Source organism: Primulina tabacum, chromosome 16, assembly GCF_025594145.1.
Source record: "Primulina tabacum isolate GXHZ01 chromosome 16, ASM2559414v2, whole genome shotgun sequence".
NCBI classification, from domain to species: Eukaryota; Viridiplantae; Streptophyta; class Magnoliopsida; order Lamiales; family Gesneriaceae; genus Primulina; species Primulina tabacum.
In genome coordinates, this window is record NC_134565.1 from 1,426,807 (window position 1) to 1,498,603 (window position 71,797).

A 71,797-nucleotide genomic window follows, 5' to 3' on the forward strand; every position below is an offset into this window, starting at 1 on the left:
AAATTTTTTTGTGAACAAATAATGCATTATATATAGTTAGCTACTTGACATTATTCATATATATAATTTCAGCATGTTATGGAGACAACAGACAAAATATTTATTATATATATATATATTTATATATATATATATATATATTCTCAAAAGAGGGCAAAACATTTTACATCAAGTTTCCAAGCACTGTTCTATCTTCTTGGAACCATTTCCGAAGGCATGTTGGTGTCTCTTACTAAATGTTTGATCTTCACTCCAATTATCTGTTATACCTAGTAAATGATTACTGATATTTAAACACCACTCAAAATTTGTGGCATCAAACGCTACAACAAAAATGAATTTTCGCAACGCGCAAATTTCCATTCCGCGGCGTACATTGCACGATGCACAACTGCAAGCTGTTGAAAGTTCAAGATTATCCGCGGCGTGCGCATGCGTGCCGCGTATACTGGTATGCACGTTGTTAAAAGTAATATTCACAGCGTACTTTTTATGCACGCTGTTGATGACGTGCTGCGGAAAAGCATTTTTCTTGAATTTAAATTCTAAAATAATTATATATTTATTTTATGTGGAGAAAAATATAACAAAGACGAACTCGACTAGAAGCTAAAGACCCAACACAAATTTTCAATTTTTTTTTTTAAAATTTGATGGTATTTACGCGTCTTTCTATCGAGATCGATTTATCCGCCCCTCGATTTAAAGTGTAAAGAAAATATTAAAGGTGGTAGGGATGAATATATTAAGGTTGAAATGGCCCCCATGATGTTTTGGTGTTATTAAGACAAAGATTAAGGGAAGTGGCCTTGGATGGGGTACCCTTGTTTTGAGACAAGCAAGGCACATCCCCCCGTTATCACAGCAAAAAGGAGCAATATAATAGACAGCCTTGTTCCCATGTGCATCAATTTAAGAGCAACCTTCCAAAACACAACTTGTGCAATGCTTCCTCTCCCCTTCTCTTCTCTCCTTTTAGTATCATATATTCTATCATTTTCTTCACAAATATATAATGTGTATAGAATGTGATTATATTTAAATATTTGAGTAATGCTACGTGTACATGTACGATTAAATTTGTATAAAAATGCTTAAAACACAAAAAAATTCAATACAAAATTTCATTTATCAAAATCTCATGATAAATCCAACACAATATCTGACGATATAATTGTTGTATATATCTTTGTACGATGTATTGGTTGTACCTTTAATATTGCTATAAATATTTTCAGGGGCAAAAACTTGTATGAGACAGTATCAGAGGTCGTATTTTGTGAGACAGATCTCTTATTTGGGGGACATCCATGAAAAAATATAACTTTTTATGCTAAGAGTAATACTTTTTATTGTAAATATCGGTAGGATTGACTCGTCTTACAGATAAAAATTCGTGAGAACGTCTCACAAGAGACCTACTCATTTTCAAGAACTTTTAATCAGGGAAAGATCGGGATCCACATAAATATCGATATGAATACAAAATAAAATCGATTTTCGTAAAAATATATATGTGTTGAGAAACATGGTAGGAAATCAAATTGTGATATTTATATTAACATGTTTTTATTTTTTTATTTTTTATTTTGGATTCTCCATTGATAATTTACTCCAAATTAATCAACAATGAAAATGGATAATTAGTCTAAAAAAGTAATTGATCATCCATTGACTTTTATGCAATTATAATGTAGAAGTATCTTGTGTAAAAGTAAAAAATAAGTATCAAACAAATCCCCCATTTGCTCATTAACTTTTTCCAATCTGTACTCCTATAAATTATTGATAATGAGGGGACAAGATTCTAAATTTGGGGTTTCTTCTGTATCAATAATTGAATTCCTCGACTCACCAAATCTAAAAAGTTGCATGTCACTTGAAAAGATTCAGAAATTTCACCGGTGATGACATGCTAAGTTTTAAAAAGTTTTTTTTTTTTTTAAAAAAATATAATATATTTAAAATATTATAATTTGTTAATATATATATATGCTTTTTTAAATATAGAAATTGTATTTTTTATCTGTATATATATATTTTTTGATTTTGGTCTTCTATAGTCTTCAAATTTCAGTTTAATATGCTATCTTTGCTTTTTTTCTCAATTTTATTCTTTTTTTTTTACGTTGCACCAAGGTGGTGTTGATGTAGTGTCGACATGAAGTTGACGAGTGCGGCATCATATCAGCACTCTCGGTGAAAAGAGACTAAAACTACCATAAATTGAAATATATTAGACTAAAACTTCAATTTGACAATATAAAATAACGAACTTAGAAAAAAATAAATATATAATACTAAAAAATTAGTTTTCTTTTTACATATATAGCTGCACACCTATCGGAACAAAGACGACAATTGTACAGTACGAAATAACATAAAAAACATATTATAAAAATTCATGAAAGGTGGTGTTGATGTAATGTCGACATGACGTTGATGAGTACAGTATCACATCAGCACCACCTTTCATGAATTTTTATAATATGTTTTTTATGTTATTTCGTACTGTACAATTGTCGTCTTTGTTCCGATAGGTGTGCAGCTATATATGTAAAAAGAAAACTAATTTTTTAGTATTATATATTTATTTTTTTCTAAGTTCGTTATTTTATATTGTCAAATTGAAGTTTTAGTACAGTATCACATCAGCACTCCCGATGAAAAGAGACTAAAACTATTATAAAATGAAATACATAAGACTAAAATTTCAATTTGAAATAAAAAAATTGGAAGGAGACAAATATAAGATATGTAATTTATATATATATATATATATATATATATATGAAAATTCATGGAAGGTCTTGCCGTCTTTGTTGCGGTAGGTGGGCGACTTCTACCTAGTCATTGAATTTTAAACAGCAGGTCAAATTAATTTAGGTATAAAATCATAATTTGTGAAGGGCATTAGTGAAAATGATGGGCAGATATATCAATCAATCGAAAGTAAATACCACGAAAATTTCTCGAGCCCCTTTTGTTTACAATTAGAGAATATATAATTTTTATTTCTATTATTTATTTCCACTTAAAATCCCTAATAAAGTTGCTAGCTAGGGTCAATTATGCATGTGCCTACGCCATTATTTCTCACAATCATACCTCCGTTATAACAAGATATATCTAAAAAGATTATACACAATATCTTTATGCTTGTTTTTTTAATAAGATTATCATTATATAATCAATAATTATATCATATAAAATAAACAAATGAGTCATCATGTTGCTTATTTTAAGAACTAAAAAATTTGCACACACATATATAGATTTTTTCACCTATATATATATTTTTAGAACCATATAATTTAATTATCTATTTTAAAATAAGAAAATGACCCTTTTTTTAATATATTTTTCCCTTTTGAAGAATAATATAGAATTCAACTTTCCTGATAAATATTTTTATATAAAGAATTCAACTTTCCTGATAAATATATATTTATATAAAGAATTCAACTTTCCTGATAAATATTTTTATATAATATATATATATATTATTATTATTCTTCAAAAGGGAAAAATATATTAAAAAAGGGTCATTTTCTTATTTTAAAACAGATAATTAAATTATATGGTTCTAAAAAAATATATATAGGTGAAAAAAAAATTGTTCTTTTTTAGATGTTCGATTGGTACTTACTCTACCCTTTGGTGCTGATCCCAAATAGATAGCAACAGCCGGCAGACACTTTCATTATCAGTCACATAATACTTAAAGGATGACACTTCTTTTTTCCTTAATTATAAATTATATTACAACTGATTATTATATGACTTTATAAATATATAGATAATTACATATTAAATGTCTCTGTTCTCTGATATTTTAAAAATTGTCAACAATATTATGGTAATTTAAAACAAAAAATCAGAATTGTCTCCGAAATAGATTTAAAATAAATGGACACTAGATATGGTTTTCATTTGAATATGTTTCTCTTAGTTCGAATCATAAAGAACTTGACTATCTACGCTCAAGTCAGGTATTGATTTCTAGTTTGTAAGCGAAAGAAAATCCATAAATTATAAGAGCATATGTATCTCGCAAATAATCGATCGACTGATTGCAAACACTCTCTTAATCTAGTATACACACGATCGGTATAAGTTGGACTCGATTAGAAATCCCAGCTCTACTATGCGTCAATTTTTAAAATCTAATTTTTCAGGTTGGCCAAAGTACTGTTTGTAGACAACATAACATGATCATAGCACTGGCCACAACCCACATCAATGCATGTAGGATTTCATTTATTATGTGCCTAGCTGAAGAAATTAAATCGAAAAAATAATTAAGAAAAATCAACGGGGGCACTTCTGTCCACAAACACAAAATGACACCTCATTTGCTCAAATAGTTGACCTTGTGTAAATTTCAAATTCTTTCAAAATATATTATATATATATATATATATATATATTGATATTGCTTCTTCCATCAGCCTTAGTTTAAGCCCATTTTCTTCCCATTGTCCCATACAAAGACAAGAAACCTCCACTTTTCCCATCTTTGTATAAAACCAAACACAATCCAGCCAACCAGCCAAAACAATATTCTTCATTCTCCCTCTGCTCCCCAACCCTCAAGAAATCCCAAATCAAGAATTTTTTTTTTTCAAAAAAAAGAAAAGAAAAACTTGAGCCATGGAAGATTATTACAACCTTAATTTCTTCGGGTCACTTCTGATCTCATGTATTTTGCTGCTTTTTGTGCTGAAGATTGTGGTTCATATATGGTGGACACCAAGGAAAATTGGGAGCCATTTCACGAAGCAAGGCATTAAGGGTCCAAAATACCATCTTTTGCTGGGGAATATGAAGGAGATTTCTAGCTTGAATTTCATTGCTTCATCTCAATCCATGCCTTTCTCCCACAATATACTCCCAAGAGTCCTGTCTTTCTATCATCATTGGAAGAAAATTTACGGTACTTGATCTTCATTTCATGCCTAAAAAAATCTTGTTTCTTCACTTTGTGGGAGTTTTTTTTTTTTTTTTAACATTTTCTTTTGTTCTTGCAAACACACACACATTAATTACTTATTCAAGAGAGTTGGTGTGAGGATCATTTTGTGTTTCTGTAGGGTCTACACTATCCATTTTCTTTAGACAAAATGATGAACCCGTTACTTCTTTTTTTTTCTGCTACTACTTTTGGCAAACACCGATATATTTGATCTTTGATATGTGATATTTAGCACTTGAGATAAAACCCTACTTAATAATGAAGTGTTTTCACATGGCTGCAGGCTCTATGTTTCTTGTGTGGTTCGGACCAACAGCTCGTGTCACGGTTTCTGATCCGGCCCTTATCAGAGAAATCTTCGTCTTGAAATCAGAGTTGTTCGAGAAAAACGAGTCTCCGGAATTAGTGCGGAAAATCGAAGGCGACGGCCTGTTGAGTCTCAAAGGAGAGAAATGGGCTCACCACAGAAGGATCATTCAACCAACTTTCCACACAGAAAATCTCAAGGTATATGATAAATTTAATCGTCAAGAATAAATCATGATTCATCCATGGTTTAGTAGTCGTCACCGAACAAGGAATAACAAAAAGAAAATTATTTAGAAATGATATACTTATCTTGACTTTATTATATCATCAAGAGCACAAGTCCATACTGATCTAGATACGATTCCATGTCGAGTTAGTCAACCAATAAAATTATACAAACACCTTATCAATGCAACCATTCAATATTTTATGAACTAAACATGACGTCGGATATTATTAACAGTTGATGGTGCCCGTGATGGGCAAAAGCATAGAAGAGGCGTTGGCGACTTGGCCGGAGAAAATGTCGGATTCCGGCAAGGTTGAGGTGGAGGTTTCTGATTGGTTCCAGAAAATAGTGAGAGATGTAATAACAAGAGTGACGTTTGGAAGCAGCTATTCTGAAGGGAGAGCCATTTTTGAACTGCTAGCACAGCAAATGGTCCATGCCACCGAAGCCTATCAGAAATTCTTCATCCCTGGATATAGGTAAGTTCATTAATAGTAATTATGTCTTTTCCTAAATATTTCAAATCGCAATAATGATCGTAATTATTGTAATGATTTCATAATATTACATTTTGTGTGGTGCAACTTTCACTATTAAGGTCGATGTCTTATTGTTTCAAATTTCAAACGAAATGTTTGATTTCATTCGAACTTAAATCAAGATCTTAGATTTAAGACCAGCTTCTATTTCAAAAACCAATTACTTGGTGGTCACATTAAGATCATAAATGTGAGACATGTAGTAATTAATACATGACAAATAAATAATATAAAGTAGGTCTTTTATGAAACGGTCTCACGAATCTTTATATGTGAGACGGATCAACTCTACCGATATTCACAAAAAAGTAATACTCTTAGCATAAAAAGTAATATTTTTTCATGAATGACCCAAATAAAAGATCGTCTCACAAAATACGATCCGTGATATCGTGTCACACAAGTTTTTGACAATAATATAATATTATAATAATAAATAGTAAAAATGCATTAAAAATAATGAGGCCCCAATAATCAAATCACGCGTGAAAAATCATCTTTATTCCTTCCCCTCGAAACCGGTGCACGTTCAATCAAGCGAAGCGACACATGATAGTTGATACCCCATTTTTGTGTAGTTATATCTCTGATGAAAAGGTGTCTGTTTGTTGATTTTCAGGTTCCTCCCCACCAAAAAGAACCGAATATCTTGGGGATTGGAAAAGGAGATCCGTAGATCGCTGCTGAAGCTTATCGACGGCAGGCGGCGCTCCTCGGGGGATTCGAGTGGGCAGGCGGAGGCGGCGTCGGGTGAGTGTCCCAACGACTTGTTGGAGGTGATGATGCGGGCGGGGGATGAGGCTGCGCCGCTGGCGGTGACGCCGAACGACATCGTAGAGGAGTGCAAGACGCTGTTCTTCGCCGGCAATCACACGACGTCGAATCTGCTGACGTGGACGGCGGTGCTGCTGGCGATGCATCCCCAGTGGCAGGAACAGGCACGTGAGGAGGTCTTGCGGGTGTGTGGAACACGTGAAGTCCCTATTAAAGATGATCTCGCCAAGCTCAAAACGGTAATTATTTTTTGTACTTTTTCTTTTCTTTTAAAAAGTGCGTTAATCATTTCTAATTCTATTTTCAATAGCGATAGCTTGTTTTCACTAGTTTGTTACAAATAAATCGATTTTTAGGTCAAATGCATTTTAAGCTAGAACACATCGTGAAAATCGTAATTTCGATGATATTTTTGACATAAAAATAATATTTTTAAATTAATCTGGACTATTGTGTATAAGCTATATACTTTATAGAATAAAATATAAGCCCAAGTCGTGAGCATGTCATGATTATATAATTTATATATTTACATAAATTTATATGTACAATATAATGTTTCTTTTCGAAAAAGGACAATTCATCCTTGGAAATTGTGGGAAATAAAAAGCGAAACTTAAGCATGTGTTTGATGCGTGAAAAGGGATCTTATCTTGAGGGTTATTAATGATGTTGTTGATATAATAATGTGATGATAATTTTAAAAATGCTGTACTTCAATTCTTGTTGTTTGAATTAATTTAATTGATTCTTGCTCTGATTAGTTACAGATTATGAAACTTAGTACATATTTTGCTTGCCACATGGTTTTAAATACTTGTTTCTAAGTTAAAAGAATTATTAGTTTAATGTTTGAATTAATTTGCAGCTGGCAATGATCTTAAACGAATCACTACGGCTATACCCGCCAGCAGTAGCGGTAATCCGACGAGCCAAGAACGATACACAGCTAGGCACGCTCCAAATACCGCGAGGGACGGAGCTTCTCATCCCCATACTAGCTGTACACCACGACCCAACTCTTTGGTGTCACGATGTGCACGAGTTCAACCCAGCGAGGTTCGCCAAAGGGGTCGCCCACGCGGCCAAGCACCCGATGGCGTTCATGCCTTTTGGCTTGGGCGCCCGCCGTTGCATAGGCCAAAACCTAGCCATATTACAAGCCAAGCTAGCCATCGCCATAATTCTCCAACGCTTCTCTTTCGAGCTCTCGCCCAGCTACCAACATTCACCTTCGGTTCTAATGTTTCTACACCCTCAACATGGTGCACCCATTGTGTTTCGAAAGTTGTAGGGAACGTGCTGCTGCTTAAAATGAGTGATGCGTCTCATTTAGGATTCTAACTAAATTAACTTAGATGGATGAAAGTTCTTTTTAGGATGAATGTTGATTAGTCTAACCCGTAACGTGTTTGTCTTTCTTTTCTCAAAAGTGTTTCCTCTAAGCTATAGAGTTGAAAATCGGTCTCCTTTTCCAGTATTGTTCGTTTCTCATTTCTACCTTACCGGCCTTTTGTGTTTCGAACATGTAAATACTTTTATTAGTTTTTTGCTTGTACACAATGTTTTATATAATTGGAATTTCGATTACAATTTCTTCTCTTATTTAATATATGTGATATCTTTTATTCCGAATAAAATTAGTTTTTAATGAGCTTACAATGGACTTCTATAACAACTTGGGTTAATCATTTTCGTAAGCGATTGACGAATACGAAATAATTACTATAGGGGTCTTTTGTGCAGTCGCGCAGACGCAGGCCCAGGTTCGGAGCGTGACAAAATGGTATCAGAGTCGATCACAAGCAAGGAACACCGGGAAATAAGTGTTGTGCATGACAAAGTGTTACGTGCATGTGAGCCACCTCTTGAACTTGCGGGGCAAAGTGTTACATGACAGGAGTCACCTCTTGAACCTGTAAGAGCCGCATCTAGATTCTCTTGCATTCTGAAGGAGGGGTGATTATGATATCCTTTGTCTCATATCTTAAAAACTAAAGATTTAAAATAAGTTTATAATGGGCTTACAATGAATTTCTATAGCAACTTGGATTAATCATTTTCGTAAAACGAGTACGAATACGAAGTAGTTACTATAGAGGTCCATTATACAGTCACGCAAACGTAGACTCGAGCTCAGGATATGACAATATATACTAGTTTTCTCTTGACATTTTCCTTAAATAAATCATTCTGATATTTTAAATTATTAAGTAGTGATTAGCATAATAATATTAATTTGGTCATATGTACTATATCTAAAATTGTCTTATATTATATCGATATATGTAAAAACTTTATTTTACAGTTATACTATTTATTTATTTATTTATTAAGTTGAGGTACATAGAATAATTAACTTTTATAACATGATCAATTTTTTTAAAAAATCAACAATATCTCTCTAAAATTATAAAAGAACTCTCTCCATTTGATAAAAAATAATAATCATAAAACCTATTTTAATAAATGTATATGTTCTCTTATCACTATCATATGCAATTTTTAAAACTATTAATGTATTTTATTTAATATTTATATAAAAAAATAACATAAAACATCACATATATGCACGCAACACGTGGAAAGGGGTCGCTAGTTAAATATAATAGTTGAGCCTATTAGAGAGACACTATTTTTTTTTTCCGAATATATGAATATGTAAACTCTATTTTATGTATATATATTAGTAATTCACTAATTCTACGAATTTCTCATCAAAATTTTGAAAATGTTTTCTCAACTAAATATTATAGACATAATAAATAAATTTTCACTTTATTTATGTATTATTTAACTGTAAAAAATCATAATTATATTTAATATTTGGAAAAAATATTTTTATTTAGAAAACTCATAACTAAATTATATATATACATAAATATATTATTTACTTGAGTTAGCCTCTTCTGGCCCTTGTCATAAGTTTACTTGAACATAGAAAATGGGCCAATATATATATATATAAATTTTTTATTTACTTGAGTTACCCTTGTGGCCCTTGTCTAGTAAATGGGCCAAAACTTTAAACTTTCAAGGGGATGGGTCAACATGTATGTTTTAACGTGAGCCCAAATAAGTGAAAAATTGACAGTCTAACGTGGGGAAGTTTATTGCGTTTCAAATTAATGTTGGAGGCTACAAAAAAGTACATATCATGAAGCCCCCGGGGAATTGTTAAAATATAGTTCCTAATATGTAAGGAAATATGTAACTTTGATCGTGTATATTTGTTTTGTTTTTTTTTAAATTATGATTTTCTATGTTATCAAATTTCATTTTAATTTTCATGTATATTTTGATTTTTAACAATTTTAGTTATTTTTTATTTTGAAATACTGATGTGTCATTACAAACGTCAATGTCACATCACTATTGCGTATATGTCACTTCAGCTGTGCATCGAAAAAAAGACTAAATTTTAAAAAAATATGAAAATAAAAGGGGCGAGTAAATAAATAAAACATTTTGGACCAAAATCGGATTTTCCCCAATTTTAAAAAATAACCAATGTTGTTATTTTTTTTTATTTTAAAAAAAGAATTGACACGTGCGAGAGTAAAGGATGCAATCCACCTTACCTGAAGATTTCCTCTACAGCTCCTTAATTCTCATTTGCGCTATCAAAGTGGCGAGCTGAGATCACATTTGAAAACCCTAATCGATCATCGCTGAAGAAATATGTGGAGAAGACTCTCGCTGCAGCTCCGAACTCTCGCCCCAATCCTATCCGCTCCCAAATCCGCCCGATTCGTCGTTGGATCTTGCGCGGTCCCGGAGAATCCCCGCCGTTTGTTCCCCGTCTTCTCACGCCATTTCAGTGTCGATTCTGGTGTGTCTCTATAAAATTTTACTTTTTTTTCTGGTTTGACTCAGAAGATCCTAAAATCCATTCTCTGAGATTATCGTGATGTATTGATATGTCAGTTAAATTTGGCATTTTTGGGGAATTTTTATTCGTTTCTTCTCTGTTGATTTTTTAGATTAATTTTTTTTTTTGTAAATGAATGTGTTTAAAAGGGGATGTAAGTGCAACGAAAAGTGTGGAGGATGTAATGCCAATTGCTACTGGTCATGAGCGTGAGGAGCTCCAAGCGTCTCTTGAAGTGAGTGTTTTTCCAGCATTTTCTTGTTGTCTTGGTGTTTCATGAATATTAAAATCAAACGTTTTGATGGTTTGGATAACGGTTACCTATTTGTGTTGAATTGATTGTATTAGGGAAAGGATGTTCTTGAAATAAATTACCCGTCTGGTCCATTCGGAACAAAGGTCAGTTTGAGTTCTCTTATCTTGAAATATGTGTTTGTTAGACAGGTAATGAGACTGTCTCAATTGCCGGTTTCAAATGGCAAGCCTGGGTTTTACCGTCTTTGATGTTAGTGAAATTGCTTTTGGCTTAGGAAACTCTCAAGATTCATGTATAGAAGCTGTGCAGAGCTTGATGTATTACCTCTTGCATTTTACAGTTTAAGAATTGAAGTTATGAGTCCTGTTCTTGCTTGATGACAAGGTAGTGTTGGAGATGTTGGATCTCGGTTTTCTCGTGCCCAAACGCAGCGGAAGTTTTTAAAAATTTTAGATCTTGACATTTGAGATGTATTTTGACACTCGTATGGTTTTAAAATTAAACATTCGTAGGGCGTTAAAATATATACCTTTGGTGAAAGAATCACTAGTCTCCAACTACTCCGGTATAAGCGGTAACTCTTGTTGTAAATCCCTACGAACGATCTTTAAAGAACTCCTTCCTTCAATCTTCAAATCAGGTCCACGACTAGAAGATTTATTCCTCTTCTAATTTGTATTGGAAAAATTAGAAGATATTTTTACGTTGGTGATCAAAGTTTGAGAGACGGCTCAAACTCTTTTTCAAAAGAGAGGGCCGAAAAGTGAGAGACTTTGGGAGAGGGGATTTTCGAAAATCTCAAGGAGATGGAGGCTAGGGTTATGGCTTGATTACTATCTTTTATAATTAAGTCATGACCTAATAATCATAATTAACATTAATGAGATTGTTTAATTAATTGGGTTAGTCCAACTAATTTAATTAATTAATCAAAGTTCATTAAGAACTTTAATTATTTAGTATGTTGGACTTGTACTCCTACAAGCCCATTAAACATACTCCCACTATATTTAATCCAATATTTAATAAACTCAACTTTTGAGTTTAATAAATTAAATCCTCAAATTTTATAAATTCAACTCCTTGAATTTATTCTCTCCAAATTTCATAGATTCAATTTCTTGAATTACTATTTCATAAATTCAACTACTTGAATTCATTTTCTCAAAATTTAATTATCATAAATTCAAATATTTGAATTTACTATATTATAACATAAATTCAACTTCTTGAATTTATTCTCTCAACGGGAACAAATGATCCAGTGCTTGTGTGACTCTCAATGGTTCAAGGATACAGCTAGCCGTGGGTTCACAACTCTTTGTGATTCAGGACATAATCATTTATTCGGAATTACCCTAATTCGTCCCATTCTATGTATCAACAATTGATCATGAGAATGTCAGAAATCATATTTCTGGTTAAACCCATCGAATCATGGTAAGAGCGTCTAGTAGCATCGCCCCATGATTCTCTAGGTATCACTGATAGTGCCTGCAAGAACCAGTCGATTATGATTAGCGTACAGTACGGTCTTTTGATCTCATATATCCCGATCGAATCTGCAACCATTGGTTCATCGAGGGTTGCATAATAATTCGATAACTATGTGATACATATAAATAGTGGCATCGCACGTACCATTGGAGAACTCCTTCTTCAATGTACATATCATACTCTGGCCAGAGATTCCACGCACTATTATTCCATTAGATCACATAGGATATCCACACCCGTAGGTGAGCGGTGAATTCCAGACTACGATGCACTGGCTCCTACATGTGTCGCAACTGTATCACCAACCTCGCCACCTGATGACTCTCCTGGAGCCGGTAAACGAGTCAAAGCAAAACCCTAGCATATAGAGCCTCGGTGTTGTCCCGGGTCGTAAGGACTAATGGTGTATAATCATAACCACGGACTTATCCTCTCGATGAATGATAACCACTTGGAAAGTCCGAGGGAGGGTTGTTCGGTATAATCATCATATGACTACCCATCTGTATGTTTGGACATCTCTATGCCCTTACCAAGAAACACAGTACACAACATCACATATGCTAGTCTCGAGCTCAAGCGACCTTTATCCATGTTTTAGGCGGCTGAATCGACTAGGAACGAATTTAGATCATACAGTGTTTACAAATGAGTTTCAACATTGAATTATGATTCATTTGTATTAAAGTATAATTAAGGTCTTTATCTATGTTTGATAACATGAGTATACAGATAAAGAATTAACAAACCATGAAATAATGAATTATATTAAAATAAAGATTGATTATTACAATTGAGTCAATAAAATCCTCAGCCAACAGTTGGCTTACAGGACATCTACTCTAACAGGCGAATGGCTAGCCTTTAGTAAAGGAGTTGACTCAGGTTCCTAGAACCATAAATATTCCATTTCTGTTGAATATACATGTCTAAGTTGTAACAGGGACTGATAAAATTGTGGGTATTAAGCACACACATGACATATCCACAATAGCAAAACTAAAAAAGAAAATCAAATAGATAGGTTTCAAAAGTTTAGATTGGGATGGGCTTTTGAAATTCCAACCAAGCCTATCCTACCTAATAGGTAGAGTATGAAGTTCAAATTTTTAATTAATAATTGTTGAGCCAGTTATCAAGTCCTAAAAACCCCAATTCTGTAAACCAAAAAATAAAAAATAAAAAAATTCCATGGAATAAAACACTTACTGCTATTATTTCCATATAACGCATTTAGTTGGAATCTGAATGACTAGTATTTCGTATTTGAACCTGTTAAAATTTTCCTCTGCTACACACCACCTGGAAGCTGCAATATAACTGTGTCGACTCAATCAGTCAAATGGTTTAAACTTCAATGATCTTGTCCCCCATGACTCATCATCAACCATCATTTATTAACTCTTGCAGGAAGAACCTGCTGTGGTTAAGTCTTATTATGACAAAAGAATTGTGGGATGCCCTGGAGTTGAAGGAGGTTAGTTTTAACTTTTAATCTAGTTTCTGGTTTTTGCAAAATGATCATTAGTTATAATCTTTGCTTAATCATATCTTCTCTGAACAAAACAACAGAGGATGAGCATGATGTTGTTTGGTTCTGGCTAGAGAAGGGCAAGCCACATGAATGCCCAGTATGTTCGCAGTACTTTGTGGTATGTACCAGGGTCCATTAATTATCTAGCATAGATTGAACCTGATATGAAGATGACATTTGTGTACATGTTGTGTTTCGTGATATTCACTTGATGGCTCGGCTTATTTCTAGCTCCCTTGACTAAATTAATCCAAATAATATGAGTAGTTCCCATTTTTTATTTCATTCAAAATGTTCACGGCCTCATTCTACTGGCAGTTAGAAGTGGTTGGCCCAGGTGGACCACCCGATGGACATGGAGACGGTGAAGATGATCATCACCACTGAACGTAGTTGGCAATTTTGCTGCCAGAATAAGATCTGGTGACCATATGAGCGATTATGTAATATTCTTCAGGTTTTAAAAGGTTATAATTTGTTTCTGAGTGTTTTTTTTATGAATCGCGCTGTTGCTTTAGGCGACAAGTTCTCTTGTTATTCTGTTTCTTGATGTTACGGGGATTTCAAACACGAGCGAGTTCTCCATAGGAAATATGGACTCTCACACCCTTCTCATTCATGATATAATAATAATGTTGAAGAACAAACAATTTGTTCATTTTATTGCTAATCTTTTGTTCTGTAAACTCTGGTGTTGCCCCCAAATTGGGATTGTAGTGGATCAGAGTCGAGTGAGCTAGGGTAGCGACATATTTTTTTTCTGAACTCAGCTCAGTCAACTTTTTAGTTGCGTGATGTGTAAATTTTGGAAGCTGGAAATCGTATGCTGTCATTCAAGTTTTTACCTAATTATTTCTCAAAAAAAAAAAAAACACTAAGTTTTAAGTAGGGAAAAAATAAACATTTCCAAGTTCGTCTTTTTTCTTTATTGTTAATTATAATTAGATTTCAAGCTTTGACTCGCTGCGTAGAAATTCTTGGCACGTTTGGTTGCTACCTTTGTTAACTACACGAATCATTGCAGGCCTTGGCCCAACAAGACGGCCTCAACCTCAATGAAAGGCCCAATGGGCCGAATCCTCAGGTCCCCACAGTCATAAATGAAAAATATGTAAAAACCGTGTCGGTGGGTGTGTATACACACGATTTTGAGACGTTTTTGGAACCAAATTAATGCATAATTTCTTTTTGTTTTTTAAATTTTATGGTGGAGTTCCGTTTTGTAGAAAGAATTACAAAACAAAAAAAAAAAAAACTTGTGTGAAATGGTCTCATGGGTTGGTCGTACTTTGTGAGACAAATCTCTTATTTGGATCATCCATGAAAAAATATTATTTTTTATGCTAAGAATATTATTTTTTATTGTAAATATCAGTAGTGTTGACCCGTTTTACAGATAAAGATTCGTGAGACCGTCTCACAAGAGACTTACTCAACAAAAAATTGATCCATAAATAAAATATAAAAATAAAATTGATTCCACGGGTTCCCTAATGTATTAATCCTACCAATAATGGGAAAAGAACAAGATGTTTTTACGTCCTTTGGAATATTGTAAGGAGAGAAATGTTAGGAGAAAAATACTTTCACATAATTTATATGTATGTACCAACTTAAATTCCATTATAAAAGGAATAACTTATCCCCACCGTTTATTTTATGAAGCAAAATTCGTTTTTAAATGTGTATTTTTTTTTTATCCAAGGTGATTGATTATATCTAATTTTGATAATTAGTAAAAATATTTGTAGAATCAAGCGTTTTGTAATTTTACAAAACATTATAACTAACAATAATGATGCAACCAATTTTTTAAATAATACTGACAACCCGAATGATATGTTTCAAACACTATCCTAAAAGAGTTCACCATTACATCCTAACAATATCAATTGACATTACAATTCTTCGTATTGTCAATTTGCTATAACTTAGCAATTGATCTAATAATTAGTCATAACATTTTTTTGAAAGTGTTGTTTTTTGAAAAGAGAAATAAAGGTAAATAAAGAAAAATAAAGGCGAGAATTTGTTCCACATTTGACAGCTTTGAAAGAGATAAATATAAAATAAGAACCGAGCAACTAATACTTCTTTGGACTTCTTCGAGCGCATACGTGGCTGCAAAAATTTGTATGAGATGGTCTCACGTGTCGTATTTTGTGATATTGATTTTTTATTTGGGTCATCCATGAAAAAATATTACTCTTTATGCTAAGAGTATTACTTTTTATTGTGAATATCGGTAGGGTTGACCTGTCTCACAGATAAAGATTGGTAAGATCGTCTCACAAGAGACCTACTCATATGTGGCATGCGACACAATCAATCATTTAAAAAAAAAAAAATTTAGCGGCCACACATAATTATATATATTCAAAATAATTGGATTTAAATAAATTATATAGATATCCAATTACATCTATGAATTTCCATAATTTATGTAAGTGCAAATTTTTATTTTTTTTTAAAAAAATTTCCAAGTGCAAATTTGGGAATGTGATTCATTTACAACCATAGGAACTAATTTTAAATACATAATTAAATCATACGAGAATTAGTGCCTACGGAATCTTCGTTATCTTTTATTTAAATATGCACAAGAATTTTTCAGGTCTTGAAATTTCACTAATTATGTGAAAAAGGGCAGTGTACTAGTGGGCAGTTGACATTAAAAAAGCTTGCATTTAACTTACTCTCGCCAAGTCTTGTGATAATCAAAAGTAAAGATGCTCTTGTGATCTGATTAATGTCTCTATCCACGAGGTGAATTTTCGTTCTCATTCTCATTCTCATTCTCGTGCCGAACCAGTACGGATATATGTATAAACCGCAAGTAAATTCGGTTTCATGCGTTCTAATGGATAAATTTAATTTTGATGAAGTTAAAAAAGAATAATGATTTGAATAAAATAAAATTTGCTCCCTAATGAATCAAATTCAACACAACACAACACAACACAAAACAAAACATCATTTTAGAATTGAATCCCAAATTGAATTATGAGCCTAATATGATTCAAATAGATTTGTTCTGATTATTTATAATCATTACCTCGTTTAATAATTATTTTTATAATTTATGCCCTTCCAAAAATTAGATCATAGCAATAATATTTAATTTGGAGAATTCGTGAAAGTCAAAGATATTATCATTATTACTTGAAATGGGCCCAGTTGCTGACGAGATAAAGGACTATATGATGGGCCATAGAATCCGTTCTGACTCGGCCCACATTAGTAAATCTCCTCGTGAGGGCATGGACAGATACTCTTCCACTTAATTTTTTTTTAATGATTTTTGTTAAATATTTATTATTTTACCCTAAAAATTAAATACTAACATATATAACCATTCCCAAAATATATCCAACAATTCTGGAAAACCTTACACTGCATTGGATGAAAAGCTCGTGTCGTCGGAATAACCTCCGATCCGATCATATTCTACGAAATAGGCGATTCAAAAGCATGGATATATATGCCCATGTGCATAATAATTCTGCATAGGATCAAAAAGTGTGACTGACTCGGTTTGCACAAACAAACCATGTACGTCTATGCATGCACAATACTCGGAAAAAATAATTCCTAAAAACTCGAGAGTAGGTCTTTTGTGAGACGATCTCACGAATCTTTATCTGTGAGACTGGTCAAACCTACCGATATTTACAATAAAAAGTAATACTCTTAGCATAAAAAGTAATATTTTTTCATGGATGACCCAAATAAGAGATCTGTCTCACAAAATACTATCTACGAGACCTAAGACTCGAACAAACTAGTGGACACTGGACACATTCTTTAAATTCCACAAATAATTAATGAATTGACATTGAAAACAGCTCAGCCAACAGGCAAAGAGACACACCAGCAGGTATTGCCCAGTTCCACTCACAAGATGTGTCATGTAATAAAAGCCTTCATTGAAATAAATTTTCTAAAAATTTATATTTTTGATCCCATTTATATGTTAAGTCAGTCATGACTTAAATGGAAACAGTTAAATTTTAATTGTAATGTTTTTAACATTAATTTATCCATATAAGTTATATTAAGTATCAGTGGACTTGATTTATGCAAACAAGAAAATTTTAGAAAACAAGAAAGTGTAAAAGATATAAAGTTAACATACTTTTCTTAATATATACTTCCAAGTTTTCAACCCAACCATGAATTCTATGCAGCCTTTGTATCATGTTCTTTATTGTGTTCATAGCCCGGCCAATATTTGGCTCTTTTTCTTGATGGATATTTCATGGGCGTCGCAAGATGTTATTCTTGTATTTATGCAACACTTTTCTCGACTCGCAAACATTTAATGCAGCATGTTTCTCGAGATCGATTGATGTGATATTCACAAAATATTTAATGCATTATGTTTCGGGAGACCAGCTTATGTTACATTAACAAGATGTTCACGGTGAACATCTCGCAAGCATTTAATGCAACACATTTCTTAAAATCGGCTATGTGAAATTCACATGATGTTCATGTGAATATCTTGTAGCGTCCTTAACAAGATGCGCCTATAATATCATACCTCTCGCTCTATATATATATATATATATATATATAAAAGCCATACCCTTATCAACTAATAATTTTAAAAATAAAATTATTTATTTAGAAAACTGTATATGAACGCAAAATGTGTTCACACTAAGTATGTATTATATGCATGGAATGGTGATGATAAATTAGACAGTTTGAAATTCACAATGGAGATAATGCCATAATGGGTATCCATCAATCACAAGGAATACATAAACAAATGATTGAAATAAAGATTTAAATGATTTTCTTCCAACACATTGAATTATTCCATATAGTTTTCGGAAATATTCTTGAAATTGTAAGTATGTGGGATGCTTATTTAATTGCCACTGCCCAAGAAAGCATAGATTCTCTTTTGTATGCCGTATATTTAGTTCAGCCCCTCCAACCTCAACGGCTCAGGAAGATTATGGCACGAAAATGCTTGTCAACTCATGGTCCACAAGTTCGGTGAATGTGACACTATTTCCAACTTTTCTTTATAAAATAAAAATCATTCTCTCCGTCATAATACAACGTTTACGGTCCGATTCGGAACATATCGAAATGTATTGGACAACGTAAAAAAATCAGATGTAATCGATTTTACGGGTGGATGTTACAATTTTGGACGAAGGTAGATTGAATAAAAGTAGTAATATCCTGTTGTACTGAACTGAGTCATCTTGCAGGGCCACGTAAGGGTGACAGTAGCCCTTCAACCTGGACGATTCAGGGAAATTAGGGGTTGAATGGATGAATTACAACTCTATTTAATAGGCTATATACTTTTTACTGGTTTTGATTCTCCCTTCGCAGATGAAAAGATTGGCTGCTTTGTTCCCTTTTCTTTACATTTCTTTTTCATGGATGCCCCCATCTCTCTCTCTCTCTCTTTATTTTTGAGTTCCTAGCTTAGGTAAGGTGCAGCTGTTTTATTCCATTTTCGTCTAACCCATTCGATTATAAATACAGCAAGTCTCCGTTGCTGTTTCTTGCATTACACATAAGTTTGTAGTTTCATTTAACTACACATTGTTAAGCCTCTTGGGAATTTCTTGGTTAATCTCTTCTTCGCCAGAATGAGCTATCCAAATTCGTCAGTGGGCTCCGGTAAGTATCAAGATTCCATCTTTCTTGAATTTTTTCTTGAATGTCAGTGTCATTTGACATTGAAGGGTTGTGGCAAAAGATTTACACTTAAGTGAGTGAAGTCACTCACTCATCACATTTTGAGAATGGGAAACTTCTGCTAGTACAAACCTATCCCACATCCCAAATTTGCCGAGTAAATTTCTTGAACTTGATCGTTAGAAAAGCTGAATTCTTATACAATACTTCTCAGGAAGCAGAACAGCAAGAAAAACATTTGAGTTCGGCAGGACATATGTGGTTAGGCCTAAAGGGAAACACCAAGCTACAATAATTTGGCTGCATGGTCTTGGTGACAATGGCTCCAGGTAAAATCTCTTTTCGTCGATGCTTTTCCTGATCGTCAAGGGCGGTATAGTCATTTCAACTGAATCAAATTGAGATACCAGAAGTACCCTTTTAATCATTTTCTTTTCTGCTATGAAGAACTAGTGAACTCAATGCAGTTCTAAAATATCTCAACTTTATCAAATAGACGAACTTTCTGTAATTTTTTTTTCTACCAAGGAAAATGCTTGCTAGTCTAATCAAATTATCTTGGAAACAGAAAGTTGAGGCCTATATTGTTCTATCACTATTCTAAGATGCAAAAGAATAGACAACCTTAAATTAGTATGGGGTAATGTGTCCATACTATGAGGTAAGATTCCACTGGTAATGCAAGGATAAAACAAGCAAAAAGGGTGGATCGCTCCACTCAACTGATTTTTTTTTTAATTTCCAATAAACAAATGACACCTCAGAACTTAAACTAGATTTCAATTTTTTCTGTTCTTTGAATTTGTGTAATATTATGGCACATAGGCTTCATTCGTTGTATGTTTCTATGGGACCACCACCACTTGGCTTTCAAAGTTTTACCTCACTTGACAAGCAGAAGAAACGATTTTTGTTGAGAATATTCACAAAATTTGGAATACGCAATTTTCTTGTTATTTTTTTAACATGCTTATCTTTTTCCAACCATGGCAAATTCAACTTCATCTCTACTACTTGTTATTCTTACCTCTTTCTCAGTTAAATTTAACTTGTGAAGTGAAAAGTGTCTTTTATCAACGGTTAGATATTACCTATTTCAAAAGATAATGCAAATGCTAAAAGTATATGCAGATTTAAGATAGACGTGTGCTCTTAAGCACCTTGCAATATTAAGAATAATATCAGTGATCTTTTTCTACATTTGTTTCCGCAGTTGGTCGCAACAATTGGAGAATCTTCCTCTCCCGAATGTAAGCCTCAGTTTCTCGAAACATCATAAATTCTGTTATGCATGAAGGTGTCTACTACATTTTGCTGCGACTAAATCGAAACCATTTTTCAAGAGTTCAATGCATTGTTTAAAATTTATGATGCAGATAAAATGGATATGCCCTACTGCCCCAACTCGCCCTGTGGCTATACTTGGAGGATTTCCTTGTACTGCATGTAAGCTAAATAAGTAATGAGATATTCGAGTTCGGCTTAATGGATACATTTATTTAAAAAGTGACTTCTCAGGGTTTGATGTGGGAGAGCTTTCTGAAGATGGTCCAGATGATTTTGAAGGTTTAGATGCTTCAACAGCACATATAGCTAACTTGTTGTCTACAGAGCCTGCTGACAGTAATTTTCTTTAATTTTCAAATCCTTATTCTACATTTTAGCACATAGGACTTGTTTTTTGATGGAGAAATAACTGACGTGAGCAGTACCAGCTCAAATTGTATCAGTGCCTGAATTGCATGTACTCATACAGACACCACATTTATCATTTCGTTTATGTGCTTAGATCATGCAATTCGATAGGCTTATCATAGTCTTCAAAACATGGCATTGGATGCGCTTATGGTAATCCTGGTTTACGGTGTATTGCAGTTAAACTTGGCATTGGAGGCTTTAGTATGGGTGCTGCAACTGCTCTCTATTCTGCTACTTGTTTCGCTCTGGGAAAATATGGAAATGGCAGCCCATACCCGGTTAACCTGAGGGCTATTGTTGGTCTGAGCGGTTGGCTTCCCTGTTTTAGGTTGGGGTTTCTACTATGCTTCTTCTCAGCCATATAAATTTTAAAATCTTGGATCAGATAAATAACCAAAGCACATTCACCATTATCACATATCACACTAAGTTCAAAAAGTAGGACAAATACCCGAATCTCTGTTTCTTCTTAGCTTCGTTCGTGATCAAAATCTTGGATCATTCGTTGTTGCAGGAGTGTGAGACATAAGATTGAGGGGTCCCATGAGGCTGGAAGACGTGCTTCATATCTGCCAATATTGCTCTCCCATGGACTTTGTATGTCTTGCTTTTCGTTAAAAGCATCTAACATTACTTAACATTTGTTAGATCCCATGCCAAACATGGCCAATCTTTCCCAATATCTTACACATTTTGCACATTATCTTGTGTATGATGTTGCGTCGGTGTATGTATGCCTTATACAGCAACCTGTATGGCATAACAATCGAATCACATAGTTTTGTTGTGTATCAACAGATAATCTTACAAATTAGCACATTAACCTCGTTGGATTCTTGGACAGGTGATGAAGTGGTTCCTTACAAATATGGGGAGAGGTCCTATCATACATTAAGCCAAGCTGGATTTCGAAATCTAGAATTTAAATCATATGACGGGTATGTAAGACTTTCTTCTTCTCACTCATATTCAGTTATCTTAGCAACAACTTACCATTTTAGTTTTATCGCTGTTTAGGATCGGTCATTATACCGTGCCTAAGGAGTTGGACGAGGTCAGCAATTGGTTACATACAAGGTTGGGACTTTAGGATTCAAACTGCGAACTTGGCACAAGAAAAGTTGATGAAAGGCGAAAAACAAGGAACAGACAAATTGGCCTGCAGAGTGATAGAAGTTCCATATCAATCCATTACAGTTTTGACTCTTTAAATAAAGTTTTTCAGTTGTTGATCTTTATTTCATCCTGTATACTACTAACATATGATTTGGATTGGCTATTTTGTTGGTGATAGTGTGTTGTTTCTGTAATAAATCTATATGGTTTTCGGCATATTTTAATGGATGTATGTGTATGTATATCTTCTTTCTTTCCTCACATGTAGACAACATTTTCTGCAGCATATAAAAGCAGCTGGCACTAAAAATGGGAGAGTAATAGTAAGACAACTGCTAAGTGTTAAGATTGGAACTTGGACCTAACTCAACCTCAAAAGCTAGCTCAAGGAGGGAGGATTGTCCAAGCCCATGTATAAAACTCTCAGATCATTTATTCAACCGATGTGGGACAATTAACACACCTCTCTCACGCCCATGGAATGAACATCTGGAGCGTGGAGTTTACAAATGACCCAATTATGACCAGAATGGGTGGCCTAATTATAGGCTGTCCAACACATAACGGTAGAACCCGGGCTTTGATACCATGTTAAGATTGGAACTTGGACCTAACTCAACCTCAAGAGCTAGCTTTTGAGGTTGAGTTAGGTCCAAATTCCAATCTTTAACACTAAGCAACCATAAATGATATGACTAAACTGGAAAAAGAGTTTCAAACCAATGTCCAACAATATCTAGCAGAGTTCAATATAAGTTCAAACATATCTTATGTTATAACGAATCTACATCGGTATATCAAACTTCGTTATCTGTGTTGTTCTGAAGATGAACACGTAAAATATTACGAATGAAACAATGAAGTCAAACATGGTGAAGCTATGGTATGCAAAAATTTATTTGTGCAAAACTTGGAAGGAATAATAATAGAAAACGTAAATGTTATAAAAAGTGAAACATATTATAACTGAACGAAAACCAAATTATACAGATGCAAAGGAAACTATGCCCACGAAATTGGAAAACAATGAAAAGGGAGGAAGCTTCCTCTCAAACAAAAAATATATATCCAAATGAAACGACTCAACAATGCAAGAAAGCGACAACAAATGTAACAACATTAATGTCCATATCAATAACCAAACTACTCGTTCTGTCCAGCATTGCGGTTCAAGCCTAACGTATTTTTCACCGCATTCGTCGTCCCCTTCGCCATCTCCTTCACCTGATCACCGGTGTTCTGGAGAAATCCACCGGTTTTCTCCTTGCCAGCTTCGGCTGTTTCCTTCCCGGATTCCGCCGCTCCAGAAGTATTATCCTTGGTGGCATGAGTTGCCCCGCAGGTCTTCTCCTTGGCAGCACCCGTAGTTTCATCAGTCTTCTCCTTGGTGGCCTGGCCTGCGCCGACAACCTTGTCCTTGGCCGCCTGAGAAGTTTCCCACGTCTTGTCCTTGGTGGCTTGACCTGCACCAAAAACCTTGTCCTTGGCTGCTTGAGCCGTTTCGGTAACCTTGTCTTTGGCGGCGGTGAAGAAGTTTCCAGTGTTCTCTTTGGCTCCATTAGTCTGGTCCTTCACAGTGTCGACTCCATGTCCAATCTTCTCCTGTAACATACATTCACATGTTGAAGCTTATTATAACCTGAAACTTGTAACTCTAAATCTCGCAAGCCAAATAAGTTTAAAACAAAAAAATAAACAACCATGAATAATATTACACCAAACTACATATCATTTTCCATGCATTGTCAATTCTTGACCGGATAAAACTCAGGTAATCAAGCTAAAAAAAAATACACAAAACGTTCGTAGATAAGATTTAGATTCCGAGTTTTAGATTATCAGAACCTGAGCTTGGCCCTTTGCTTCACCAGCGTTGTAGTTTATCTGATCGTGGGATGCCATGTTCGTCTTTCGGGTAAGATATTAAAGATTTTGAATGATATGAATAGAGTTTTCAACAAGTTGCAAACTTTTTGGATGGTCACGTAGGCGATTGGCGATGGGTTAATATAGAGTTTGGGGGGATGTCGGGGGCATGCCAAGTGTACGATTCTCTTAGGACGCGTGTAAGGGCTACGTGCCATGTAGCATTAGGCTAGTTAAATTTTTTTTATTTTATTTTCTGAGTTTCGATAGGTTGATTTTTGTTTGTATAGGGCCACGTATACATCTCGTAATTAATTAAAATTAACCCTTTATTGTATTCTATTATTTAATTTTTTTCGCGAGATTCTTGGGATTCGGATCCTTGCTGTGACTGAAAACACAGCACATGATGCTATGCATTTTTTACACGAAATGATCGGCTGATCATCTGATGAACATCACATAAATTCGAAAAATTGTCAGAGTATAAAAAAAGCAAAACACATATTCAGCCAAAAAAAAAAAATCCAAATCCGATATTCTTATGGATGATGCTCAGCTGTATATCATCTAATAGTTCGCCACGAACTATTGCGTGAGAGGAATCCGAAAGGATCTCTCCCGAAAGTAACATAATTATTTAATACATTTTATATCAATTATATCTTTTTTTTTAATGATCATTGATCAAGAGAGTTATGCATGAAAGCGTTTTATTAAATAATAATGTATTTTTAAATCTAAAAAAAATCCAAATGGTATGAACTAATGCCATGTGGTATAGTTGTGCGTCCCGTAGCATAGAAAAGTCGAATATTTCGCCTTTGATATTTTAGATAGGGATCATCGCCCGTAACTGGATAGATGCGATGTATCGTATGCAATAATTTACCATGGAAAAATTCAGTAAAATTGCAAGTTAATTTGACAGGACCGAAAAGGACAGGAAGTGATAGTCGATATTATGAATTAATGTAGAGAAAGAGCGATTGGTCTGTTAATTTTTTTTTGATCCGATAAGAAATCTATATTTATTCATAGAACAATAAATTATATTATTTTATTTTTAATATAATCTTTTTGGAACATATTTGTTTGGTCGAGTAATTTACCATCTTCAGAAATATCATTGTAAACATGATACTATAAATCGCTGAAGGAAACTATTTTGTGGACAAGAATAGATTCAAGATTGCTAAGGCTGATACCCAATATATATATAAAATAAAATGCATGTTACAAAATTAAGGTCCGTATAATAATTAATTTTATTTAAAACATATTGGTTAAATTCGTTAACCATATTTTAAAAGTAAAAACCGAAATTAAATTGATTTAATCGATATATTTGAAAATGAAAATTGATTTTCCAAATTAATCTCATCGAAATTCAGTTCGATCGATTAATTCAGTTCGATCGAATTTTTGTCTACTCCTGGTGCCATCATTGTTGCCTATGTGTAGATTAAAAAAAAAAAGTTTAAAAGAAAAAAGCATGAGATCTTGCGATGCCTAAAATCGAAACACGTCAATTTACGAGATTTTTTAAACAATTTCTATTATTGTCACATGTATTCAAATTATTAAACTTTAGTAGCATCTTAATTGGTCAGAATGGTTACAAATCTAATTTACACTAAGAGAAAAATCTAAATTTAGAGCAAATATATATTTAGGATTTTGCTTTCTATCATAATTTAGTATTTTCTCTAATGAATTGGTAACTTTTTCCGCATTTTAGCTCTTTAAAGAAATTTATTTTTTGCTTTTTTCTTTTTTTTTTATCAAATTGTTAACTTGACCAAGACAATACTGATATTTTCAGCCGAAATTAAGAAGTTCCTAAATGTGACTAAATAAGAAAATGTAACTAAATAGTGTATATTTATGAATTTTTTTTAAAGTAATTCATAATTATAATTTTTCTATTTTTTTTCTATTTACACAAATAATTATGATCGTATAATAAAATATTTACGTCAAAGTTAAATAAATTTTTTTTATGTAAAAGATGTAAAAAAAGAGACGCCATTAGTATTTATTTTCCCTCTTAATTTATCAATTTTCTTTATATTATATATACAAATTATTGGTTACTATATAACCATAATAACTGGAATTGTTAATTCTTGGTGGTGGGTTCCTCTTTCGCTTTCTGTCATTTCTGATTTAATTGCATCAGTCTCATGTAATAAAGTTATATAATCTTTAAAAATTAAAAATTCAAAAGTTCTCCACCCATTTAAGAAAAATAGAAATAACATTAAAGTGAACGAAAAGAAATTACTGAGCACAAAAGACACAACAAACTAAAGAAATCCTGCCCTCAAAAAGTTGGCACAACAAATTCAAGGAGGAAGGCTTCCTCTTACACAAGAACGAAATTTCAAAACAAATGCAACAACATTTAACGGACAAATCTGTTCAGTGCTGAGCATCACCGCCCGAAACCTTGTCCTTGGTGGCTTGAGTAGTCTCAGCAGCCTTGTCCTTGGTGGCTTGACCTGCGCCGGTAACCTTATCCTTGGTGGCTTGCGCAGCCTCGGTAACCTTGTCCTTGGCGGTGGTGAAGAAGTTGCCCGTGTTATCTTTGCCTCCCTCAACGTTCCCCTTCACGGCATCCACTCCATGTCCTATCTTCTCCTGCAATGTACACATATGTTGAGCAACTCTAAAATGACAAATAAGGATCGAACTTTCTCTTTCAAAAACAAAAACAAAACACGACTCGTTCGTGGGACTTGACAGATACTTACCAGCTAACCAAAACCTCCAGCAGAGTACAATGGCTTTTTCGCCACGACGTAAAAAAGAAAAATCAGTTTTATTAAGTTTCATGATACTCAAAATGAGTCTAAATATATTATTTGTCCATGACTTGTGAATATGCGCCTCCCGGATAGGTTAAAACTTGAGTGAGATCTTTCTTTCTACTGTATAGATAAGACGAACCAGTTCTATTAAGTTTGATGGCACTCAAAATGCTAATTTTTACATGACTAATGGATGCGCGCCTCCTAGAGAGGATCGAGCTTGAGTGAATTGGATCATATACGTTCTTCTTATTAGACTAAAGTGATTCAGGGAAAGAAATAAAAGAACCTGAGCTTGGCCCTTGGTTTCACCAGCTTTGTAGTTGACTTGATCGTTGGATGCCATTTTCTTTGCTGACTTTCTTTTTCTAACGATACGAGAACGGGTGTATAGTAAATATTTGTAGAGTACTCGAAGTTTGCTCTTCTGGATGATGACCTAATGTGGTGGCCAAGGGTTAATATAGAGGTTGGGGGAGTTAGGGAGATGCCGAGTGTCTAATATTTTCTCGACGCGTGTAATGTAAGGGATACGTGCCATTCAATATTAGGCTCGTTAAATTTTTTATTTCCTATTTGTTTATTTTATGAATAGTCACTGAGTTTATTTTGTTCGTATATGGCCACGTATAATGAAGACTGCGTGATTGTTTAAAGTTATAATTTTTTTAATTTTTGGTGAGATTCTTGTGTGTGGATATGTTGAAGATAATATTCATTGGGGTGCTTTTTTTCGGACTGTATTGAAAGTTTAATTTTTTTTTTTTCACGTTTAAAATTAGAATTTTAAATTTTATACATAGGACGTTTTTTGAATTTATCTTTATTGTTTAATTATTGACTTTAACTATTCTGTTGTTTGGACGATAATAACTCTTTGTTACAAATTTTTTCAAACGATCTACTAGATCAATCATATTTCATTAATCGTCTAACCAAGTTCACGATTAGAATCAATGCTTTTTTCCTAGATTGCACTACAAATCTAGACAAAATTGCATTGAGAATCAATCTGTCACACCCTTACTCTATACTTAGGGGGGTGTATTCATTCTATAATTTCAAAGATTTTTAATGACTTTTTTAAATGATGGACTTTTGTGGAGTTGATAGATTTTTATTGACTTTTACGGAGTCTCATAGAATTGTAAAACAAATTTCATAGACTCTTATAGACTTTTTTTCAAGATTTTTGTAAACTTTTTCATAGAATTATGTGAATTTTGTAGTTTATAATTGTGATTTATTTTTTATTAATTTTTTTAATGGACATAGATAACCTCTTCAATTTTAAATTATTTTTTTTATTTATGAATGTAAATGAATTTTACTTACTTAAAAGTTAAATCAATTTAATTTGTGAAAAACGACAAATGAACTATCCAATTTATTGAAATCAAAATTTCAATTGTTTATGTCAATTCAACATATTAATAAATAATATTTTTATAAGATCATAATAAAATTTTATTAAAAGAACACTCAAAATAATGAATAGTATTTTATAAAAAAAATCTAATCATTACTGACAATTTGATCAACATCGTTCTACATTCCATTGGCTATGATATCCCTCCATGCATTAGCATTTGCTCGTTGTTGTTTTTGAGTATTAAATAACTGATCAAAGTCGTCATCTTCATAAACTTGTGCTGATGAAGACAATTGAGCTTCATTATCTAGTTCAATTTGAAATTCATCAAATTGAACTTCTTTCAAAGAAAATTGTGTAATATTGCACATGCCAATACAAACCTTGTTAGGGGTGGGAAAAAATACCGAATTTTCGGTATACCGAGATTACCATAACAAAAAAATATTGAATTTACCGAATTCTAAGTATACCGAAGATTTCGATACGGTACGGTAACAATACCGAATTTTTCGGTACGGTAACGATATCCAATTTGAAATTTTTGGTATATACTGAAATACCGGAAAAATATACAAAAATTTTAAAATATATAATATTTTAAAACAATAAATTATAATTTTTTTTAAAATGTAAGGTTTTTTTGTTTCGGTATACCGAAAAATTTTGGTATAGTATCGGTATGAATTTGCTTATACAATAATTTAATATATAGATTAACTAAAATTAAAGAAAATAATTAAAAATAAAATGTTATATAATAATTATAAAAAAAATTAAATTTTAATTATGTTTTTAAAAAGTACAAATAAAAGGAAAAATAAATAGATGAGAAAAGAATGAAAGTTTGTATTGAATTTGGGAGATTTCTCAATTAAATGTACATCCAAATCTTTAGGTTGAATCAAACACTTTTGTTGACATTTTATTGTTGTACCTTAGACTATAATTCTTGTACTTAATAGAATTTCATAGAGTCATTAAAAGTCTATTGACATTTTGAATACCTATAGAATTTTGTAGAGTTTTTAAAAGTTAAGTTTGAATACCACATGACTTTTTAAAATTCTAAAAAAGTTTACATTGAATACCACTAAACTTTTATGGAGTACATAAAAGTCTAGTTTGAATACCTCTAGACTTTTAAACTCCATAAAAGTCATTAAAAGTCTATAACCAATACACCCCCTTAGCATGATTACCATAATCAAAATAAGATTTGAATGATATATCTATATTATTAAGCAATTCCAAACAAGGGGCATCAATTTAACGGTTTATAAAAATTTTGGCATGATGTCCCTATATTTTGTCTATACCAACAACTCAATCAGCAATAACAATACGTACATATAAACGTAGTCTTATAAACAAACATACTCTGTATCATTTTACACATAGACATAAACATTGCAAAACTTGTTTCAAACCCTGACATTTAATTCATTATAATACATATGCGGAAGTTATACAATAAGACGTCCCGGTTCTTGTCGAGGTGAGGCACATCACAAGCATCCATTGGCGAACCGGCATCCTATGCATCTTCATTACCTGATCCTGTAATACACGAGCTACGTGAGTTTATAAAACTCAATAATTTGGCACTTGTACGTATCAATATGCATCGAAGGAACATACATATCAAATCGTGACAATATGCATCGAAGGAACATACATATCAAATCGTGACAACAATTAATCTTTAAACCATGTCATATCATAGCATATATTCATGTTTATTTTTGTACTTGAGCCTCATTAATTGACCTGTACTACCGTGCTTGCTTTATTATATAACTACTACTGTATTGGACGTCAGGGAGCAACCTTTGGCAATCCCACGCCCCATGAACATATATTGGCCAATAGATTTGGTGGACTTAAAACCACACATGATGTCAACAAGCTCTATATCATGTAAAAATCAATCTTTTTCCTTTCATGTTAATGTTCATGTTCATAACATAGCACCCATCTTCAATATTCATGAGTTTCTTTCATATTTAATACATAACAATGGAATATGGTGCTATGTTTTCATCAATAAAATACTAACAATGTACATATAGCAATAATCAATGGGAATTATTTGAAATCATAATATTACTCATGTGTTACTTCAAGAACATGCCAACTTACAGTCCAAGCGTACGAACACTTGTTTGAGACGATATTTATCAGTCCTATGCTGTCAATAAACCAATAGTTCAGTTACTATTTCTATACAAGGTGAAAGTTACCCATTTACATGTAGAACAACTAAAGGAGAAAAAAACTTACACCCTTATAAGGTTCTTGTGATGGAGAACTAACTTTTAACTTCAAACTAATGAAAGGAAATGAAGAAGGGAGCTTTTGGAAGAAGTTTCCTTGGTTTCTCTCGAGTCTTGCTGAAAAAGAAATGAAGGAATGGTGAAAATGGCTCAATAAAGTCGAAACTTATCCTTTTCTATGCAAGGCGGCACTCGGGCGGTCATTTTCTACCGCTCGAGTGCAGAACATTCTGTCCAAAACCAAAAATCCAGAACCAGTGGCGCTCGGGTGGTCATTTCTTACCGCTCGGGCACCGCTCTGCGCACAGCCACATCAAAGATCGCTCCAGAAACGTCTTTTTCCTTCATAATTTGAAAAAGTGGTAAACATGAAAGTTGTAGCCCTATATCTTGGCTTGAATCTCCAACTAGTTTCATGTCATTTGGAGGTATGAGTAAAATGTTATGCTTATTCTCCCAACATGTGTCAGTGAAGGAATGACGATACACACGATACACTTCGGGACACTTTTGGCTTGTCTTCCACAATGATTTGGACAAAACCCAAAACATGAAAGTTGTAGCATTATATCTTAGCTTTCTAATGGTGGTGGCCTCACACAATTTGGATCAATATTCAAATCATTATGCTAAAACCCTTAAAAACTGTCATTTTTTCATCTCATTTCCTACCAACTTCATTACACTATTTTTACCTACACATCTTACTATCACTATTTAGACATATATTCATTCTCAATACACCATGAACAATATAAAAATCATGTTCAATCTCAGTATTGATACCTCAATCATCACGTGAAATCTAATGAGCTAAATAACTACATAATAAAAGACATAAACGCATTATTATCATTTGTACGAGTAACCGGACATTACACAATCGGAGGAAACTAGGAGATTCCGACGACGGTGAGACCGTGATGCAGTGAAGCTGCAGTGGCGCACAATGGGAGATCGGCCGTGAGCCTTGTCAAACTAAAAAGAGGGGCGATTTCTTTGTCAGAGGGAGAGAGAAAATAAGAGAGAAACTACACTGGATTTTCTTGATTATGTTGTGATTCAGTGATTGTGCATGGTCATCTTTTGACACCATATATTTACTATCTCTCAATAATTAAATCTCAATCTTAGCGGAATATTCTAGGTAAATGTTAATCCCTTTGTCAAATATCAAAATTTTTCATTGATTCATTTTCTGTAACCGTCTATTTTGGAATTTTTTTCACTAAATTAGGCAATTACACTCTCCCCAATTAATAGTCAAATTAATTCCACAATTTCCAAATATTAGATCTACTTCTAAACTCTTTTATAAGTAATATGTTTAATCACCATCAAACTAAATCATATATTCAACTCTTTAAATTTGACTATCTTAGTAAGAACACAAAATCAATAATTGTTTGATCCTCAATAGTTCAGAGATACATCTATCCGTGAGTTCGCAACTCGTGTGATTCAAAATAACATTTATTTCTTATACAGACTTACCCTTGTAGCCTCATTTTGTGTATTAACCACTTGATAAAAAGAACGTCATAACTCAGTATCAATTGAACTCGTCAAATCATGGTAAGAACGTTTAGTAATATCGTATCATGATTCTCTAGGTACCATTGATAGTGTTTGCAAGAACTAATAGGTTATGGTTAGCAACCAGTACAGTCCTGTCATCTCATATATCTCGATCGAATCTGTAATCATTGATATATTGAGGGTTTCATATTAATTCAATAATGATGTGATGTATCTTTAAGTAATCATAATTGTATCATGTATGCAACTAGGGAAACACTTTTATCTAAATCACAACTCATACTCTGGCGAGATATTTCTTGCGCTATTAACTCATCGGATAACATATGATCTTCATACACGCAGGTGAACAGTGAATCCCTGACTACAAAGTATTGGCTCCTACGTATGTCGAAACAACACACAATCTCGTCACCCGATGACCCTCACGGAGTAGGTAAATGAGTTAAAGTGCAACACTAGTTCGCACATTCTCTATGTTATCTCGGGTCAAATGACCAATAATATACAACCATAACTGCAGAATAATATACTCAATAAGTGATAATAATTGAGAAAGTCCAATAGAGAGTTGTTCAGTGACTTATTGCATGAGTATTCATCTGCATGATTGGACTTTTCTATATCCATACCAATGAAACGTGATGTCAACATCACATATGCTAGTCTCGAGTTCAAACGACATATTTAGGCAATTGAATTAACTTTAAACAAGTTTAGAATATACAATACATATAATTTGAATTTCATGATCGACTTGATTTGTAGGTCTCATCGAACTATAGCATGTTCAAAAATTTTATCTATATACCTTGCGTGTATATACAGAGAAAGTAAATGTCATAATTTGATAAAATTTTAAAATATTATTAAAATAAAGATTGTTTTACATGAGAGTCAATAAAATTAAGTTACAAGCTCGTTTGACTCATATTCTAACAATTCTCTTTGTTTATTTTGCATGTGGATGATTTAAAATTGTATGATCAGAAAGAGAAAATATAAACAATTTTTTTTTTTAAATTTCAATGCTATAAGTGAAATATTCAATATAATATAATTAAATAAATAAATGAATACGTGATTGAAAATATTATAAAAAAAACTAGAAAACGAAATTAATTATTATACACATATTTTTATAAGATTGACATGGTTTAGACTCTGAAACTTAATTTAGGTCATCAAATTTAAATTGATATTAATTTTTTTAATATATATCATAATTTAAATTCGAAAAATCCAGTCACATCAATTATATTGCATGTGGCACATCAACCAATTGCATGTGGCACATTTCTTAAGGCATCCGTGATCCGTAATATAGAAGGAAAAGGGATAAAATTTTAGCCACGCCACAGCTTGTCATATTTTAATACAATTCAATTATATGTAGATATTAAATACATGTCCTTTGAATTTTTTGAACAATAAAGATTATTATATTTTACATCATTAAGTTTATATTTATGTCATATTCTTAAGATATTAAATGTGAGATAAATATTAATATGAAAGAAGCGTATATAATATAATATTAGAAAATATTAGATTATATGTTAATTATTCGTATAAGTCATAGACAAACGCATGTAATATTTAAATATAATTGATTTTTTAAATATTTAATTAACCTAAAGATAATTTTTCATAAACTGATGGGGAAAATAAAATTGTACGCTTTCATAAAATTCAAAAATCCTTAGTATAATATTAATAAGTTTGTACTTTCTACTCCCACGTGTGAACATTGTGTTTTAATTAAAACTCAAGCACATTTACTATATATTTACAAAGGGATTTATGCCCATTTTTAAAACTACAAAGTTTCAAAAGGAGTCGTATAGTATATAAGGATGTAAACAAACAAAATCATTCGCAATCTATTCGGAGCTCGACTCGATAAAAAGTTCGTTCGATCTCATTTGTTAATCATGTCAAGCAAAACTCGAGTTCGATTTTGAGCTCGATAATTTAATCAAATCAAACTCAAGATTAAGGATATTCGACTGGTGAACTCACAAACATGTTTGTCAATAGGCTCGCGAGAGATCGAGCTCGAGCTCGACTTGTTTAGATGACTTGTAAGCTCAAGTTTGGCTCATTTTTTAATTTGACATATAAAAATATCAGTACTAATGCTAATGAAATGAATTGAACACAAGTTCCAATAACTATTGTGGCTTCTGAATCAGATGGCGGTGCTGGTGGTAGATTTATTGATCCATATCACGCCAATTTGGGAGTAGAGACAATTCAAATGTTGCTTTGTGCTGAAGATTGGTTATGTACTCGTTACCAAATCAAAAGAAGAGAAAAAGTAAGTAAATTGATATCTAATTTAATTGTGTATTTATTAACTATGTGTTATATGTCTAATTTATTGTGCTCCATTAAATTTAATTATTTATGTCTAACATCTTAAATTTGTGTACTTGTACGTAAAAGGAAAATTCGGAGATTGAAGATATTCGTAAAAAAGTTTTTTGTCATTAAATTTGTGAATTTTATTTTTTTTAAATTAAAATATTTAATTTTATTCTTGATTAAATTGATAACTCATTTTTTTAAAAAAAATTGGTATTATGGAATTTTTAGGGTACTTTACTAGTTGTTATTGGAGATGGTTTTGTAATTCCTGGTTCTAATAGCTTCTCTAAAGTTATCTCTACTTTTTCACCAGACTTAGTTGAAGTTTTGAAGGGGTGAAATTATTGAAATGTTATTTATATGACGATATCAATGTATTGATGAATATTTAATAATGAATTTTATATTTTTATTGTTGTTGTGTTGTAAGATATCTGGTAATAGATTTATATTGATGTTATTTATATTTGTTATTTGGATGTTAGATGTAATATTTTGTGATGTTTAATAATATACCAAGCTTATGTTTTTTGTTGTTGTTATGTTTGTCTTTTTGGTTAATTATGAATGAATTTACGCTTTTATGTTTGATATAAAATTATTGTAGATATATATTTAATTTTTAACAATTTCAAATTCAATTTCAATTTTATGTTTTAGAAGCTCGAAACAACCCGAGCTCAAACTAGACTTGTTAATCATGATAAATGAACTATTAATGAACCAAGCTCGAGCTCGACTTGATTAACATGATAAACGATCTTTTAACGTGCCAGGTTCAAAATTTTCGCAAGCTTAGTAATTTCAAGACAATTCAAGTTCGAGCCCAATGATAAAAGCTCGATTTGGCTTAGTTTAAATTGTTTACATCCCTAATAGTATATATGACCCAGTATAATCTCGAGGGAAAATTAAAACTTTAGTAATTTAAGTTGACATGTTTTGAGTTTTAGTCATATAACTTGTAAAAATTTGGTTTTGATACAGTAGTTTAGATTTTTTCTGGGTCTTTTTTTGCACGAAACCACTAAATTCGTCGAATATAATTTACTTGACACTGATTGTCTCGTACATGTCACATGTGGAGACAATGAATCTCATATTACTTATTTGAACACTAGCTATATGCAATTTATTTTTGTTTTTAAAAAATAATACATGAAAAGATAAATTGAATGTGAGCACTTATCATATCATATAAATTAAGATTTTAAATAGAATGTGTGCACTTAACAAGACCCGTAAAAAAATTGTTTTCGCGATTGATACTCTATATAGAAGTTTATAAAAGCTGTGTTTTTTTAAATTTTGAAGTGGCAATAATGTTATATTATAGTTCACGTGCTGAACTTGAGTTTAGAATTTCAGAATTACGATTACCCTAAGTTTTATACTTATCACATTATTTACGACAATATGTTAAATAAACAATATTCGATAAATTTAATGATATCGAACAAAATAAAAATCCAAGTTACTAAAAACTCAATAACAGAAAACCGACTAATTTACATGATTAAAATTTTAATTTTACCTCTATATATATTAGCCAACATGATCAAATATGCTGTTTGCAAAGAGTATTTATGATTCTCTTGAAATATAATAGAAACTGAAGAAATGATATAACCAATATAATTTAATAATTAATGCGACTGTGTTGAATTTTCTTAAATAAAGGAAGCGCTTTCGTATTTGAGATTCTGTGTATCATCTTTCATTAGAATGTTATATAATTCTTATGTACATAAAACAGTTAAATTCGGTAGCAGAAGCTCTCCTCCCAAACACAGAAATATAACAGAATAGAAATAGTAGTATTACCAAATGAGATCAAATTACAGAGACGCAAAAGAAACCCTTCCCTCAAACTTGGCACAACAAATTCTAGGTAGAAAGGCTTCCATTTATACATACAACATATATATATATACTTCCAAATGTAACAAACGAGTCCAAGACACCAAACAACGTAAGTAGTCAACACAAATGCAACAATATCATCAATATCAACGAACAATCTAATCAGTAATGTGCACCGCCGCCAGACGCCTTGTCCTTGGCAGCTTGAGTAGTCTCAGCTGTCTTGTCCTTGGTGGCCTGACCTGCGCCGACAAACTTGTCCTTGGTGGCCTGAGCCGCCTCAGAAACCTTGTCCTTGGCAGTGGTCAAGAAGTTGCCTGTGTTATCTTTGGCTCCCACGGTGTTCCCCTTCACGGCGTCAGCTCCATGCCCTATCTTCTCCTGCGGTACGCACATGTTAAAGCTCATCAATTATATTCCTAAACAATTATCTTCTCTTCACGAATTCAGTTTCTTTAAACTTCTCTACTTCTTGTTAATATTACAATGACATGTTCGATACTGACATAAAATGTCTAAAAAATTGTACTTAAAAATTGCAAACAAACAATCAAGATTTTTTTAACATTAAAATATAAGAAATTTTTGAATTTTGACGATATAATCGATCAAAATCATATAATAAATAATAGAACGCAAAAAATTAAACATACTTGTTTGTTATAAGATAAGATGATTAGTGGAACTAAGAGCGAACCTCAGTCTGGCCCTTAGCTTCACCGGCTTTGTAGTTGAGATTATCGTTGGATGCCATTTCTGATGCTGAGTTTTTTTTATAAATTTTCGTGAAAAGATTCGAAGAGGGTTTCAAGAATATTTAGAAATATGACTTATTTTGGACGGAAAAGTAGGGAAGCAGGCAAAGGCTTAATATAGAACTCGGGAGAGTGTCGGGAGAAGCCAAGTGCCTAATTTCTTGGGGACGCGTGTAAGTGCTACGTGCCGTGAAATGTTAGGCTCGTGAAATTTTGTATTTTTTGGTTTCATATTTAATGAATTTTTATAGGTTCATTTTGTTTACACAGTACCACGTATTCAATGTTGCTTATTAATTAAAGTGGATAATCTTTATTTTTGTGGATTATATTATTAATTAAAGACCGTATCTTCCTGCATCTTCACATCTGAATCACAGTGTAACAGATCATGCAACAATGTTTAAATAAATTATCTTGGAGATTTCTTCATTTTACAAATATTTTTGTAAAGATGCCAAAAATGGAGGGTTGAATAAAGATGGTTCGAGCTCAAATTACTTAAGAATAATATTAACAATTAGAGTAGGTCTTTTGTGAGACGGTCTCACGAATCTTTATCTCTGAAATGGGTCAACCCTACCGATATCCACAATAAAAAATAATATTCTTAACATAAAAAATATTTTTTTTCATGTATGATCCAAATAAGAGATCCGTCTCACAAAATAAGATATTTGAGACTGTCTCACACAAATTTTTTGCCTAACAATTAAAAACGAGCAAATTAAAAAAATTAATAATTATGTTAAAGGTTTACTCAATTCATTTTTTAAAATTTTTATCATTTTGAAATAAACATTAGCATCATCGTATTTGGTGGGAGCACACCAGAAAAAGGGTAGGAATAAGCGCACTAGAAAAAAAGCAGAGTTAATACTACACAAAATTTGGTCTATATACATTTTTGTACTATATTATATAAAAATTTGACTTTGATATAATCAATTAATTTTTTATTTTAGGTATATTCGATAAGCAAGGTCACTAAAGCATTATTAGTTTTTAAATATATATCGACTATATAATTTATAATTTTAGTTTTGGAACGACAATGAAGATGTCGATGAACATGACATCGAGTACATCCACTAGAACTTTCTTTTAAGATCATCTATTTGAAAATGATAACTCTATTTAGTTCCGAGTAGGTTTCTTGTGAGACGGTCTCACGAATCTTTATCTGTGAGACGAGTCAACTCTACCGAGATTCACAATAAAAAGTAATACTCTTAGAATAAAAAGTAATATTTTTTTATGAATGATCCAAATAAGAGATTCGTCTATCAAAATACGACATGTAAGATAGTCTCACACAAGTTTTTACCCTTTAGTTTCATATTAATTATATGAGGTAAGGGATGTGTATATATATAAAAAAATTAACATGTTGATTTATACAAAATGTTCGAAAATTTTGAAAATAAAGATATAATTTTATTCAATCGAAAATTTGTATTTACATCGAAAGTATGATTGTTTATATAGAACGCGCACACAATAATCGGAATTGAATTTCGATCTTCTTTGGCCAATTTATGAACAAAACAAAACTTACTGAAAAAAGAAAAAACCTAAATTTGCATGCCTAATTTAGGAATTTGCTCAAAATCTTGTCGAGCTCATTGGTCCATTTAAAGTAACAATAGCTTATTTTATTGGTTAAAATCCGATATTGTCCAAAATTCACTAATTTAATATGTCTTATTTGGTATTGGGTTGATCTTAAAATATAAAAAAGACATCTTACACCGCATTAATATATATGAAAAAAATCGATTACATTGACATCAAATATTATCTTTGTGGTAGCAATCTTGTCTAATATATCACGATCTGAGCTCGGGTCCGCGCTTGTGAGACTGCATAATGAGCCCCTATAGCAACTACTTTATATTCCTCATAACTTTACGAAAACGATTAACCCAAGTTGCTATAAAAGTCCATTGTAAGTCCATTATAAATTCATTTTAAATCTTTAATTTTTAAGATGTGGGACAAGGATATCACAATCACCCATCTTTCAGAACGCCACGTCCTCGTCGTAGCCTGACCACTTGATCCACCAACACCGAGAATCTAGGGGTGACTCCTACAGGTTCAAGAGGTGGCTCCCATCATGTAGCACTTTGTCCCGCAGGTTCAAGAGGTGACTCTCATGCACGTAGCACTTTATCCCGCATATCACTTATTTCTCGGTGTTCCTTGCTGTGATCGATTCTGATACCATTCTGTCTCACCCCGAGCCTGGGCCTGGGCCTGCTTGACCGCACAATGAGCCCCTATAGCAACTACTTCGTATTCGTCCTCGCTTTACGAAAATGATTAACACAGGTTGCTATAGAAATCCATTGTAAGTCCATTATAAAACCATTTTAAATCTTTAATCAAAGAGATGCATTTGGTATTTTGAATTTTTTAAAATTATAGCTAGGTGAATATGATGGAAGTAATGCAATATTGTAAATATTGTAATAATTATATCCACTCAGCATAAATGGTGTCATATTAATTTTTAGCTCCGACAAAATATACTCGATATAAAATAAATAAATACGTGAGAAAAATATTTACAACAAAAAGCTAGCAAATTAAATTACATAACTAAATAATTAAGTATTATTATAGACCTATATATTCTAAAGTTTTATATATTTTGGACTATCAAAACTTTAATTATTATTATATTATAAATATTTTAAATTCTAAATGACATCAACCCAATTGCATGCATCCGTCAATCAAAAGCCATATATCTCGAATTCAATAGATGTGATATTTTATAAATAATGAATTATTTATAATATTGTAATCATTTATATTTAATAAGCGGTAACAACGAATCAGATCGTAAATTAAAGATCCCAAGAATTTATTATTATAGCAAAATAGAAATAGTATTAGTGAATTGGACCAAATTACAAAGAGATAAGGAAAGCCATACCCTCCGTGGAATTGATATACCAAATTCGAAGGAAAAAGGCTTCCTCGTTTGCAATATTCATTAATATCCAAAATGAAACACGCGAATAACAACAATATTCAATTTACTGGTCGCCCCCCACGCCGAAAGTATTCTTCAATGCATCCGCGGTTTTCTGAATGATGTTGCCGCCCTTCTCCTTGCCGGCTTCGGCTGATTCCTTGCCGGATTCAGCCGCTTCCGACGTTCGATTCCTGGTGGCATGAGCTGCTCCGCTGGTCTTATCCTTTGCGTAATCTGAGGTCTCGGAAGCCTTGTCCTTGGTGGCTTGTGTCTGATTCTCAAGACGCGTGTAAGTGCTACGTGCCCATGCAACATTAGGCTCGTTAAAATTTTAATATTTTTATTTTGTGATTTTTCATAGGTTTATTTTTTATGTGTTTTTGTGAAGATCTATAGGTCCACGTACTTATTGAAGGGAAATAAGATTTCGATTTTAAATGATATATTTTATTTATTTTTTTAATAGAGTTTTCTTTGTTAATTTGATTGAGCAAATATTTAATATGATTTTGCCTTCCTTAGATAATGATATCTTAATTCAAGAGATATGATATTAGTGTTTAAAAAGAGTTTATTCCTAATAAAACTCTCACTTTCCTTGTATTTTAGGTTTCCTTGAGGAGATATGATTCTTCACCTATAAATAAGAAGAAAAGCTCATTGATAGCCGTCGCTTCAATATCGACCATACATACACACACGTTGCAGAGATTTGCAGAGAAAAATTATTCTCGAAGCCGTTGCTGTTTGGAGTGGTGATTCCCGTGTTAAGTTGAATGGTGCCAACATCTATAGACAACATCCGTAACGATGTTGACTGAAGATTGCATCTAGTTGATAGTGGTTTCCGGGATCAAGTTTTGCTTTCTTGATTACGTTTATTTTTGTTATTTATTTTAGAAAGCTTTATTTTCTCAAATTGTTGAGAAAATTGATTTTTGATACAATCACTAGTGTTAGGTTTTTTTTTGTAAACGATTGAGTTTTCTAGTGATTATTTTTTGCCATAAGGCACCGCACAAGTATAAAAGTTATAATCTCGTCCATCTATTTATTTCAAGTCAATTTGTGTTATAAAAGTTAATTTTCCGCTGCATGTAGATGTTGTCCGAGATGTTGTAACATCTGGCACAACATTTAATTCTGACAAAACACAAATTTACTATTCCTAACTTTATTCTGATATTTTTATTATTTTTAGCATTTGTCGGACAAAATAAATCCTAACAAGTGGTATCAGAGCGGGTTCTTGATATACTAAGTGCTGATTCTGGTTTTTGTTTTTGTTTGACAGAACTAATCCGATGGACAATTCATTTGCAAGCGCAGCACTTCGATCACCAGTTCTAGATGGTAACAATTACAGCCTATGGAAGGTCAAAATAAGATACTATATAAAATCTCTAGATGAACAGGGCATGACAGCATGTCATCAATGGATGGACTCCAGCAGTCATGATAGATCAAGAGGGTGACAAACGGCCAAAGCCTAAAACTGACTGGACTGCTGATGAAGTGCAAAATTCGAACCACAACTCAAAGCTTTGAATGCTATATTCACATCGGTTGACATGAACATGTTCAGTTTAATCACAAACTGTACTTCGACTAAAAGTGCATGTGATATTCTCCAAAGTCACTGTGAAGGGTCTGAGAGTGTGCGACGAACCAGATTAAGGATGCTTACCTCCAAATTCGAGATGATGAGGATGGAAGAATCTGAGAACATACTTGAGTATGATCGTCGCCTACGGAAAATTGCTAACGAGGCATTCAGTGTTGGAGAAGCTATCTCAAATGAGCGCCTAGTTAGCAAAGTCCTCCGTTCTCTGCCCGAAAGATTCAACATAAAAATTTGCGCAATAGATGAGGCTAAGGACACTTCTAAGATGGCATTGGAAGACCTTATCAGTTCATTACGTACTTTCGAGATGAACTTGGACATGCAGAAGAAGGATAAAGGGAAGACAATTGCACTCCAAGCTTCAAATGACTCCTACAATGAACTCCTTCAAATATCTCAAGAAGTCAATGATTCTGATCTCTGCGAGGATTCTATCTCCTTTATCACAAAAAAATTTGGTGATTACTTGAAAAGAATCCGAGATAAAAAGAAGAATGCACAACCATCTAAATTTTCTAGCCTGCCTGCACCTGAAAAGTCACAACAGTACCCTGCCAAGCAACAATTTCAGCCACAGAATGAAGTCAAGGGACAATACATTTCAAAAAGGTACGATTCGGTGCAGTGTAGAGAATGCAAGGGCTTTGGACACTATGCCAATGAATGTGCTAACCGACTGCGAAAAAACAAAGGCTACAATGTGTCTCTAAGCGATGAAGAATCCGATGCTGAGGAGAAATCCACTGATGAAGAAAGTCAAACCTCCTTGACTGCACTATTTACAGAAAATTGCTGGCTGCAGGTGAATCCTTTAGGTGTTGCCCTAGGTATTGCCACACCTGGCCGCAACATCTGCAAAAATTCAGTATGTTTGAAATCCACAACTTCTGGAAATTTGAGTGGAGATGATGAATCAGAAGCTGATTATGAAGAACTCACTCTTGAGAGTGTGCAAAAGCTTTATGAAGAGCTGTTTGAAGATTGGACCAAAAGAAACAAGTTGAACTCAAGTCTCATGAAGGAGAACGTTGAACTAAAAGCCGTAGTTGCCAAAATTGAAGTAATTTTGAGCAAAAAAGACTTGGAACTTGGTAAGACCAAAGAAGAACTTCAAAAGGCAACTGAAACCTTGTCCAAGTTTAATTCAAGCACATCCAATCTTGAATCCATACTTTTGATGGGAAGAGATGACAAGAAAGGCTTAGGGTTCAAAGACAGTGTGTTTGAAATAGGTGAATCTTCCAAGTCTACGGTTTTTGTGAAGGGAAAAGCTGATACATCTCCACAACCACAATCCAATTCACCAATCAAAAGCTCTTCATCAAAAAGACAAACTGCTGCACCAATCGCTAAGAAAAGAAAACGCAGGTATGTATGTCATTACTGCTTTAAGCCTGGTCATATCAGGCCCTACTGTTTTAAACTCAGGGATGATCGCAAGAATCAAAAGTCGAGTCGGATGTTGCCCCGAATGTTGTCCAACACTTTCCACAACACCTTCCACCATCGACCTACAGTAAGACAAATTTGGGTCCCAAAGGTAAAAACTCACTGTAAAGTTGTTTATACCTGGTTAAAAACTAACACTGCAGGTCATTAGTACTTTGATAGTGGAAACTCCCGTCACATGACTGGATCACGAGAATGTCTCACCAATTATGTTGAGCAAAAAGGTGGCAAAGTTACATATGGAGGGGGAGCTAAGGGAAAAATTGTTGGAAATGGTACTTTGAAAGTTGAAGGACTACCAAAGCTTCACAATGTGTTTCATGTTGAAGGATTAAATTCAAATTTGATAAGCATAAGCCAACTGTGTGATGATAATTTGCTTGTTAAGTTTGATAAACATACTTGTGAAGTTTTTGATGAATCTAACAAGTGCATAATGACAGGTACAAGGTCTACGGATAATTGCTATCAAATAGGCGAGGAACTTTCGTGCAAACATGTGCAAATCACCGAACTCGACCTTTGGCATCAAAAACTCGGACATGCAAATTTCAAAACCTTGAAGAACTTGAGTAAGTACCATGCAGTTAGAGGTATGCCAAATCTTTCATCTGGAATATCATATGTGTGCAGAGATTGTCAAAAGGGAAAACAGACGCGTGTGTCGCACCCAGTGTTGCCAACATCTGGGACAACATGCTGTCTGGAATTACTGCACATGAATCTTATGGGTCCCATGGAAGTAGAAAGCATTGGAGGTAAGAAGTATTCTTTTGTGTGTGTTGATGATTTCTCGCGGTTTTCATGGTGAGCTTCATTAGGGAGAAATCGGACACTTATGATGTGTTTAAACAATTGCTCACAAGAATCTCAAACTTCCACAATTTAAAAGTGAGAAGGATCAGAACTGATCACGGTAAAGAATTTGAAAACATATCCTTCTCATCATTCTGTGACAGGAAAGGTATTTCACACGAATTTTCAGCACCAAAAACCCCACAGTAAAATGGCATTGCCGAACGCAAGAACAGGACTTTGCAAGAAATGGCAAGGGTGATGCTAGCCTCAAAGAATATTTCAAAGCGTTTTTGGGCTGAAGCCCTTAATACAGCATGCCATATATCGAATAGAGTCTATTTAAGAAGTGGTTCAACCATGACTTCTTATGAAATCATTTTGGGAAAGAAGCCTAACCTTAAATATTTTCATGTTTTTGGTTGTGTTTGCTACACTTTGAATGACAGGGATCAACTTGCAAAGTTTGATTCAAAGAGCGACAAGTGTTTGTTTTTGGGCTATGCCACAAATAGTCGAGCTTATCGCATGTTTAATCTAAGAACTAGGAATATTATGGAATCCATTAATGTGGTGTTTGATGATTGTGCAGATCTCAAGAGGAAAACTGCTGAAGATGACGTTGAAGACCTTCTGGACAATCCAATCTCACTGGAAAATGCAGATGTTGCAACATCTGGCACAACATGTGACACTGAAGACACTGAATCTGAAGAACCGCATTGCAATGATGATACAGTAGATGATGGATCGTGTATTCCAAGCAAAATTCAGAAAAACCATCCATCATCTCAAATAATTGGAAACATGCGTGGAGATGTTCAAACTCGGAAGAAAGAAAAGATTGATTACCGAAAAATGGCTGGACTGATTTGCATGAGTTCTACATACTCACAGGTTAGATTTTCATGTTTTATATCAAATATTGAGCCTAAAAATGTTGATGAAGCTTTGAAAGATGAGTTTTGGATTAATGCTATGCATGATGAGCTTGAGCAATTTGTTCGAAATGATGTGTGGGACTTGGTTCCACCTCCTGACCATGGTAACATAATTGGTACAAAATGGATTTTCAAAAATAAAACCGATGAGTCTGGAAACATCATTAGAAACAAAGCAAGATTGGTTGCTCAAGGGTACACACAGGTTGAGGGGGTTGATTTTGATGAGAACTTTGCTCCTGTAGCCCGTATTGAGTCAGTCAGACTACTACTAGCCGTTGCATGCTACATGAAAATCAAACTTTTTCAAATGGATGTTAAAAGTGCATTTTTAAATGGTATTTTGAGTGAAGAAGTGTATGTTAGACAACCTAAGGGTTTTGAGGATCCACACCATTTGGATCATGTATACAAGTTGAAGAAGGCACTTTATGGCTTGAAGCAAGCACCACGTGCATGGTATGGGAGATTGACTGAATATCTACTCGAAATTGGCTTCAAACGAGGTGAGGTAGACAAAACTCTTTTTATTCAAAAGTCCAAAGGTGAGATTCTTATTTGTCAAGTATATGTTGATGATATAATCTTTGGTTCTTCCTTTCAAAAGCATGCTGATGATTTCGTTGAGTGCATGTCATCTACATTTGAAATGAGCATGGTTGGTGAGCTAAATTTCTTTCTTGGTTTGCAAATTAAACAAATGCATGATGGCATCTTTTTGTGTCAAAGCAAGTATGCTAAGAATTTGATTAAGAAATTTGCAAATAAAAACCCAAAACACATGAAAACTCATATCGGATCGAGTGAGAAATTGTGCAAAGATGATGTTGCCGAAAATGTTGACAACACCTTATATCGTAGCATCATAGGTAGCCTCCTGTATTTGACTGCCAGTCGCCCTGACATCATGTTTAGTGTTTGCTTATGTGCTAGATATCAATCCAATCCTAAAATTTCTCATTTGAAAGCTGTTAAACGTATTTTACGTTACATAGCAGGAACAGTTGAATTAGGATTATGGTATACACACGAAACCAACTCAAACCTGGTAGGATTTTCTGATGCTGATTGGGCTGGGGATTTAGATGATAGAAAAAGCACTTCTGGGGGGTGTTTCTATCTTGGCAATAATTTGATTTCTTGGCATAGTCGAAAACAGAACTGTGTTTCACTTTCCACTGCTGAATCAGAATATGTGGCAGCTGGAAATGCGTGCACCCAACTTTTATGGATAAATCAAATGATAGAAGATTATGGGCTTAAAAGTGAATCCTTAGTCGTGTATTGTGATAATTCTAGTGCAATTAACATTTCAAAAAATCCAGTACAACACTCTCGAACAAAGCACATTGACATAAGACATCATTTTATTCGAGATCTTGTAGAGAAAGGATTGATCCAAATGGAGTTTGTTGATACAAATAACCAACTTGCCGATATATTCTCCAAAGCATTGGATTTTGAGAGATTTTCCAACCTTCGGAAATCTCTCAGCATGTGTTCTGCCTAATCATTCTTGGATGTTGTCTCAGATGTTACAACATCTCAGTCAACATCTCATTTGCATATACATTTCTAGGACTTAGACATTCTGCATTGCATTCATACTGTGATATGATGTGTTGAACATGTGTAGCATAATTCTCTGTTGCACCTACAATTCCTTGTTATCAAACTTCACACCTTTACATGTGAACTTAGTCACAAAAAGATTTGAAGTGTGGTCACTTGACTCTAACCAATGTGACAAGTAAACGAAGTAAAATTGAAAAATCAAGTGAGGGGTCTGTGATTAGAAGGAAAGATGGAAAAAAGCTACATAAAAGAGCCCAATGAAGGCTGTGCTTTTAGTGTGGGAGCTACCCCTTCTAAAATTAACACAGAAATAGAAGAAAATGGAAAAAGCTACCTAGAGGAGTCCAATGAAGACTGTTCCTCTAGTGTGGGAGCTACCACTTCTAGGTTAAAAAGATTATTAAGTCACTGAGTTTGAAGATTATCAAATTTTGTTTTCAGGAACTGTGGGAGTTGACTGGAGATGTTGCCAACATTTGTGACAACACTTCATCTGTAAACATATCTCATATTTTCTCTCATGTTTTTATCTATGTTCCATTCTGTTTTTAGGCATCCATAAGTCATGCATAAACATAACAGTGTGAATTGGGTAATGAGGTTATTTGTATTACAACAAAGACGTTTTGTGACAAATCCAATCTTTGCAGGAAATCGAATTAATGTGCACCTTGATGGTAAGTGGAGCTATAATTCGATGTGGGTTTTATGTCTGGAGTTAATTTTTGAACTGATATTGCACAAAATTATTGCGATAAACTCTGAAGGGAGTAACGGTTATTTTCTACCCGTTGTTCTTTTTGAATAATCTGTTACTAATTTTCTTACCGTTGTACTGTGCGCTCATTATTATCTCTGTGAGTTACACCGCCTAATTCATCTCTGTTTACTTAATCGGTTCTCTAAATTTCACAACGGCATCTCGAAATTTTTTTTTGAAGGAATATTTCATTGTTTCAATTTTTTTTTTACTTTCCTCCCTGTTCGTAAATTAATTTTCGATCTACCATCAATGGCAGGAAAGGGATTTGACCCCCATGATATTCGAAGTGAAATGGGAAACACAGATGATGTTGCCCCCAGCACGACAACATCTGTTACAACACCCACTGTGGAATCGCCGCTACCTTTGATACTTGCTGTTGAAGACGCAGTGCCCCTGGAGATTATTCAGCCAGGTGAGCCTGGTAATCCACAGGATATTGATAACCCACCTATCATTAGGGTTTTCGATCCTCCCTCTCCTCCAAAAAGACGCTCAAAACGACAAGCTGGGTATAACCCAGACCTCACGCCGGGCAAACGTTTCCGATACAAGGGTCAGCCATCCACTCGCCCCTCGCTGATTGATCCAGCAGACACCTCCGGTGATGACTCTGATGATGCGAATTATGAGTTTGTGGCCCGCAAGAAGAGTGCCCCTCCGCCTACGGAAGGCAAGTCTACCTCCAGCAATGCCACTAACACCACTGAGCAAACAACCCATGTTCCTCCACAAGAGATCTCTCCCTCCACTGCAGAAGAAATCACGTTGGCCCAATTTATGGCCAACCTGAAAAATCAGAAAAGTGACGCCCCTGTCGCTCCTGTTGCTCCCCAAGAAACTGAAAAGTCCACTGGTTCCAGCAGTTCTGCTGATACTCCTGCTGCAGTCAATGAAGCCCCTGAAACAAACGAGGCAGTGGACGAGGATACTGTCAACGATGTTGCCGACACCTCTGACAACGCTGATCTTAGCAAGTATGATCTAGGCGGTAGCTACAACTCCAAGTTTTATACTGAGAAGTCACTCTCCAACTGGGATCTCTATACCAACAGGGAGTTTGTTGAAGAACGCAACGCTGATATGGCAGCCTTCTCCAGAAACAATTTGATCGAGTTTCTTAAAACTCGTGGTCTGCTCTCTACCGTCTCATCTGTATTGCCCTATTGCCATAAAGCTGTGGCTGAATTCTATGGCAATCTTCAGCTGCAAAACTCACGACCCTATACTCTGTCCTGCACAAAGTTGCCACCCGGAATTGGACGCCGTCCACAAACACCACGGTGGTTACCAAATCTCAAGCACTGACTCTGTTTGCCATTGGCAATGGCACTCTTAATTTTGGGCGTATGGTATTTTACACTATGATGCAGTATGCTGATGGGGGATTAAAGTCATCCAAGCTCCCGTTTCTCAGTCTGATCTATGGGATACTGGTGTCTCAAGGGTTTGTTCGCAATGCTGATGAGGGTCTATCTGATTCCCGAGAAACAATCAAAATTGCCAAGGCCCTGTTCAAAGGAAACCGCAAAGTTGACCTTCCATGGAAAGACTCATCCAATGCACCGACTGCTACTGGACCATCTCTTGCGTCTACCTCTCGACCACCTAAACCTGGTTATGTGAAGATTACCGTAGCGGGTGCCCAGACCCATCTCGATCATGCTCTTAAGAAAATTGCCCAGGCTAAGGCTGACTTGGCCTACTATGAGAGTTTGGTTGCTGCCATCAGTGTCATGCTAGATATGGCCGTTCATGGACAAAAAGGGGGAGATGATCAAACTGGTGCTGGTCCGTCAGGGACCAAGGATGATGAAGAGGAAGAGGACAGTGAGGATGAAGAAACTGAGGATGAGGAGGATGAAGATGATGATGTTTAGATTTTGTTGGCTTAAATGTTTTTATTTCTGCTCTTAATTGTCTATTAATATTTCTGTTTGTACTCTTGTCTTGGCTAATATCTCTAACTGTCAATGGAACTGTTGCAGGTGTTGTGTTAAGTATTGCCAACATTTCTAACAACACCCCGTACTAACAGTTTTTTTTTCAGGGGGAGAAAATCTAAAACTCAAGGGGAGTTGATTTGATCTTAACAAGGATAAATGAGTTTGATCTCATTTTGTCCAAGAAAGGCAAAAAGAGGGAGAATGAAGGGAAATAAGATTTCGATTTTAAATGATATATTTTATTTATTTCCCTAATAGAGTTTTCCTAGTTAATTTGATTGAGCAAATATTTAATATGATTTTGCCTTCCTTAGATAATGATATCTTAATTCAAGAGATATGTTATTAGTGTTTAAAAATAGTTTATTCCTAATAAAACTCTCACTTTCCTTGTATTTTAGGTTTCCTTGTATTTTAGGTTTCCTTGAGGAGATATGATTCTTCACCTATAAATAAGAAGAAAAGCTCATTGATAGCCGCCGCTTCAATATCGACCATACATACACACACGTTGCAGAGATTTGCAGAGAAAAAATATTCTCGAAGCCGTTGCTGTTAGGAGTGGTGATTCCCGTGTTAAGTTGAATGGTGCCAACATCTATAGACAACATCTGTAACGATGTTGACTGAAGATTGCATCTAGTTGATAGTGGTTTCCGGGATCAAGTTTTGCTTTCTTGATTACGTTTATTTTTGTTATTTATTTTAGAAAGCTTTGTTTTCTCAAATTGTTGAGAAAATTGATTTTTGATACAATCACTAGTGTTAGGTTTTTTTATGTAAACGATTGAGTTTTCTAGTGATTATTTTTTGCCATAAGACACCGCACAAGTATAAAAGTTATAATCTCGTCCATCTATTTATTTCAAGTCAATTTGTGTTATAAAAGTTAATTTTCCGCTGCATGTAGATGTTGTCCGAGATGTTGTAACATCTGGCACAACATTTAATTCTGACAAAACACAAATTTACTATTCCTAACTTTATTCTGATATTTTTATTATTTTTAGCATTTTTCGGACAAAATAAATCCTAACACTTATGTTACGTGATTAATTAAAGTGAATTCTTTTGTCTTATTATTATTATTATTATTATTATTATATTTTTTAGTTTTGGAGAGATTCGTTGTGGTTGATATTAAAAATTCATATTCTGCCGGTTGAAATTTGAAACTTCGTTGCAAGTAACGAGATAACAAGAGTTTTAAAAATTATCTTGGGGATGTTTTTATTGTGCAAATATTGATATATAGCGCTTAGTTTCACGCCGAGAAAGATATTTCAAGTTTTATCATGAAATGTTGATCCGCTTAAAATCATATTAGTTTTTTTAATCTAATTTCGACGTTCTCTAAAATCCGTTAATTTCACATGTCTTATTTAATCTTAGGTGATCCCAACGTACCAAAAAGACATCTTGCATTGCATCAATATTATATGATACTAACAGGAAAAAGTGGGCGACCTGATGGGTAATTTTTCGGACAGAGATGTGCTTATTCCTTGTGAATACTGATGATAGGATAGAATGAACCCAAACCAGATCCCACTGGAAAACAAAAAAATTAATTTATAAATTCACGGTAAATTTTTTTTATATTCTAAATTTTTAAATTCAAAAATTTCAAATGACATCAACCCAATTGCATCGGTATGTCACTCAAAGACCAAATATCTCGAATCCAAAAGATGTTATATCCTGTAGCATAATTTACTATTATTGTCACTTAAACACAAATTCTTGAAAATTAACACCGCCTTATTTTGTCAAGATGAGCACTCCACAAAAAGGCAAAGTTAACACTATTTCGGTCATATTGAATCATGTTAAGATCAGAAGATTGAATAAAGAGGGGTTAATAAGAAATCAACTCAAAATTTCCGAAAATTCATCCCAGTAGGTTTAGCTCAACAAGCCAACAATAAGAGTAATTGTATGGAATGAGGCTCGCTGAACTACTTCGAACAGTAATACAATGGGCTAAGATTCATCTTGACCAAGTAACCGACGAAAATTAAAATGCACAAACAATTTGTTTAAGGAAGTTCGAAGGTGGTGTAATTCTTTCGTTCCTGAAATGATACTACTAGAAGACTTTGTAGTTACGAGCAATTTGCAAAAACCTACTTCAGCAGGACTTATATTTGGCCTACTGAGATATCTAGGTAACTTGTAACGTCCGAAAAACCAAACTCACGTAAAACACATGCATGCAAAATTATTTTAATTGCTTAATTGTTTTATTTAATTGATTTTAAATGCTTGCATGATATTTAACAAATAATTAAAGGTATGATTGCATGATTAAATGATTATATGACATGATTTTATGAAATTGAAGTATTTTACCCGAATATTCTATAACATGCATGAGAAAGGAGACAGGGGACGACCAAGACAAGAATATTTATTTTTCTCTAAATATTTTCAAGGTTTCCTAATATGATTAAAAATGATTAAATTTTTCTAAAAATGTCGGAGTTCGAATTATTTTACGAGTCGAGCTCGATTTTTCCCGTGAAACCAGTTTTGGGCAAAAAGTGAGTTTTAAAAGATCAAAAATATTATTTTTGGGAAACTAATTTGATAAACTTTTATTATTTAATTAAATAAGAGTTATTGGGCCCAATTTAATTATTTTAAGTAGGCCCAATTGATCCTAATCGTAAAGGCCCAAAATCAAAGCCAATTAACATGTTGATTAAATTATAAATAGGACTCCAAGGCTTTCAAAACCTCATAACTCACCTCCACCAGCCGAAAACACACAACACACACACTAGAAAAATCGAGATTTAGGGAAGGAAGAAAAGATAGGAGGAGTCTTCGTCGTCCGGTCGTCCAACATCGCACCCTCGACAACGATCGTTTATTCGAGTGTTATAAATGCAATGGCACATGTTTCTAAACTCTTTTAAAATATCATACAAATCATATTATGCATGTTTGAATTGTTTATGCATGAAAAATATGATTATTGGATTTTTTTACGGTAGAACGTATAGTTTAAAAAATACGATGTTTTTACGCTTATATGAAAAACGTTATGAACCCAATGGACACACTGCCAAATAAGGTTGATTTCTGAACAAAACATGACAATCTTTAAAGGAGAAATAAGCTGGAAAACCATAGGTGTTGCTAAGGAGAGGACCGAGGGTTTGGAAGGGGTTTGCACTGGGTTCAAGTGGCGGCTAGCTTGCATGGCAGGACAGGGCTCCGCTAGGTGGCTGGTCTGGTCATGGTTAGGTCCTAGGATGAGTCCAAGGAGAGCTAGGGCTTGAGTCATGGGCTGGGGAAGCGTCCACGTGAAGAGGGACTCTCCCCCGCGCGTGTGTTGGTGCAGCAGCGGCCATGGGGGCTTGGTGATAAGGCATGGGCATGCCAGGTGATTCCTATAGGGTCTAAGGAAGTTGGTCAAGGCTGGGACAAGGGGTGGCGTGGCTGGGCTCGCTGATGGCTCGACCGCGACGTGAGAAGCACAAGGGAGCGCAGCTGCTGGTTTCCCGAACTGGTGGCTCGCTGCATGGGTTAAGTGGCTTGGGCTGGGATTGGTTGGGTCTGGGCGTGGTCCAGGGTCGGTTAGGGTCAGGTGGGCTCACTGGTGGCTTAGCTGGAAGAGTCATAGGCTAACTAGGAGTCCTAGTTCAACTAGGATACACACATGCATGCAGTCGGGCTGAGGTGCAGAAGGGTTTGAGCGAGTTAGGGTCTGGTTCTTTGGGTCAAGGCTTGTCACGAGGGTGCCTAGGTGGTTTGACTCGGGTTTGGCTTGAGATGGCTTGACCATGGCTCGACTAAATAAAGAGATGGCTTAGTGTGTTCGATTGAGGGTCATATTTCGAATTTAATGAACTAAAATTGGAGCCATGGGTCCACGGGTGTGGTTCATGGCTCACAAGGGTAGATTAGGTATTTAAAAAGTTATGTTTAAAATTTGGGAAGAAAATAATGAGTTTTGAATTTATTCGAGATTTAATCGCCTCTCGAATAATTAATTAAAGAATTAATTGAAAAGTCTCGAATTAAGCCAAATAAAATTGTGAAAAAATTATATTTAACTATTACTAATTATTTGGAATAAACTCATGTCATTAAAAGCAAGAGAAAGATAAAAATCGAGAATTTTTACGTCTAGGAGCAAAATAATAATTTTACATTTGGAAAATACGTAAAAGCTTGACAGCGTCCCGAAGGATCATAACGCATGTTAAATGATAATTTATGATTTAAAATGATGATTTTAATGAAAAATTTATATTTTATGATATATGGTAAAGCTGTGCAATTTATACAGTTTAAAATACTATTTTTGGAAAGTCGTGATATTTTATGCTTGTAAAAGAAAATGAAAAATGTTTTGAGTAATGTTAATTGACTGTGACAAAAGGATATATGATTTTGTGAGGATGTTGCGAGGGAAAAGGCCCCAGATGTGAGAACCCAAATTTTTTGGCAGGTAATTATTTAATGAAATATAGTAATGTATAAGAAGTTATTTTCGAGTTATAATAAATTCGAAAATATAAATAATATATGGTATGCAGAAAATCTTCCAAGCCAATAAATACATGAAAATCGAAATCTAGTGCAAGATACACAGTAAATTAAAGCTGGATATCCACCTAATTGGAAAGAATATATCGCATATAAGGAAGTTTTCTCGATAAAGAAGCTAACAAATTTGCAATACAGTCCAGATACGTAACGAACCTGTACAACAAAGCAGTCTACGTTCATCCATCCAGTCCAGAAGCCATAAATTTGAATTTTGGAAATGTTTTAATTAGGGAATAATAATCTTACGTATATGGAAAGATTATCCCGTAAATAGGGAAGGTGTATCAATCTAATTATGATAGGATTTTATCATGCGCCTATAAATAGGAGGTCCCATAACTCAAAATTCACACCTTAGAATTTCGAAATTCTCTCTAGTATCCTCCATATTTTCGAAGCTTTCATCCTCAAGTAGCGAAGCCCTGCCGCAATCCGGACCGGGAATAAAATTCGAATACCCAGTGCAACACCATCCAAGTTTTTCTTTAGCATTCAAAACACTGTAAGTGGATTTTTGCTATATTATAATTGACACACTTGTCCTTCATAAGTGTGTTTTTGCTATATTATAATTTGCACACTTGTTCTTTGTAAGTGTGCTTTTGTTATGTATATATTCTTCCGTAAGTGAGTTTTTGTTTGCCACACTTGTTCTTGTAAGTGGGTTTTTGATATTATTATATAAAATGACACACTTATTTTCTTTTTAAGTGAGCATGATATATTTCAAAAATAAATTAAATATGACTTTGAAAATTCGATCGGCATGATATATTCATTTCATTTGGTTTGAAATCTCCGGAATTATTCGTTGTTCAATATCAGTTATAATATTTGAAAGCATGTTTGAATTATTTGATATGCACTGTAATGATTTGATTTAGAAATGGTAAAGGAAATTCCGAACTTTGATATGCTTTGTTTAGGCTCTGATGCGGTGGGTTATAATAACCGTTCCTTTGGCCTCGCCCCTTAGAGGAGTAACATATAGGGGACTGATCAGTAAAAACCATAGAAAATGAGATGATTTTCAGTGCTATATTCGTATTTGTGTTAGTACTTGATTCAACATGCTTAATATTGAGGTTTCGATAATTTATTCGTATGTATATCCTTGATATTTTTTATGCACGATCGGCCCCCATTTACTGAGTATTTCCTAAAATACTCACCCTTACATTCCCACCCAGATAAGAATGAGGAACAAATCGAGAATGAAGAGCAAGATTACTTTTGGGGATGGTGATGAAGCCAATCAAATTCGAGACCAGTCGAATTTATTCCGTCTTTTAATTTTATTATCATGTATTTCGCTTCCGCATTTTATTTTCATCGCATTGTAAAGACGATTACTTGTTATGAAAAGACTGGTTATTGCGATTTACTACGAGGCTCCTTGTTTTGCAATTATGTGATTGTGAGCCAATGCCGGTGTCGACTAACCCCGGTCTCGGGGTGTGACATTTAAGTGGTATCAGAGCAGCCAGGTTTATAATCCGGTTGGGGAAGGAAATTGTTCGTTAAAAATTTTCGATGGAATTTTTAAAATCGGCCAATGCAGTTCCCTCCGGAACGGCCCAACCAGTAATATTCACAACTTTGTTGTGAATGTGAGGCATAGTCCAAAAACGTGAAAATCCTTCGTTTAGACTTCCGAAATCGCGTTTTCGCTATTTTAGGAAAGTTTCGTAGAACTCATAACTTTTCGTAGGAAACTCAAAATTTAATTCCATCAACTGTTCTAGAATCCTCTTGACGTATTCTTTCTATCCATGGCTCAATGTTCAAACTTTCTACTATTGGAAACTTTCTCGAAAAATCCCGTTCAACGTGTTTATTGAACTATTTGTCGAAATTTTATGGAATTGTATTATGGGGAAAATTAGTATTTGTCTATATTTTTGGGAATATACCTATCAGAGATTAGTTGAGTTAAGCTTTTGACTTAAGATGAAAGATTTGACTCGGGATGATAAATTATTTATGAAAAACTAGCATGCGAAAATCTGATATAAGAAGTATATAATAAATTTTGGGTATTTCAATATAGAAGTTGAGTTTGTGTCGATAGTTAACTGTGTGAGCAATATGTTTGGGTTATTAAGAATGTTAAGCGCTAACTTTAAATATATAGGACCTTGGAATATCTTGTGAGACAATATCATCAGGTTAAGGAATTTATATTATTTTGAGTTAACAAGTAGGCTGTGATCTTACGTAAATAAAATAAGTTCTGAGATATTGGTGGAAATCAAGAAAATTATAGTACAATAAGTTTTGACTTTTGTGGTACTAAGAATGATTCAAAGAGAATGACATTCAATGATCTCTTTTGTGTTAGAACGTGATAAGCTCATGGTCTTAACGAAAGTAAGATTTAGTAAAAGAATAATTTTTTGAGGTAACGACTAGGTTATAATTTTTGGGTTTTAAGTCAATAAAATGTAGATCGATATTGAGTTAAGTTTCAATATTTTATTTGAGTTTTAAGTTTTGATATAGTAATTGGGATAATTTCAAGATAAGATAAAATTAGTATCAATTCGCATATATTCAATGCCGACTTGATTCAACTCACTTCGGTAGATTTCGACGCCATACTAGGGGTAAACTGATTATCTAAGAGGAATAGTAGATGGCCAGAGTAAAAATGTCAAACTCTGAACCCCGAACCAAGAAGAAATCAGGTACCATAGCGGTGCCAAGGAACAAAAATACATTTTTTTGTTTTGCAGACTTGGAAAGCCATAATATCGGGAGAAGAAGTTTACCTAGCAAGAGATGGAGATGAGCTGAAGTTGGAAGATAATCCAGTAATACAAAAATTTTCAGACGTTTTTCCAGAAAAGCTTCTTGGAATGGTCTCTGGATGTGAATTAGATTTCGAAATAAATTCGGTACTTGATGATCAATGCACTGTACCGAATGGCCCAGATGCTCGATTCTACATCAACACTCTGATTAAAAATGACTAAAATTGAAAAAAAAAATACAAGTTAAGTAGATTAAAATCATAAATTGATTGATAATATGACCAAAACTGAAAAATATACGAGACAAAAATATTTTTCTCCCTAAATATTATAATCAAAAGAACATTTTAGACGTAAAAAAGGAATTTATTATCACATTGATATTAAAATTGATTTGATTGCACATGAAACCTAGGAAGTTAAGATTTAAAAGTGTGAGAAACACATTTTTGGTCTAAAATACATTGTCAACGGATGTGATGACATGTAATTTATTGAAGATCTTGATTTTTTTTTATATGAATTCCACCTGGACTTAGAACTCAAATACAAATGCATTAATTGGTCGAGATTCAAACTTGAACCCTCTCAATTGAGTGAGCAGAAATTAACCACTAGGCCATATAAGTTTTTATCTAAATTTATGGTTTTGCACTTTAATTATATATTAAATATATCCTCTACTCCCATAGGTCAATTTTATTTTTTTCACGAGTATGATTGACTTATCCGTAAACTATCAACCAGATGTACCAACTCAATTCAATTGAAAGAGAATAATAGTAATATACTCATCTATAGTGGAGTTGCACTTTCTATTTTGATTTGTGATTATAATTTTTTACGTAAATTTGACAGATTTATTAATGAACTGTTTCTTATGTAGTAACAATTTATATTAACAGCAATGTTTCTTATATTGTAACAATTTATATTAACTTAGCAGCAAAAAGGGATTTATCCCAAGAATTTATTATTATAGCGAAATAGAAATAGTATTATTGAATTGGACCAAATTACAAAGAGACAAGGAAAGCCATACCCTCCGTGGAATTGGTATACCAAATTCAAAGGAAAAAGGCTTCCTCGTTTGCAATATTCATTAATATCCAAATCTGAAACATGCGAATAACAATATTCAATTTACTGGTCGCCCCCCATGCCGAAAGTATTCTTCAATGCATCCGCGGTTTTCTGAATGATGTTGCCGCCCTTCTCCTTTCCGGCTTCGGCTGATTCCTTGCCGGATTCAGCCGCTTCCGACGTTCGATCCCTGGTGGCATGAGCTGCTCCGCTGGTCTTATCCTTGGCGTAATCTGTGGTCTCGGAAGCCTTGTCCCTGGTGGCTTGGCCTGCGCCGCTCACCTTGTTTTTGGTGGCTTCTGTAGTTTCACTTGTCTTGTCCCTGGTGGCTTGGCCTGCGCCGGTCACCTTGTCCTTGGCGGCTTCCGTTGTTTCACAGGCCTTGTCCCTGGTGGTTTGGCCTGCGCCGGTCACCTTGTCCTTGGCGGCTTCCGTAGTTTCACCGGCCTTGTCCCAGGTGGCTTGGCCTGCGCCGGTCACCTTGTCCTTGGCGGCTAGCGTAGTTTCACCGGCCTTGTCCCAGGTAGCTTGGCCTGCGCCGGTCACCTTGTCCATGGCAGCTTGCGCGGTCTCAAAAGCCTTGTCTTTGGCGGTGGTGAAGTAGTTTCCAGTGTTATCTTTGGCTCCCTCGGCATTGTCCTTCACAGCGTCGACTCCATGTCCAATCTTCTCCTGCAAAAGCACATGTGGTAAAATGGCGGAATCAGAATTTTATATCCACCAGGCTAAAAAGAGTTTGATGAACAACAAAATAATACATACAAGTTAAAATAAAAAATATGATGCATGTTCACTAAAGTCTAAAAAACTTGTAATCAGCAAGATTTTCAATATCTTTGCTCTGAAACTACTGTGATTCGAAATTTTCGATAACATTTCTTCCATTTCCCGCTAGTATTTTCATTAGATTTTGCTTGATTGCTTTTTTTCTAAGTCGTGAACTCTTCTCTCATGAGTTAAGAAGCTGTGGGCTCATGCTAAACTTGATGTGTATATATATATAAAAACAACCAGGTAGGCTAAAATGTGACTTGGAAGGAAATGCATTCAAGAACTAAAAATGATTCAAGAACAAGAGAGTACCTGAGCCTGACCCTTGGCTTCACCGGCTTTGTAGTTGATCTGATCGTTGGATGCCATTTTCAACTGCGAATTTTTTCCACGAACAAATAATCTCAAGATCTGATCTCGAATGATACGAAGTTATCTTCGCGAAGTACTGAATAATTCACACCGTAAAATGTTTGAATGAACAACCAAGGTTTGGCAAATGGTTTATATAGAGTTCGGGGGAGGTTAGGAAGACGCCAAGTGTCTCATTCTCAAGACACGTGTAGTGCTACGTGCCCATGCAACAACACAAGGCTGGTCAAATTTTTTATTTTTTTATTACGATAGGTTTATTTGTTTGTGTAAAGATCCATAGGGCCACGTACCGACGTATGTTACGTCATTGACTATATATTTTTATTATTTTATTTTTACAGAGATTCGTTGTGGTTTAAATTTTAAAATCATATTTCGCCGGTTGAAATTAAAAAAACTTCAGTTAGAACTTTGGAACTAGCGATTTACATAAATTCTGGAACATCAACACCACCTTATTTTGTTTTAAAAAATGGAGTAGGTTTATCGTGAGATCGTCTCACGAATTTTTATCTGTGAGACGGGTCAACCCTACCGATATTCAAAACAAAAAGTAATACTCATAGCATAAAAAGTAAGATTTTTTCATTGATGATCTAAATAAGAGATCTGTTTCACAAAACACGACTCGTGAGACTTGTCTCATACAAATTTTTGCCTTTAAACTGAGCATACCACAAAAATTAAAGTTAATGCATTTTCGATCCTTTAGTTAATTTAAAAATCGATCTTACTAAAAAATATTTATATGTATATTTTTTTAGTCCAATATTAATCGAATACTAGCATTATTATTAGTTATTATAATATTACCATTACAATTTTTTTTTCCAAATATTTTATTTGGACATAATCGGATAGCTAACAAGATAATGAGAACAGTTGGCGTGATGTCGAATATTTTGTTGTTGCTGGCTAAAATAAGAGTGAACATTTTAGATGTGAAATAAATAATTTATCCTATCGCTATTAGATATAACAGATTGGACAAGACCCTATGCAAGACAATTTTTATAGTAACTAACATGAAGTAACCCACCCCAACACCAACAGAAATTGTACAGATTGAGGACAATGATGATGGGACTAATTGTGAAAGGAAGGATATTTCAAGTAAGATTCAGAAAAATCATCCATCTTCACGGATCATTGGTTAGGTATATGATAAAGTTCAAATAAGAAAGAAAGAAAAAGTGGACTATTGCAAAATGATAATTGGACTGGTCTGTATGAGTTCGACATTTTCACAGGTTAGTCACTCTCGTTTCGTGTCTCAAATTGAACCCAATAATATTATTGATGCACTAAAAGATGAATTCTGGGTAAATGCAATGCATGAAGAATTTGAACAATTTGTGCGCAATGATGCATGGGATTCAGTGCCTCGACCCTTAAATACCAATGTTATTGGAACAAAATGGATTTTTAAAAATAAAACAGATGAATCTTGTAATATTATTCGAAACAAGGCTCGGTTGGTAGCTCAAGGGTAGACGCATGTTGAGGGGGTGGATTTTGATGAAATCTTCGCTCATGTAGCTCGAATTGAGTCAGTCCGACTGTTGCTTACTGTTGGATGCCATATGCGTATCATATTGTATCAAATGGATGTAAAGAGTGCCTTCTTGAATGAAATTCTGAATGAGGAAGCATATGCCAGTCAATCGAAAGGATTTGAAGATCCTTATCACATGCACCATGTCTGCAAGTTGAAGAAGGCTCTATATATGGACTGAAACAGGCTTCACGAGCATGGACAGTAGGATGGCTGATTACTTGATCAACTTGGGCTTCAAACGAGGTGAGGTTGATAAAACCCTCTTTATTCAAAAATTGAAGCATGACATTTTGATTTGCCAAGTTTATGTGGATGACATTATTTTCGGTGCTTCATCTCAAAAACTTGTTGATAACTTTTTTTAGTGCATGTCATCGCAATTCGAAATGAGCATGGTATGAGAGTTGAATTTCTTTCTTGGATTACAGGTAAAACAATTGCATGATGGTATATTTCTATGTCAATTCAAGTATTCTAAGAATTTGGTTAAAATGTTCTCAAATGAAAATTCTAAGCATATGAAAACTCCCATGTGGTCAAGTGAAAAACTGTTTAAAGACGATGTTGCCGATGGTGTTGACAACACCATGTACCGCAACATCATTGGTAGTCTGTTGTACTTAACTGCTACTCGCCTCGATATCATGTTCAGTGTGTGTTTATGTGCTAGGTATCAAGCAAATCCAAAAATATCACACCTAAAAGCCGTGAAACGTATACTTAGATACATTACTGGTATACTTGAATTAAGATTGTGGTACACACAAGACACATACACAAATCTGGTAGGTTTTTCAAATGCTGACTGGGCCGGTGACCTAGATGATAAGAAAAGCACATCGGGTGAGTGCTTTTATCTAGGCAATAACCTTGTATCCACTACAAAAAAAGGCAAAAGACAATGGTTAAAAACCGTTGTCGTAGGTCAAATAAAACTGTTGTTAAAGGCCATGTGGTTAAAGGGTGGGCTCAAAGACAACGGTTTTTAACCTTTGTTGTAGACGTCTAAAGACGACGGTGAAAAACCGTTGTCGTAGGTCTTGTAAAACCGTTGTTAAAGGCCCTGTGGTTAAAGGATGCGTTTAAAGACAACGGTGTAAAACCATTGTCGTACACGTCTAAAGTCGACGGTGAAAAACCGTTGTGGTAGCATTGAAAAATCGTTGTTAAACTAAATATTGCTTTTTTTAGCGACGTTTTTTTTAAACCCGTCGCTAATTAGCGACGATTTTCATATGATTTTTAATTAGCGACGATGTTTGCATATGATTTATGTCGCTAATTAGCAACAATTTTTTAATTTGATTTCCGTCGCTATTATTTTACGTAAAATAAAAAAATACTTTTATAATTTAATAATTATAACAAAAAAATTTAAAATCTTACTAAACTCATAATGTTTATAATCTTAACACTTAGAATTGAAGCAAAATAATTTTTTGGAAGACAGAAAAATTTTGTGGAAGAGAGAAAAACTTATTGTTTGAAGATATGACCAAGGACGCGGATATTTATACACAATTTACGACGGTTTTTGTTTAAACCGTCGCTATTAGCGACGGTTGTGGCTCAAACTGTTGCTAGTAGCGACGGATTTTATTAAACTGTTGCTATTAGCGACAGTTTTATTCAACTGTCGCAAGTTTTAAATTAACTGTCGCTAATTTAAAATTGCGACGATGTTTATTTGAAACCGTCACAACATATAGCGACTGTTTTGTTTTAAACCGTCGCTATATTTGCCGATTTTTTAAAAAAAATTTAGAACAAGGACAACGATTTTTCAAATACCGGTGTCGTTAACCAAACAAAACATTAAAAAACGACAACGTTTTAAAAAACCGTTGTCGTAGTTCTACAAAAACCAGCTGAAAGACAACAGTTACACAAACCGTTTTCTTTGACCCTTGACAGACACTCACATAGACAACGGTTTTTGTTGAAACCGTTGTTAAAAGAAAAAACACAACGGTTTTAATAAAAACCGTTGTCTTTGATGTGTTGTTGAATTTGTATTTTCTTGTAGTGATCATGGTCTAGTAAAAAAACAAAATTGTGTATCCTTATCAACTGCTGAATCTGAATATGTGGCAGCTGCTAGTTGCTGCTCACAACTTGTGTGGATGAATCAAATGATAGAGGATTATGATTTTCATAGTGATGCAATGATTGTATATTGTGACAATTTGAGTGCTATAGACATTTCCAAGAATCTTGTTCAACACTCTCGAACAAAACACATAGACATAAGACAGTATTTCATTCGAGATTTTGTTGAAAAAGGCCTAATTCGACTAAATTTGTTAGGACTAAAAACCAACTTGCGGATATATTCACGAAACCTTTGCTCTTTGAGAGATTCTCCAATTTACGGAAATCTCTGAGTATGTGCGTACAATAATCATATATTCGTGTTGTCATTGGTGTTGACAACACCGGTGGCAACACCATTTATGCATGACCACTTTTAGGATAATAGACATACGGCATATTCATAGTCATCCTATTTTATTGTTTTATGGGTACTACGGTGGCAGTCTCCTAAGTGTGCATCCTGACTGAGTCAAATCTTCCAATCAAGTTGTGTAAATATTTTTTTTATCAACCTCAATCTCAATCATCAAACAAGTATGGAATTTCAAGAATTTCTTGAATATGTCCAATACAGAAAAAAGTGATTTGAGGAACTTGAGTCTATTTATGGTGAAAACCAGAAAAAAAAAATTTAATTGTCTCAGTTTAGAAGAAAATGAAAAAAACTACCTGGAGGAGTCCCTTGAAGATCGTTCCTTTAGTGTGGGAGCTACCATGTCTTAGTCAAATCATTTTCATGAAAGGATTGTCTCACAACCTGCGGTTTGCACTAGGGTGTTGCCAACACCAAGTGCCAATACAGTATATTCTACACATTGCCTGATATTTTGATCTTTCATCTTATCCGAGGCATAATTAGAACATGGATATTTATTAATTGTTGCATGAATCCATCGTAAACAGCGGGTTATCGGTGTCTGATATATAACAGTTGATGAAAACTTGATTACCCATTTCTTTAAAGGTAAGTGACTTCTTGTGTCCATGGGGTGTAATCGTTGTGGGTTTTAATTGGATAACTCTATGGAAATGTTGTTACACAGGTTTGAATCCTAGTTACCGTTTGATTTAGGGGTAAAATTGTGATTAGAGTTGCGGGAAAATTTTTGAAATGTTACCGTTGGGGCTGGGAAGGGTTGTTCTGAAATTGCTTAGATTACGTTTTTCTTTATCGTTACTATGCGACGTTTCTTGAACGAAATTTCACCGTTGGAGGAAGAGCATCATATTCATCTTTATCAATTGAACCCATGAAATTACTCTTGCATATTCTCTCTGATTACTCAAAATTGTTCCTTACCCTCGTTCTCTCTCTTTCACTGTGTAACTATTGAATTCTCACGTATTCCGCTCTCACTCGTTACAGATGGATGACAATGGAAATTGACCTGTTGGACATTCAAAGCGAAATGGCGGCAAGCCCTGGTGTTCGGTCTTCTGAGGCAACACCATCAACAACACCACCTGCAGAGTCTCCGAACGATAATCCATTACAGATGGTTGTGGCCACTCCAGAGTCCATCTCACTGGAGAAAATTGCTCCCAGTGAGCCGGGAAATCCTTATGACATTGAAAATCCTCCAGATTCCGAGGCTTATTGGTGGGCATTTCTCCCACAACAGCAAACTATACTAAGACGCTCAAAGCGGCAAGCAGGGTATAACCCAGATTTCTCATATGCGAAGAAACCTCGCACTGCCGCATTTATTCTGGACCCAGATTTTTCTTCAAGGGATGATTCTGATGATGAAGATTTTGAGTTGGTCGCAAGACCACGTGCCTCGGGTGCTGCAAAGAAAATTCCTACAACTCCCTCTGCATCATCCACTCCAAACTTGCCTGAGCCCCAGGAGGCCTCGAGTGAGCCCACTTTCTCCTCTGAAAACGAACAATCGCTAGCTGATTTTCTTAACATCCTGCGAAAAACAAAAAAAAGGGACATGAATCGATGCAAAAAGATAGTGAAGCCCAACATGAGTCATCCGAAAAGGTTCCATCAGAATCTGAGTCTATGTCTGAAGCAGAAAGATCTGATGCTAGCTCAGAAAGAGCAGCTGAGTCTGGGGCAGATGCTGAAGGTATTGAGACCGGTGTTGAGCCAGGTGTTGGCAACACCGACTCTGAGGACTACGATCTAGGCACCTCTTTCTCAACTAAATTTTATTCTGAATCTGCTGTGGGCCAATGGTTCCTGTATGTTCATCGAGAGTTCGTCGAACAGCGTAACATTGATTTTGAGGCATATGGGAAATAAAACCTCACCACCATCTTCCACACCCGCAGGTTGAGTTCGTCAGTGAACTCAGTTATGCCCTATGCAAGGCGTTCGGTTCTGGATTTCTATTGTAATCTAACCTTCAGTGTTAGTGATGGGAGGTATGCAAAGTTTGGACGCGTCTTTGTACCCGATGCTGTCTATGACTTCTCACCATACGCCATTAATGAATTCTACAACACCCCTAAAGATGAAGACTTAGATGAACTCTCGAGTATTGACTCTATCACCTCTGTACTCACCGGGGGTCTCATCACGGTGTTCCCTAGCCTTCTTAAGCAGCTGGCAACAGCAAACACGACCTCTTTCTATTCGGTACAGCAAAAGACCGCCATCCAAAATTGGACACCGTCAACCAACTCTATAGTGGTCACCAAAACACAAGCCATCACTCTGTTTCCATATTGGAACTAGTCGACCATTCAACTTTGGTCAGTTGGTGTTCAACACCATTCTACAATTTGCAGAGGGAGGGTTGAAGTCCACGAAACTCCCCTTTCCTTCCCTGATATATGGCCTCCTGGAATCACAAGGGTTTGTCAAAGACTCTGATGATCAGTTGATAGAAATAGACGATTCACTGAAGATTGCCCCGGCATACTTCAAAGGGAATCGGATAGTGGATCTTCCCTGGTCTGCTACTAGTGTTGCCCCAGATGTTGGAAACACTGCCTCCTCATCCTCCTCCATTCCTGAAAGATTTATTTTACTAACTACTGCCGAGATCCACGCACAAATTGAGTTTGAGCTCCAGCAAATTAAACAGGCAAAGGATGTCATCGCTCATCATGAAAATCAAATTGCTGACTATCGCCTACTTCTCGAAGTTGGTGTACATTCTGCTCAAAAAAAGGGAGATAAACAGCCAAAAATGGGACATGAGGGTGTTGGTACCTCAACTGGAGATGCTGGTGCCAGTACCTCACCTCAAGTAGATGATACTGATGACCCAGTTGACTAGGCCCATGCATTTATTACTTATGTTTCCTTTTCCTTGTTTTCTGCTTTTTAGTATTTCCTCTGGTCTTGTTGTTTAGTTTATGTGCTCTTATGTTTCTTATTCAAATGATGAAGTAATGGACTCCTATTTTCTTTGTCTTCATTTGACTTGTCTCGATGTCTGGTGTTGTGAGACAGTGTTGACAACCCCAGCATAAACTAACATGTTCTATTCAGGGGGAGATGCATTTTAAAACTCAGCGGGAGCTAAACTGACTACAAGCTTGTCTGTTATCATTTTTGGGAAGTTTTTGTCCAGAAATGCAAAAAGGAGGAGATTGAAAGGAATATTTTATTCCTATTTAATCTATATTTCATATAAAATAAAATATTATAATTTTGCATTTCTAGACTAATTTAAATTGATTATATGAGAAGACTTATTCTTAGATAAATCTTTTATTCTTGGGATTTATTCCACACATGTCAATTTAGGAACTTATATGATATATCTAAGATATAATATCTTAGTCACTACAAGAAAAATGCCATACGACAACGGTTTTTAACCGTTGTCGTAGCCATTTTAAAACTGTTGTTAAAGCCAATGTTGTTAAATGGTCCGCTCAAAGACAACGGTTTTGCAGTGGTGTCGTAGCTACAATTTGCGACGGTTTTAAAAACCGTCGCAAATGAGAAACCGTTGTCGTAGCTAAAATTTGCGACGGTTTTAACAACCGTCGCAACAGATATTTGCGACGGACAGTGTATATAAACCGTCGCTAATTAGCGACTGTTCTTTAAGCCGTCGCTAAATTTACCGTCGCTAAATGTAGCGACGGTATTAATGTGCAAAATCGTCTCTAATTGGTGACGGTTTATAAATTCTGTCGCTAATTTTTTAGGTAAAATAAAAAAAAATTTAAGAATTTAATAAATCTGTGTTTTGAATTGGTACAATCGTGTAAGAGATAAAAAAATTTAAGTGTCGTGAAGTGATAAAATCGTGTAAGAGATAAAAATTTTAATTGTTTTGAAGTGGTAAAAAAATCGTGTAAGAGATAAAAATTTTAAGTGTTGTGAAGTTGTAAAATCGTGTAAGTGAGAAAATTTTAAGTGTTGTGAAGTGAATTGAAGAAAATGAAGCGAATTTGAAGGTATTTATAGAGAGTGCTGGAAGAAAATGGAAGGAAGTTTAGGCGGGATCGAATTTTTGAATTTGCGACGTTTGGTTAATGACCGTCGCTAATGTTAGCAACGGTTTAAGCTAAACCGTCGTTAACTTTAGCGACAGTGTTCTTAAAACTGTCGCTAATATCAAATTAGCGACTGTTGTAAATGACACTGTTGCTAACTTTAGCGACAGTTCAAATATAACTGTCGCTAATTTCAAATTAACGACGGGTTAAATCTAACCGTCGCTAATTTGAAGTGAATGGATGAAAAAGGAGGGAAGTTTAGGCGGGATCAAGTTTTTGAATTTGCGACGGTTATATTCAAACAGTCGCAAATATTAGCAACAGTTTGAATTAAACCGTCGCTAAATAACGTTGTCTTTTACTATCAACCCACGCTAATCGACAACGGTTTTCTAAAACCGTTGTCGATTGTCCAAAAAAACACGCTAATAGACAACGGTTCATGAAACCGTTGTCATAAACGTTCAAAGACAACGGTTTTACAGAACCGTTGTTATTGACCCTAAAAACCGTTGTCTTTGACCCCCAAAAGACAACGGTTTTATAAAAACCGTTGTCTTTTGCTTAAAAAATTATCTACGACAACGGTTTTAGTTAAAACCGTTGTTAAAAGTTTTTTGACAACGGTTTTAACTAAAACCGTTGTCGTATGTGTGTTGTTGATTCTTAATTTTCTTGTAGTGAGTCTAAAATAGAGTTCTATTCCCGTTGTTAAAAGTTTTTTGACAACGGTTTTAACTAAAACCGTTGTCGTATGTGTGTTGTTGATTCTTAATTTTCTTGTAGTGAGTCTAAAATAGAGTTCTATTCCTAATAAACTCTTGATTTTCCTTGTTTGTAGGATTTGAGTATCTATGGAAAGATTTTGAGGAAAGAGAAAAAGATCTATATAGAGGAAATAACGAGAGAGAAGTGGAAAATAGTTTTTTCTTGAAAATAACAAAGATGCTGCTGGATTCAAAGATTGAATATTTTTGGTGTGAATGCTTTGTGTGATTGATTCACATACTTTCAGTGTTGCAGATTGGTATTGCCAAAATTCGAAAAACAACACTGACGCAGAGTGTTGATCGAAGAGTGATTTCGGTTGTTTTAAGCAATATGTGATGTGTTTGTGTATCTAGATTTGATTTGTGTTGTTGATTCATATTTTAATTCCTTGGAATGTCAATGAATTTAGTTTTGTTAATCTCACTATTATTCTTTTGTTAAAACGATTTACATGTACCTTAAAAGAAACGATTTACATATTTTTCTAGTGAATTTTATTGCCATGAGGCATTGCACAAATATGTGCACTTGTGCATAATTTAAATAACCAATTTTCATTTGTTCAAGTTATATTTGTTTGTCAATAGTTAATTTCCGCTGTATGTTGTGCGCTGGTGTTGACAACAGCCTAATACAACACCAAATTTTGATATACTCGTTTTAATTATTTCCAGTAAGTTTACAAGGAACAAAACCCTTTCATTATCTTTGATTTGCTCCCTAATCAAGCGACAGCGGACAGAGACAGTAAATCTGGATATGTTTAGCAAGCTCATGAAGAAGAGGATTCGTCGCAATTGGAAGGGCTATATTATTGTCACAATGCAAATTAGTCTGTTTAAACGTATCTCCCACATCACCCGAGAGACCCGAAAACCAAACTTCACCAGTGGTAGAGCCTTGATCTTTGACGATTTTTCCCCATAATTCACCTGGATTCACAGATACTTATCCAATTTCTTCACAGTATCAGTATACCAGTGCGAGCAGTTGATTTTTGGCTTCTTGTGTGAGCTGTTCGAGGGACTACATTCATGGAAAAAATCAATTTTAACGATCCATTGTACATTCAATCCAGGTATGCACTTAATCAGTGGTCAATTGATATGGTGTCTGGAGCAAGGACAATGTTAGCAAGAACAAAATTCCATTTATTGATGGAACTTTGAAGAGGCAAGCATTTTCCTTGGTGGGAATGAGTCGATGCATTAGCGTTATCTTGGCTACTGAACACTGTGTCAAGAGACATCTTTGGGACTCAGCTTGACCAATTAGTCGAGCTGTTAGAATTGATAAATTATAGGATTTTTCAAGAGTAAGTGTACAACCCAACAAATGCGCACACATATTTTTTGGTTTTAAGCCATCCCTTCCACTCAAATTTTGGGGAGATTGTGGCACTGGTATCATGCCATGCGCTAGGAATAATGAGTCAAATGAACATATTTTTTGTATTGAAAAATCTGATGACATAGCTTCTACCTCTAGTGAATTTATAAATGTCTAATTGATGTCAACTGGTAAAACGCAAGAACAAAAAACTTGTGGCAAACCAAAATGCTAACTTTCTATCCAACAACTAGTAACATATCATTGCGTTAGATAAAAAATTTTCCAAGAACTTAAAACAAAATAGAAATAGTATTAGTTAATAAGACCATATTACTAAGACACAAGAAAGCCACACCCACAAATTGGCACACCAAATTCAAAGGAAAAGGCTTCCTCATTTACAATGTTCATTTAACATCCAAATGAAACATATGACCCCAGACATACCAAAACGAAAACAAAAACAAAAGCAAATAACAATATTCAATATTGGAATTCAATATTCAATTTATTGGTCGGCTTTCTGGTCGGCCCCCGCGCCGAAAGTATTCTTCAGTGCATCCGCGGTTTTCTGGATGATGTTGCCTCCCTTCTCCTTGCCGGATTCAGCTGATTCCTTGCCGGATTCCGCCGCTCCCGACGCATGATCCTTAGTGGTGTGAGCTGCACAGCTGGTCTTATCCTTGGCGGCATCTGTAGTCTCAGAAGCCTTGTCCCTGGTGGTGTGGCCTGCGCCGGTCACCTTGTCCTTAGCGGCTTCCGTAGTTTCACCGGCCTTGTCCTTGGTGGTGTGGCCTGCGCCGGTCACCTTGTCCTTGGCGGCTTCGGTAGTTTCACCGGCCTTGTTCCAGGTGGCTTGGCCAGCGCCGGTCACCTTGTCCTTGCCGACTAGGGCGGTTTCACCAGCTTTGTCTTTGGCGGAGGTGAAGAAGTTTCCAGTGTTATCTTTGGCTCCCTCGGTATGGTCCTTCACAGCGTCGACTCCATGTCCAACCTTCTCCTGTAAAAAAAAAAAACATGTCGAGTTCAAATCGACTTCTGTCAGCTGCCATCGGAAGCAAATGCATTCAAGAACTACAAATGATCAAGAACAAAAGAGTACCTGAGTCTGACCCTTGGCTTCACCGGCTTTGTAGTTGATCTGATCGTTGGATGCCATTTTCAACTGTGAAGATTTCGTCGCGGACAAATTATCTCAAGCTCGTAATTCTAATTACCAATTTCGCAAGATATTCGAATGATGAATCCAAAAGTCAGGCAAATGGTTTATATATAGTATGGGGGAGAGTAGGAAGATGCCAAGTGTCTGATTTCAAAGACGCGTGTAAATGCTTACGTGCCCATGCTACATCAGAGACTCCTTAAATTAAAAAACCTTTTCTTAAAAAAAATTTAAATATTTTAGAAAACTTATTTCATGAATTTTCAATTTTAATTCTTAGGTTCGTTTTGTTTGCGTGAAGGTCTATAGGGCCACGTATGTATGTAACTTTAAAGTAAATTCTATTGTTTTTCAAATTTTAGATTTTATAGAGATTCGTTGTGATTGATATGGAAATTCATATTTTGTCAATTGAAATTATATAAAAAAATTCATTGGAAGTAACGAGATGGCAAGATTTGTTTATATTATCTTCAAAATGTTTAATTTTCACACAAAACATTGGGCCTTTGATCTTCTCATGGGGCAGTGTCCCACAAGATAAGGTGAAATCTTCCCTCAACTATTGCAGCAGTAAGAATGTATGCATGTGTGACAGATGAAAATAGCAAGAAACTCCCAAACAGAGATCAATATTGTAAAACGTTAAATGATGAAGCTGCTGGAAAGATTGTTTGAATATTTAAATGTAATAATAACTGGTAGCTTCGAAATGTTAGGTTAATGTAATAAATAAATAAATAATAATAATAAATTATAAAGTGATCTAGAAAGTGGCCTTTTCATTATCAGGACAGTTTCTTCTATCGATAGCCCTCCAAATTAAATTTGTTTTGATTTGCAAATAGTTGAACAACTGGCCGTGTCTGTTGTACACGTACTATTTCAAATCAAGTACATCGAAGGGATTTTTTCATAATTAATTTTTTTTTTAAATGGAATTTCAAAATACTGGTAGAGTTTTTCGCAAAATTATCGTAAAATTCTGTTACCAATGACGGATGTATAATATTTTGTATCGAAATCTGCTCATAGTAGCGGACGTTGCGAAAAGCTGCAACGCTTCCCCCGAGATGTTGTTGAAGTTTGATAGGATCGATTCGGGGGATAATCATTGAGCTACAATAGCTCGGATCTTGAAATATTGAACACCGATGAATTAAATAAAGTTTGATTTGTAAACCAAGCAGAAGAAACTCGAAATAATCATTCGTAGAAACCGATTAAACTTTTGTAAATCATTTAAAAGATATGCAAGTTGAATGAGTAAAAGTATTTTGATTGAAACATTTTATTAAACACTTAATATTCAATATTTTGATATTTGAAGAATACATAAAATGTTTCAACAAAGCATCTTTAAAACGATGGAAATGATAAATAAATGCTAATAAACAAATAGACACGAATTTGTTTATGGTTGTTCAGAGATTAACAACTCATAAACCCGATCCAGAAAGACAACACCCAATTACAACTCCAAGCACTCAAGGTTTCAGGCAGCATCTCACAATCATAATATTG

The 71,797-nt window shown here is 34.5% G+C and overlaps 7 protein-coding genes across 8 annotated transcripts; 4 read left to right on the forward strand and 3 right to left on the reverse strand.

Moving 5' to 3' along the window:
- Window positions 1–4,462: 4,462 nt before the first annotated feature.
- LOC142529979 (cytochrome P450 734A1-like) lies at window positions 4,463–8,414 on the forward strand. Its single transcript, XM_075635712.1, has 5 exons — window positions 4,463–4,936; window positions 5,259–5,482; window positions 5,748–5,992; window positions 6,672–7,065; window positions 7,695–8,414. The coding sequence occupies exons 1-5, from the start codon at window positions 4,654–4,656 to the stop codon at window positions 8,118–8,120; spliced, it is 1,572 nt and encodes a 523-aa protein (XP_075491827.1). The 5' UTR covers window positions 4,463–4,653; the 3' UTR covers window positions 8,121–8,414.
- A 1,977-nt stretch (window positions 8,415–10,391) lies between these two features.
- LOC142529204 (cytochrome c oxidase subunit 5b-1, mitochondrial-like) lies at window positions 10,392–14,634 on the forward strand. The gene is made up of 6 exons (XM_075634665.1): window positions 10,392–10,658; window positions 10,847–10,932; window positions 11,046–11,096; window positions 13,861–13,927; window positions 14,023–14,102; window positions 14,303–14,634. Exons 1-6 carry the CDS (start codon window positions 10,508–10,510, stop codon window positions 14,369–14,371), a joined length of 504 nt encoding a protein of 167 aa, XP_075490780.1. The 5' UTR covers window positions 10,392–10,507; the 3' UTR covers window positions 14,372–14,634.
- Window positions 14,635–19,199: 4,565 nt separating this feature from the next.
- Window positions 19,200–22,683, forward strand: LOC142529203 (uncharacterized). 2 transcript variants are annotated; one of them, XM_075634664.1, is made up of 9 exons: window positions 19,200–19,426; window positions 19,866–19,980; window positions 20,865–20,901; window positions 21,028–21,097; window positions 21,170–21,274; window positions 21,527–21,677; window positions 21,864–21,946; window positions 22,194–22,287; window positions 22,367–22,683. In XM_075634664.1, the coding sequence occupies exons 1-9, from the start codon at window positions 19,273–19,275 to the stop codon at window positions 22,437–22,439; spliced, it is 882 nt and encodes a 293-aa protein (XP_075490779.1). In that variant the 5' UTR covers window positions 19,200–19,272; the 3' UTR covers window positions 22,440–22,683. The 2 variants fall into 2 exon arrangements, with proteins under 2 accessions (XP_075490779.1, XP_075490778.1); XM_075634663.1 differs by lacking the exon at window positions 19,200–19,426 and adding an exon at window positions 19,430–19,633.
- A 725-nt stretch (window positions 22,684–23,408) lies between these two features.
- Window positions 23,409–27,590, reverse strand: LOC142529425 (uncharacterized). Its single transcript, XM_075634965.1, has 3 exons — window positions 27,434–27,590; window positions 26,768–26,974; window positions 23,409–24,067 (listed from the first exon to the last, which is right to left on the reverse strand). Exons 1-3 carry the CDS (start codon window positions 27,488–27,490, stop codon window positions 23,609–23,611), a joined length of 723 nt encoding a protein of 240 aa, XP_075491080.1. The 5' UTR covers window positions 27,491–27,590; the 3' UTR covers window positions 23,409–23,608.
- Window positions 27,591–42,008: 14,418 nt separating this feature from the next.
- On the forward strand, window positions 42,009–47,251 carry LOC142529427 (uncharacterized). Its single transcript, XM_075634966.1, has 9 exons — window positions 42,009–42,756; window positions 42,847–43,046; window positions 43,194–43,297; window positions 43,541–43,653; window positions 43,822–44,185; window positions 44,623–45,218; window positions 45,468–45,659; window positions 46,113–46,395; window positions 47,242–47,251. The coding sequence occupies exons 1-9, from the start codon at window positions 42,009–42,011 to the stop codon at window positions 47,249–47,251; spliced, it is 2,610 nt and encodes an 869-aa protein (XP_075491081.1).
- A 10,419-nt stretch (window positions 47,252–57,670) lies between these two features.
- Window positions 57,671–59,031, reverse strand: LOC142529633 (uncharacterized). The gene is made up of 2 exons (XM_075635209.1): window positions 58,881–59,031; window positions 57,671–58,469 (listed from the first exon to the last, which is right to left on the reverse strand). The coding sequence occupies exons 1-2, from the start codon at window positions 58,935–58,937 to the stop codon at window positions 57,858–57,860; spliced, it is 669 nt and encodes a 222-aa protein (XP_075491324.1). The 5' UTR covers window positions 58,938–59,031; the 3' UTR covers window positions 57,671–57,857.
- A 10,370-nt stretch (window positions 59,032–69,401) lies between these two features.
- On the reverse strand, window positions 69,402–70,372 carry LOC142529634 (uncharacterized). The gene is made up of 2 exons (XM_075635210.1): window positions 70,214–70,372; window positions 69,402–70,111 (listed from the first exon to the last, which is right to left on the reverse strand). The coding sequence occupies exons 1-2, from the start codon at window positions 70,268–70,270 to the stop codon at window positions 69,620–69,622; spliced, it is 549 nt and encodes a 182-aa protein (XP_075491325.1). The 5' UTR covers window positions 70,271–70,372; the 3' UTR covers window positions 69,402–69,619.
- Between the last annotated feature and the right edge of the window lie 1,425 nt (window positions 70,373–71,797).

Coding starts and splice junctions, on each gene's coding strand:
- LOC142529425 (XM_075634965.1), bottom strand. CDS start 27,490: ATGGCATCCAACGATCAAGTCAACTACAAAGCTGGTGAAACCAAGGGC. Junction 26,975..27,433: donor AAACCAAGGGCCAAGCTCAG/GTTCTTTTATTT, acceptor TGTACATTGCAG/GAGAAGATAGGACATGGAGT. Junction 24,068..26,767: donor ACAAGGTTTCGGGCGGTGAT/GCTCAGCACTGA, acceptor TGTATGTTACAG/GAGAAGATTGGACATGGAGT.
- LOC142529633 (XM_075635209.1), bottom strand. CDS start 58,937: ATGGCATCCAACGATCAGATCAACTACAAAGCCGGTGAAGCCAAGGGT. Junction 58,470..58,880: donor AAGCCAAGGGTCAGGCTCAG/GTACTCTCTTGT, acceptor GTGCTTTTGCAG/GAGAAGATTGGACATGGAGT.
- LOC142529427 (XM_075634966.1), top strand. CDS start 42,009: ATGAGGATGGAAGAATCTGAGAACATACTTGAGTATGATCGTCGCCTA. Junction 43,047..43,193: donor CCAAAGAAGAACTTCAAAAG/GCAACTGAAACC, acceptor GTTTTTGTGAAG/GGAAAAGCTGATACATCTCC. Junction 44,186..44,622: donor GATTTCTCGCGGTTTTCATG/GTGAGCTTCATT, acceptor TTTGAATGACAG/GGATCAACTTGCAAAGTTTG.
- LOC142529634 (XM_075635210.1), bottom strand. CDS start 70,270: ATGGCATCCAACGATCAGATCAACTACAAAGCCGGTGAAGCCAAGGGT. Junction 70,112..70,213: donor AAGCCAAGGGTCAGACTCAG/GTACTCTTTTGT, acceptor TTTTTTTTACAG/GAGAAGGTTGGACATGGAGT.
- LOC142529979 (XM_075635712.1), top strand. CDS start 4,654: ATGGAAGATTATTACAACCTTAATTTCTTCGGGTCACTTCTGATCTCA. Junction 5,483..5,747: donor TCCACACAGAAAATCTCAAG/GTATATGATAAA, acceptor TATTATTAACAG/TTGATGGTGCCCGTGATGGG. Junction 7,066..7,694: donor ATCTCGCCAAGCTCAAAACG/GTAATTATTTTT, acceptor ATTAATTTGCAG/CTGGCAATGATCTTAAACGA.
- LOC142529204 (XM_075634665.1), top strand. CDS start 10,508: ATGTGGAGAAGACTCTCGCTGCAGCTCCGAACTCTCGCCCCAATCCTA. Junction 10,933..11,045: donor AGCTCCAAGCGTCTCTTGAA/GTGAGTGTTTTT, acceptor TGATTGTATTAG/GGAAAGGATGTTCTTGAAAT. Junction 14,103..14,302: donor TATGTTCGCAGTACTTTGTG/GTATGTACCAGG, acceptor TTCTACTGGCAG/TTAGAAGTGGTTGGCCCAGG.
- LOC142529203 (XM_075634664.1), top strand. CDS start 19,273: ATGGATGAATTACAACTCTATTTAATAGGCTATATACTTTTTACTGGT. Junction 19,981..20,864: donor CTTGGTGACAATGGCTCCAG/GTAAAATCTCTT, acceptor TTGTTTCCGCAG/TTGGTCGCAACAATTGGAGA. Junction 21,947..22,193: donor ATTGCTCTCCCATGGACTTT/GTATGTCTTGCT, acceptor ATTCTTGGACAG/GTGATGAAGTGGTTCCTTAC.